Source organism: Alosa sapidissima, chromosome 22, assembly GCF_018492685.1.
Source record: "Alosa sapidissima isolate fAloSap1 chromosome 22, fAloSap1.pri, whole genome shotgun sequence".
In the NCBI taxonomy this organism is placed as follows: Eukaryota; Metazoa; Chordata; class Actinopteri; order Clupeiformes; family Clupeidae; genus Alosa; species Alosa sapidissima.
In genome coordinates this window covers 28,496,853-28,567,604 of record NC_055978.1, presented here as the reverse complement: position 1 = coordinate 28,567,604, position 70,752 = coordinate 28,496,853, and the positions used below count along the sequence as shown (strand labels likewise).

General features: G+C 40.7%; 5 protein-coding genes and 1 long non-coding RNA gene across 9 annotated transcripts in view; 3 read left to right on the top strand and 3 right to left on the bottom strand.

The window, feature by feature from the left end:
* The window catches only part of pim3 (Pim-3 proto-oncogene, serine/threonine kinase), a 4,101-nt gene extending 1,705 nt beyond the window's left edge, over window positions 1-2,396 (top strand). Inside the window, exons 5-6 of the mRNA XM_042078997.1 lie at window positions 601-777; window positions 892-2,396. Of these exons, the coding sequence (XP_041934931.1) occupies window positions 601-777; window positions 892-1,076 (362 nt within the window). The 3' untranslated portion in view covers window positions 1,077-2,396. The remainder of the gene's footprint in view (window positions 1-600; window positions 778-891) is intronic.
* A 2,642-nt stretch (window positions 2,397-5,038) lies between these two features.
* Window positions 5,039-17,467, bottom strand: LOC121697468. The gene is made up of 4 exons (XR_006026459.1): window positions 16,969-17,467; window positions 16,719-16,826; window positions 5,493-5,622; window positions 5,039-5,261 (listed from the first exon to the last, which is right to left on the bottom strand). It is a non-coding gene; the product is annotated as an uncharacterized LOC121697468 (long non-coding RNA).
* Window positions 17,468-37,392: 19,925 nt separating this feature from the next.
* On the bottom strand, window positions 37,393-47,716 carry creld2 (cysteine-rich with EGF-like domains 2). 2 transcript variants are annotated; one of them, XR_006026568.1, is made up of 11 exons: window positions 47,325-47,716; window positions 47,106-47,188; window positions 46,878-46,988; window positions 46,658-46,749; window positions 45,437-45,613; window positions 41,034-41,132; window positions 40,848-40,931; window positions 40,296-40,391; window positions 40,045-40,185; window positions 38,292-38,406; window positions 37,393-37,909 (listed from the first exon to the last, which is right to left on the bottom strand). XR_006026568.1 is itself a non-coding variant. In XM_042079645.1 (10 exons), exons 1-10 carry the CDS (start codon window positions 47,451-47,453, stop codon window positions 37,857-37,859), a joined length of 1,065 nt encoding a protein of 354 aa, XP_041935579.1. In that variant the 5' UTR covers window positions 47,454-47,713; the 3' UTR covers window positions 37,393-37,856. The 2 variants fall into 2 exon arrangements, 1 of the variants encoding a protein (XP_041935579.1); XM_042079645.1 differs by lacking the exon at window positions 38,292-38,406 and having other exon boundaries at window positions 47,325-47,713.
* Window positions 47,717-47,824: 108 nt separating this feature from the next.
* On the top strand, window positions 47,825-51,787 carry alg12 (ALG12 alpha-1,6-mannosyltransferase). Its single transcript, XM_042079644.1, has 9 exons — window positions 47,825-48,317; window positions 48,664-48,796; window positions 48,901-49,074; window positions 49,175-49,369; window positions 49,449-49,552; window positions 49,693-49,916; window positions 50,045-50,214; window positions 50,318-50,393; window positions 50,852-51,787. Exons 1-9 carry the CDS (start codon window positions 48,159-48,161, stop codon window positions 51,084-51,086), a joined length of 1,470 nt encoding a protein of 489 aa, XP_041935578.1. The 5' UTR covers window positions 47,825-48,158; the 3' UTR covers window positions 51,087-51,787.
* Window positions 51,788-51,976: 189 nt separating this feature from the next.
* zbed4 (zinc finger, BED-type containing 4) lies at window positions 51,977-58,385 on the bottom strand. The gene is made up of 2 exons (XM_042079641.1): window positions 58,171-58,385; window positions 51,977-56,683 (listed from the first exon to the last, which is right to left on the bottom strand). The coding sequence occupies exon 2, from the start codon at window positions 56,493-56,495 to the stop codon at window positions 52,767-52,769; it is 3,729 nt and encodes a 1,242-aa protein (XP_041935575.1). The 5' UTR covers window positions 56,496-56,683; window positions 58,171-58,385; the 3' UTR covers window positions 51,977-52,766.
* A 679-nt stretch (window positions 58,386-59,064) lies between these two features.
* Window positions 59,065-70,456, top strand: brd1a (bromodomain containing 1a). 3 transcript variants are annotated; one of them, XR_006026567.1, is made up of 14 exons: window positions 59,065-59,379; window positions 60,650-62,021; window positions 62,132-62,288; window positions 62,393-62,524; window positions 62,675-62,803; window positions 64,044-64,356; window positions 65,286-65,522; window positions 65,878-66,372; window positions 66,988-67,114; window positions 67,256-67,389; window positions 67,864-67,973; window positions 68,503-68,657; window positions 68,813-69,271; window positions 70,267-70,456. XR_006026567.1 is itself a non-coding variant. In XM_042079643.1 (13 exons), exons 2-13 carry the CDS (start codon window positions 60,667-60,669, stop codon window positions 68,994-68,996), a joined length of 3,528 nt encoding a protein of 1,175 aa, XP_041935577.1. In that variant the 5' UTR covers window positions 59,065-59,379; window positions 60,650-60,666; the 3' UTR covers window positions 68,997-70,239. The 3 variants fall into 3 exon arrangements, 1 of the variants encoding a protein (XP_041935577.1); XR_006026566.1 differs by having other exon boundaries at window positions 70,270-70,352; XM_042079643.1 differs by lacking the exon at window positions 70,267-70,456 and having other exon boundaries at window positions 68,813-70,239.
* Window positions 70,457-70,752: the final 296 nt, after the last annotated feature.

Genomic DNA, 70,752 nt, shown 5'->3' with positions numbered 1-70,752 from the left:
TTCTTTTGACGCACACGTTTGTTTACAATTACCTTACTCAAGAATCCCCACACAGAAAAAGTATTCATACCTAACAAAACATGGCTGTCAGTAATTCCTTAAGTCTTAAGCTATTATGTGTGTTCTATTTCTATTTCTATTTCAATTTACCACCCATGCCTATTTATTATCGCCTCAGTACGGTTTTTATTATCATTCTCTAAAAATTAGTCAACACTAAAGCGTTAGACGTTAAAGGCATAGTGTCAAGGAGAAGCAGTCAGCTGCCACGTAACAGCTGTTTGTTGTGAAACCTGAGTCCATGGTTTACGTGATATCTCATTGCATTGGTGCGTGACGTATCTTATGCCTTCAGCCAGTTTTATCCAATCTAATGCCCAACTGCTAGTGGTTAGGCATTTTTGTGTTTTCATGTGACATTAAAAAAGGAGGCAGGTTTTGGATCTATAGCAGCTTACAAATTGATTTGCATTTTTTATATTGTTGTCTAGGTTTGTCTATATGTGTTTTTTTTGTTGTTATTGAAATTGTGGAAAAGTGTATAGCATCAAGTGAAATTACAAGTGTAATTATGTATGCCCCTTTATTTTTTCAACACAGGTACAAGAGTCTACAGTCCCCCAGAGTGGATCCGCTTCCATAGATACCATGGTCGCTCAGCAACAGTATGGTCACTTGGCGTGCTTTTGTATGACATGGTCTGTGGAGACATCCCCTTTGAGCAAGATGAAGAAATCCTTCGGGGTCGGTTGTACTTCAGGAGGAGAGTGTCTGCTGGTGTGTACTGTATTTGTTTTGTGGCTTCTTCTAAGAAAGCCTTGCATAGCAGCTGTAAATACTGTATATAAACATTGGCCCAATGTGATCTTCATAATCTTTTTTTATCTTTAGATTGTCAGCATCTGATCAAGTGGTGCCTCTCCATAAGACCCTCCGACAGACCCACCCTGGAACAGATCTTTGAGCATCCATGGATGCGGCCAGCAGAGGTCTCCAAGCCAGAGGAGAACGATATCAGGCTGCGGACCATCGACACAGACACATCGAGCACCAACTCTAGCAAAGAGAGTCTCTGAGATGGAAGGCCAGAGCTGGAATGTCTTGAACTTTGGAGTCTGCAGTCAGTCACTGACAAGGCTACCATTTCCTTTTGTAGGGAATCATAATTTATTACAGCTTGCTCTTCCTTACCTTTTTTCTCTTTTTATAATTCATGTTTCCTAATTGGGAACAGTTGCTGTTTGGGCGGACTTGCCAGCACTATTTATTTTTTTATTTTTTATGTTCATGTTACAAGGCTGGTTTATGCATTGGTCAAGCCTCCTATTCAGATGTGGATGCTCTCATAGAGCTTGGAGTACTTTTTATTTAAATGTTTTAATTTGATTTGGAGTGCCTTTTTGAAAGCTGCTGTTGTGGGGCTTTCACTATTGCTTTTGTCTTTATTTTATTTCCCTTCCAGGCTTGTATGTAAGTTGTCCAGCGGTGTGGGCAAAATAGGGATTGGAGTGAGGGCCTACCATTATACCGCAGAACAAATTACCTCCCAGCCTTGGGTCTTGTGATAGGGAGGAGTGAACATAGAATACTTGAAACACACTCACTGCATCCCCTTTTTATGCTGCTCACTCACACTTTAGCCTCTACAGGTGTTTGGAAGACAGTTCCTTTCTCTTTTTTGAATGTGTATTACATTTCAATATAATCCCACACCCATTAATGGGTGTAAGGGTCCCCACTCCCTTTATCCCCATCTCACTGCTGATAATACATTGCTCAAGCCTGGGCTGTCTAGGCTAGAGTAAAAATTGCACAATCAATGCAATATTCATGGATTTTCTTTCCCTTTTTGTATTTTTCAAAGCAAATCTTGTACAGTGTGTTTTTGTGTACATTTTCCCTTGCATTTAATTTATTTGTACCATGTAGACATTCCACACTCTGTGGCTATTTATTTTTATTTATTGTCTTTGCTTAGATCTCAGCATTCACATATCTTCACATGGCCTTTTGTTTGCATTCCTGTAGTACTATTTTTTTACATTTTGACAAGAAATAAAGTGGAGGATGCACTGAAGATGCTGTCAATGTTAAAAGGAATAAAGCAAGGTTTACTTAAAATTGGAAGAGCAATGAATGTTATTTAATTCCTTCTCAGTTTAGATTCTGTCACAAGTTGGCTATAACTGAATTAATATATATGTTGGGAATCATTTGTGTAATATATATTAAAATAACTAGATGCAAGCACTCTTAACAGTTTGGGTGGGGTGAGGGCTATTCTTGTTAGTGGCTATGCTGCCTGGTGTTAGATTTTACTCTTAAAACTAGCTGTATGGAGCATAATGGAGATCCTATTTTTATATAAAGCATTTCAATTAAACATGTTTTGTACAGTACAGTTTCTTGTGTTTCATTGGGGTTAATCAAAATTAGTATTTCTCAGTATTAACAATATAAAGAAACAAATCTCTTTACTTCATGATTTCTGTAATCCATCAGTATTTTATTAAACCACATCAGACTGCAATATTAATGATATTTACACCGCCATTATTTGATGGAAAAGGAACTGTAATAGTCGAAGAATTCAAACAAAAATAAAAAGCAGATCAGTGTAGATGTGCCAATACACTACTTCCAATCTGTGAAATCATTATGAAATGTATATAGCCCTTTTAAACCTTTTTTTGTTTGAATGGCTGTCTAGACTATCAGTCTGCCCCTGAGGGTGCAGTTCCACACATGCAGTGGTAAGGTGTGACTGCTGGAAACCTCAAAACAAGTACAGATATTTACACTGTATTTACAGGGATAATTGCTTTAGAAGACATTATGAAAAGGACCATAGGATGACAAAAATAATTCTACTAAAATATTTGTAGCCTTCCCTCTCCTCGTACCTACAAATAGGTAGCTCTAAATGCTTTGTATAATTGATACATGTAAACTACAATATAACAACATGCTAATAACCTTGTGACCTTTAAAATGTGCATACATACCGGTAGGGATGTAACGATTACCGGTATAATGGTAAACCGCGATAAAAATGTTGACGATAACAATTACCGTTTTCATTTTTAAATATCATGATTATCACTGTTGATTACCGCGGTGTGGAAACCGTGTGTTTAATCCTTCCCAGCTTCATCAGAGCCTGATTTTGACATACAGTAGGCCTGGTACAATGAAACAAAACTGGTACCCTACTGATTATTTTGTCTAATTGATGGTTTTAACTACAATTCGGAATAGGCTACACCTGATTTTAAAAGGCGGAACATTTTAACCGCAAAATGTGCACTGTATCATGTAGCCACTCTGCGTCTTTTTATGTTCAAGTCCACATTAAATCCATTCCACTCACGTTATCAGGAGAAAACAGTAGCCTAAAGTTTTATTTTGAACGCTTACTTTGGTCTCACTCATTGGATCCAAATAACAGAAATAGCAAACTCCAAGTTATGGTAGGGTAAGTTAAGCTATAAGCACATAGCCAATTAAATTTGAAACTATTTCAGCTTGTGTAGGCCTATCAGTGCTTTCTGAACATAGACCTCTCCAGAATAAGTCCCGCCTCCGTAACTTCCGTATCCATCCAACTTCCGGGCGTCGATTGTCTATGGGAAATAACATGGCGTTTCGAAATATCATACCAGTAAAACATCTGTAGGTAGCGAAGTAGAAAAAGCTGGTGGGCAGATTGGCCTACACACTTCTGCCATCTAGTTTCCACTGGATTTTTTGATTGTCGGTGCCGTTTAAGTAGTATAGTCTATTTTCTACTTTTAGCTTTTTCTACTTTGTCACCTACAGAGTTTGACAGGTACGATCTTTCAAAACGCCATGTTATTTCCCATAGACATTTGACGACCGAAGGTTGGATGGATACGGAAGTTAGGAGGCGGGGCTTATTCTGGAGAGGTCTATATTGAACACACTTTTAGAAATACCGTGATAATACCGAAAACCGTAATAGTTTTGGTCACTATAACCGTGAGGTTAAATTTTCATACCGTTACATCCCTACATACCGGTAATTGTTCATTTTACTATCAAAGCATGTATCTAAACATAATAAAGCTTTTTAGGCTTGACATCTGTATTCTTAATTCTCTCACATACTAAATACTAAAAAACTAAACACTAAAAACTAAACACAACAAAAAGCTTTATTAATGTATTATCATTATTTATTTGGTTATTCTATTTTCTAAAAGTTTAATTTTTTCTTGGTCCTACTTTTGCCGCGTAAGAGCAGATCTAAGAGCAGGGTATCTGTTTGGGGTAGTTGGGGCTGTTTGGGGTAGTTGGGGCTGGTTGTCATATTGAATATTGATTGGATATCTGGGAGGAGGGCTGGGCAGATAGATACCATAACTGATACCATGGTTGATTGCTGTCCAAACTGTTTATGCCTGTTGTTTCACCCTGGTTCTGGTATTTGTACAAAAATCCAATGAGAAGATTAAAAAAAGAAATCAGAGAATGTTCAGAGTGTTCTTTCTCCATTTTCTATTATCACGCTGAGTTAAATCAACCCATTTTCTATGATAGTCAGTTTCAAGATGCTGACATCTGTTTCTGAAATGTAGCATGGGTATTAACCATTGTCTTTCAGGATCCATGCTATTGACATGTAAATTATGAAGTTATGTGAATAAGGGCACCTTCTGGTAAGAGACGAGTATGTTGAATCTCTCTTAAACCTACCATAAAACAATGAGTAAACTAAGTGAGCATATGTCCCTCTCTTTGTCTTAAGAATTGTATGGCTTATCAAGAGGTCTGTGGGGGGTTATAAATCAGAGTAATCCTGCTTGTCATTTCACACATTAGTCTTCTGTAGACATGTGAATGCGCCTCAACCTACCAAATTCATCTCACTGCCTGGAAATAAGTTTACTTAAAATTTCACATATCAATAATTATTGAGAAAACAGTTATTTGGAATAGATTAAATGAAGCCAATACCAAGGATTGCCACTGGATACCACTGAACACTACCAATTGTTTTGAAGATGATAAAGATAAGGATGAGGCAAAATAAGGGTTCAGAGACAAGACTGAGGGTCATGAGTTGGGGAAAGTTGTGTCCTCACTGAAATGAACAAATCACAGTCCAGTGGTACTCACAGTCACAGGATTGTAGAGTTGACAACTTGACAGACAAGGAGGAGTGTGCCAGATGGGCTAGTGGGGATTCTGTGGCCACAGATGGGGTGGTGGGTGGTGCAGGGCAGACTGTTCTCCCAAAGCTGTGGGATGGGAGACAAGTGAAAGAAGAAAGAACATATACCATACTTGAGACAAGATGTGCAAACCAAGATATAATATTAACAATTATAATATGCTTATGTTATACTCTTGTTCAATTAATTCCATATACTTAAATTCAATTGGTATTTTCTCAAGGAAACAAATTACATTATCAGGGCCCATGATTAACATGTCACATTCTTATTTATATATCCTTTATTTGGACTTACTTTAATATTTCTTTTTGCATGTTTATAAACACTACCGGTCAAAAGTTTAGAACACCCCAATTAAGTCTGGAGACTGTGCTGGTCACTCCATGTTTTCAAGCAGAGGAGGCTCCTTCATTGAACACCCTCCCTAAAATTTCAGAGAAAAATAAAAAATATATAAAGTGAATTACTATTCTGATGAATTACTGTTAATATATCACTATTTGAACACTTTAAATGAACAAAATCGTTCCCCTAGGTCAAAATGGCAACAGCACCCCCTATCGCAATTGAAAATTACTGTATGGAGGAACTTCCTCCTCAAGCCCCTCATTGAAGTCCATTATAAACACCTCGGACCCCAGCGGCTCGTGAATCACGTCGTTTTCAATGGCCAAGGGAGGTAGCTACGGAGCCCTGGATATGTCATGGGGAAAAAAAATAATAAGTTGTGGCCACAAAATAGCAATTCGTTCCCACAAAGTACTAATTTGTGGCCACGAAATATTAATTCGTTCCCACGAAATAGTAATTCGTTCCCATGAAATAGGTAATTTGTGGCCACGAAATATTAATTCGTTCCCACGAAATAGTAATTTGTGGCCACGAAATAGGTAGGCCTATAGGCTGTGCACTGGACAGCTGGATGAGCAAATCAAGCGCAATTAAAACATGCATCAGATAGCTAAAGGTGAATCTTCATTCCCCCCCCCCTCCTCACTCTCACTTTTTCCCCATCCTCATCTCATCTCACGCCTTCTACCCACACACCCATCACTGTTCCATTTCTTTGTTATTATTTGCATACGCCGCGCGCTGATGAAATCATATATCGGGCACTTCTATCTTTTGTAAAACGTCGCGTCGCAGAGGTGCGCTGACCCGAGGACCTGTGCCGAGATAGATGGACGGTCAGGAGCAACGCCGAGGCTGATGGAGAACCGGGACAAATGAAACACTTTTTAATGAAACGTAATTTACAAAGACATTGTAAAACACTGAAAGTTAATATTTTGTCACTAGCAAACTATATCTGTCCTCTGTCAAATACAGTTGCATTTACAGCTCTGAACAAAACCGTTCAAGAGTTATTTAAGGAGAAGTCAAACGTGCGTTATGTTTCATTCGTCCCTCCTGGCTGGGACAAATGAAACAGCATGGGGGACGAATGAAACATACAGCTTAAATTATGTAAACTTCCCACAACTTTAATATTTGACAACATACCATGAATGGTACTTCAAGTATGTGTTATTTTAGATAGATTGCTGCTGGGCTATATGTCTTGGTTCATGTCTGTTAACAACTCATTGCCGTCATGGTGATGCGCGTATTTCGCGGTTATGGAAATAGCATGCACTATGCCATTAATATAGCTAGAATAATGCATGTTTCGAATTATATAATGTTTCTATAGTACAAAATGTTATTTCACTCTGTTTTTATGTGGTTAAAGCCACCACACATCCAAATAAGTGCCCTTCATGACCCACAGGCTGTCAGTCTCCATAGGTTAACATGGCAAAACTCGACCCCCTACCCGATGGCCCCAAATATATTTGCATCTTTCTAAAACTGCTTTTCCATGTCTCACCTGAATAAAATATAGTATAAACACAGATACGTGTGCATTGACTTAGAATAAATGGGGTTTACTGCCTGGTCGGGACAAATAGGTTTCAATCGTCTCCCCATAGACATTTAGCATTATAGGCTGTTTTGCATCCATTACAAACAAACATGCAATGTGAACGTCTGGGATTGGGGAGAGCACTAAATGCTCTACTGAATAAGCATGAAGTCAAACCTTTAAATGAAAAACACTCTTTAATAATCAAAAAAAATAAACCGCTAATGAAGTAAACTTGTGACCATCAGAAATCGTTTATCGCCTGTAACTCCGTGATAACAGGACGTAACAGGATGATAGGCAATGATGTCTGTCTATCACCGTTGCACTCGGAGAAAACCGGAATGTTTAATTCTTCCCCTGTTTCAATCGTCCCGGTTGTACCCTACTGCAAACCAGAGAATTGAGAGCTGGTGGGGAGTGATGAGAAAAGACACGACAGGCTTCTACTGGCGCTCGATTTGCTCACCCAGCTGTCCAGTGCACGTTAGACTATACTTCGTGGCCACAAATTACTATTTTGTGGGAACGAATTAATATTTTGTGGCCACAAACTACCTATTTCGTGGGAACGAATTACTATTTCGTGGGAACGAATTAATATTTCGTGGCCACAAATTAGTACTTTGTGGGAACGAATTGCTATTTTGTGGCCACAACTTATTATTTTGTGGGAACGAATTGCTATTTCGTGGCCACAACTTATTTTTTTTTTCCCCATGACATATCCGGGGCTCCGTAGGTAGCTCCTCCGTACAGTAATTTTCAATTGCGATAGGGGGTGCTGTTTTTAGCGGCAACGGTGAACTAATGAGCAGCTAGCTGCTCTGCAAGCAAGAACGTTATCTGCAGTCATACAACTAAGAATCTTATGTTGAACGGAAAGCTTGTTTTTTTTGCTCCTGAAATAAACAGTACAATGGAATCAGAGGACAAAGTCCATCTTTTATACATTCAAATACAGTGCAAAAGTTAGGATCAAAGCAGGAAGACCAGATCCAAAAATGAAGGATGGTAAGGCTAGTGTAGGCTACTGAATGCTACATTGGCTAGTATGACAAATAGCCTACTCGTGACTAACTGGTAACGTTAGCACTGGTCTGTCACAAACGTGGACAGTTCAGGGATTTGGTGATAAAAACATTTTCGGATAGTTATGCGTTGTTATAATCATCCAAGTTATGCCTCAACTAAACAATTGTTAAATGATGTTCTTGTTGTTAATATGCTCTTGTTTTCACCGTTCTAACTATATCTTTGGATGGTTACATTGTTAATGAATGTTTCAGACCATGATGCATTCCTTTAATGGCGTCTTCAATAACATTTGCCTTTCGAGTATAAATTCCCACTTAGCTATTACAACCTGTCTTTAAATAATAGCAATTTGGCTTTAAAAACATTAGCATGTTACAAATAACCACTTTTAAGGTCTATTTTTAATGGTCAATAGTTACATGGTTTTATAAAACAAGTGTCTATTTTTAGTATTATAGACTTTTTTGCAAATGTATTACATTGAGCAAAACCTCCAGACTTTTCATAATTTTGCACATCAGGAAAACAGTGTTTTCCAGTGTTTTTACATTTATTAATTTAGCACTATTATTCAAAGTGACTTGTATATTTAAATTATATTACAAAGTCTATTGTCCCTGGAGGAGTTTGGGGTTAAGTGCCTTGCTCAAATGCACAATGGTGGAAGCCAAGAATTGAGAATTGAACCCACAACTTTTCTGGCTACTGCATGCTAGCCTTAGCCTGGCGAGCCAGACCCACATTAAAATGTAGGGTCTGGGCACTCACCGTTCGCAGTGCTCAGTCCGAGGGGCGGGATAATCAGTTGTCTTTCAAATTCCCTCTGCACGCAATAGGACGCAATAGGATATTTGTTTTCAAGTAGCAGGGAATTCAAGCCAAACAGTTGCAACTCTGCCATCAATCATTATGTTAAGCCCACCAAACGACTCTATACACGATTTCAATGCCCTGATTAAGTTTCGATTTCTGGAGCTCACAAGCCAACGGAGAGTTGCTAGACTAGCCCTGGCAGCAAATGTAATTTTGCTGCCGCTAGGGGCGCGTCTAGATTTCTAGACTGATTTCTGTCTGAACAGCATTTATTGCATACCTGTCAACATTTAGCTTTCCAAAAACGGGAGATTTTTTTTCGGGGGGGGGGGGGGGGGGGGGGGGGGGTAGTGTTTATACCGGATCTGTGTTTGCATATTTAATACGTTTCATACACGTGTTTCAACACTGGATTTCGGTCGTTGCTTTTACCTTACCATTACCTTACACATGCCAGTTATGTATCCACCAGCTGCCTGCCTGCAGCCTACTTCCAAAACTCCAAAGCTGCTTGCTGTCAGATTTGGTTCCGAGGGAACGTTCAGTGTATCAACAACACTCAATAGTTTATGTGATGTGTTAATCAATTAAATTCCCAACAATTTCACAACAGCTAGTTCTGGAGTAGGCCATTCAACTAGCCCGCTTGCTTACGACGAGACTCAGGCTGCGCAGTTGGCACCCGCTTCCTTATTTGGGTTTTGGTTTTAGCCTATGACAAAACGGTTGAAATTGAAACTAAGTGATCGTGTATGTGTAGGATGTATTTCATACACAATCTGGCAACCTGAATGGATCAATGATTTTAAAATGAAGTTTGATGGCCATGCAAATTACGGGAGTTTTCCGGGAGAAATAAAAAAACGGGAGGGTGCTGGGAGATGACCTTGAAATACGGGAGAAACCCGGGAAAAACGGGAGTGTTGACAGGTATGATTTATTGCACAACAATGCCAGTTAAAATGCTACATAGTACATTCTGCTGCTATAAATGTGTCTGGGTAGGTGGCCTATATACTCGTTCACATATGCCACCAACACCAATCAAGCGGACATTTCTTCCTCCGTTATTTTTTTAACCACCGGCCGCCACTGTTTTCAAGCTTACCATCTTGTTCTTTTTTCCTAAGGTAGTTCTGGCATAGCTTGGATTTACCTTGCTGCAACTCCACCCGTCATACCTGCAACTCGAAATCTTTTCTTCACAGTTAAAACTGAGACTTGCTTACTACGACCACTATTAAGTTGTGCTTGAAGCTGTTATCCTGTGAGCCACCCATCATGCAAGCTGTTGACTCTCAGAAACTTGTCTTCTGATTTTGTTGTGGCTTTAGGTCTGCCAGATCTCTTACTGTCAGAGTTTCCCCTGGTTTCTGAGTGCCTTTTGATGGTGAAGGAAACTACTCATACTTCTGAATGTAACCTTACCTTTTTTAACCTCTAGCAGTTCAGCACTTACCTTTGTACCATGTCAAGCTATTCATTGGACTTGAACTATTTTAATTTCACTAAAAAAACAGGGGGGGGGGGGTTTAAAACTTTTGACTGATAGTGTATATTCATGTTTAAATATGTACATTTGCTCAGTGATCAGAATAATTAGATTCATTATTAGAAAAATGTTTGGTCCATGCATTTTGATATTGAACCGCCTTTCAAATTAGGACCCATGGTCTCTAAAATCAACCATCAGTGTCGTATGTAGTAGTAAAGTAAATATTTAAAAGAGTCAGATTGGTTCAGATCAACCCCTCACTTGCCAAACAGGCCATGCACAAAGTTTTATGTATTGGTGACAGCATGTTATCAAGGCCTTGATATACACCAAAACAGAAAAAGTTGGGACGTTGTGTAAAATGTGAATAAAAACAGAATGTAATAATCTGCAAATCTCTTTGCTCACTGCAAAAAGGACACAGACAAGATATCAAATGTTGAAATGACATTGTGGCTTCTATATTATCTACATTAACAATACAAGGCAAAACAGACTCGACTCGACGATATATTATTAGCCGATAAGTGAAAAAATGAAAATATTATTATCGGTCCGATAACAGAATTCTGGCTGATAATTTGCGCCGATATTTTTTAAAGTCCTAATTTAGGCCTACGTCTGGCTACACTGAGCTAGCCTACTTGAGCTTGGTTGGCTATACTTTTTCCTCAATATAATGTCAGCGGTGTGAATGTATTTCACCACTCTAACAAAATCTGTGTATATGCGTTCATTTGGGAATCTGTGCATCTCAAAATCCTCTCGTGAATGATCAGCCATTTAACCTTAACAGAGCTCAGCCCTATATAGAGCCGTCTTGTGCTGGTGTGTTTGCACTTTACCGCGCTGGTCGGGGAAACAAATAAACAAACTCGTTAGTGGGACGAGTACATAAGTAGGCCTAGTTCTAAGTTGTGTTTTAGTATTATATTTGCATTACTTTAGCGTGGGTTTTCTATTATTACCTAGAAATATGCTAACCATTCGTGCTTCATTTCTAGACAGGTCATCATAATAAGTTATGAAAACCTTCGGGGCTAACGCCTTTCATTTCTGCTGCAGCAGGTTGTGCGCAACAGAGTAGACGGACATAAGATACAGTCTGAGGAGTTGCAGCTTTATTCAGTTACCCGCAGTTGAAACTAAACCTAAGTTTCCCTCACAAACTCTGATTTGGTCGCTATACTGTAGCTCAGTGGTCCCCAAACTTTTTCTTCCGAGGGCCAGCTTACTATGCCTGGCTCTAAGAGAGGGCCAGAGACTCGGAGTATATCAGTAACCATAAATAGCTTAGTGCTATGAACAACAGCAGTCTACCTTAGTTGAATATTCCATTACATTTAATCTATAGGCTATTGCAATTTAATACCATTGTTAGCTGTGTTTATATTGCCATCATGCCATATCAGTGTAAAACGTAACTCAAATTAAATAATACTAATAAAAAGGCTTTTGCATTCCCAAAACAAGTATATTTTATTAAAAATGTGTGAACTCTGAACTCTGAAAATGTAAAGTTCTCAAACTATGAGAATTTTATGAAGCGCTGAAGTGGTCTGAAATGACCACCATTCTAACTTTCACTCACCTGAACTTGTGACCTCTTTGTAGGCCTATGAACATTTGAACGAGTGAATACAAAATAGAAATAATTATTCCAGAAAGTCCCAGAAATATAGTTAGTTATTAACAATTAATTGATAAACTTTTACAATACTTTGAGCACTGATGCAGTCAGCATAGGCCTCTTACATTGTTTGCAGGAAGGCCTACATTTCATTCCGTTTTTGTTTGGCAAACGCGAAACAGCGCCAAAATAACCAACAAAAGAGTATTACATGTGTACTGTTAAGACTCGCCATAGAGAATGAATGGGGGAAATTGCGGAGGTTATAGTTTGACGATGTCGTACTCCCGTGCGGGCCGGTTGCTATATACCACGGACATGTTTTGGGGGGCCACCCAAAATGAGGTGGCGGGCCGTAGTTTGGGGACCACTGCTGTAGCTTATTCCAAGCTGAGCCATTTATGAGTGTTTAAACGATTCAAACTCTCTAGCCACTCACTCGCAATTCACTGACATCAGGTTCACTTAAAGGAGCCACACATACTGTAGGGCTAGGCTACTGTTATGTTGTTGACTGCCGTACTATTGAGGACTATTATGAGTTCTGTCCTTTTTTCAAGAGTAATATTATCAGTTATCGTATCGGTATCGGCCACAACAAACCAATAAATATCGGTTATCGTTATCAGCCCTAAAATTCCATATCGGTGCATCTCTAGCATAGCCTAAATCTACTATTCGGCCACCCCTAAACAATGCTCACAAGCAGAAACGGTTGCAGTGGGCTCAGGAATACATGAAGACTAATTTTCAAACAGTTTTGTTTACGGATGAGTGCCGTGCAACCCTAGATGGTCCAGTGATGGAGTAATGGATTGTTGATGAATGGCCACCATGTCCCAACAAGGCTGAGACGTCAGCAAGGAGGTGGCGGAGTCATGTTTTCAGACTGAATCATGGGGAGAGAGCTGGTAGGCCCCTTTAGGGTCCCTGACGGTGTGGAAATGACAAATGCAAAGTATGTAGAGTTTCTGACTGACCACTTTCTTCCGTTACAAAAAGAAGAACTGTGCCTTCCGTAGCAAAATCATCTTGCATGACAATGCACCATCTCATGCTGCAAAGAATACCTCTGGGTCATTGGTTGCTATGGGCAAGGCATAAAAGGAGAGAAACTCATGTTGTGGCCCCCATCTTTCCCTGACCTCAACCCTATTGAGAACCTTTGGAGCATCACCAAGCAAAAGATCTATAAGGGTGGGATGCAGTTCACATCCAAGCAGCAGCTCTGGGAGGCTATTCTGACATCCTGCAAAGAGAAACTCTCCAAGAACTCACAAGTTCAATGAATTGAAGAATTGTGAAGATGTTATCAATGAAGGGGCCCTATGTTAACATGTAACTTGACCTGTTAAGATGTTTTTGATTGAAATAACTTTTGATTTAATTTATATGACCTCCTAATACTGCAAATTAAACAAATGACCATTTTTAGTTCTTTACAACCTATAAAATGTCTTGAAACTGTTGTGCATAATAATTTGGAACATTGCATTTTGAATTTTTGATTTAAAAAAAAAATAGGCCTACTTGTCAATGGAAGGTAAAATTTGATTATACTCTAACAGTTGATGACTTGAAAATTATTCTGACTGTCATTTGCATCAACTATTTAGGAAAATCTGAGTCATCAACTCTCTGCTAACCCCATAGAACGCCCATTCATTTGGGATTTTTTTAAAATCCTATAACTTTATATAACATATATCCTGTGCCGACATTGTAGCTTCTGTATTATCTACATGAACAATAGAAGGCAAAACAGGCTCAACTACCTCGTACGTAACGTTGGGTTCCCGTAAGAAGAATAGTTAGCATGTCTGGTTGTAGGGAAGCTAACTTTTGGTAATTTGACGCAATATGCCTGCGTCTTTCTGTCGCACAGTAGGGAAACAACCGTATTGTTTGGATAAGAAGCTAAGTCCAGCCAGCACGTAAACTCATGAACAAAGCTATGCAGCCTACAATACCATTGTATGTTAAAGTAAAGCATTACATAGAGGCAAGTAAACCTAATAAAAAAAACGGCACTAACGTTAATCATTTCAGAGGTTTTCGATGGATTGACTGTAGGTCGGAAAAGTGGAAAGACAATTAGGCTATAACTTTTTTGTTTTGTTTTACCATGATTGTGTTTGAAGATGATCATGTCTGGTAGTTTCAACATTAACACGACTTGATATCATTTGCGAGGATGATATTAATAATAATACATGAATAAATGTTTAACTTTCATGACTTTGAAGGTGAAGGAAGTGTGAGAAGAATTTCTGTGTGAACCATCTATCATAGGCTACGAGTTACAAGATTCAGAGAGGGAGTTAAGTCATTTAGTAACAGCTGTCTGTACTCGGTGATACTGCAGACTCGTAAAAATTAGTTAGAAAATAAGGCAGAAAAATGACAAGTTTCCTCATGCTGCTTCCTTATGTTGGAATGTGCAAAAATGTACAAACAATAAAGAGGATGCCTTCTTGTATGTGATTTCTGCAACAGTGATACTGCAAACGTGTTGATAGCCTATTGTGTATTTTTATGCTGTAGTCAGTGTAAAGCATGTCACACACAGTAGCCTAGCCTACAGAAAACACTTAATTGATGTGATATAATGATAACTTGTTAAATGAATGCCTACAATGGTTTATTAAACATCATAGTAATTTATTCCGTCAGTCATCATGTTCATCATGCGCAATATCTGCCGTGAGTCCCTATGCGTGAGTCACAAGCTCCTCCCAGCTGACTCTGGCAGATTACGTGGACAGTCAGTCGCAATCGATTATTTAATAAATAAATGTGAATTACGAATAATAATGAAAAAGCTTCTACCTAATGTGACTATTTTTTCCATGAACTGTAAAAGAAAACACGTTTTTCCCCGCTGTTCTCTCCATAAAGAGTAAAGTAAATAATGTACTTATTTCCGGAATTGATGTCACTTCCTGGACTCGTCTGAGGCTGGTCTGAGGTCTCAAAATTACATTCATGGCACTTGGGAATGACAAGGACCGCCCCCGTGGCTACTTTGTTTTTCCCACAGCAAGTGTTCATGTGCTTTGCCGTTGGAATGTGTGACAAACACAGATGCCACAACAAAGGTTTAAACATACGCTCACTAGTCCTAAATAAACAACTTTATTTGCTTAAAATATAGTGTAAGACGCTTGTGTAAGGAAGATGTGCAGCTTTCAAGTGACAAAAACGGAAAATTCCCAAGTTCACATTAAAACTGTTGGACATGAAAGGCCACATGGACTTAGCCTGGCTAGCGCCACCACTTCTCAATGAGACGTGGTCTGGGAACCAAACGTTAATTTTCTCGTATTTGAAAAAAATGCCCAGATCCGTTTATTGGGTGCCACGGATGTCTATCAAATGCGTCTGCGCATAGCTCATCATCGTCTTGCTTTCCCCCCTGTTCTGTGATTGGTTCCCTATCTCAGGCGAAAATTTGCTCCATGGTCTCCAGGCTGCCTTAGCAGCGTGAATCAAATCGCGCGCAAGGCAGCATGGGAACACCCAGGCTAACATGGACTACAAACGAACTACAAAGTGACGACAAAAGTGATGACGAGTCCCTAACTGGGCAACTCAGTTAGCAAAATCTAGCTCCAGTTTCCGACCTCTGACTCTAGCCTGGGTGCCATTCCGAACTTAGTCCCGCCCACAACATTTGAGGCTGGGAAGTTTGGTCTGTTTGCTTTTGTCTTTTAGGTTCCAGACCAGACCAGTGGTGATGACCATGTATGACATTATGTGTGTGCCTGTCTGTGCAACCATACATCTCTGACAATGTTGCTAGCAACATACCTACTAACATACATTCTTACAAACACGTGACCATATCTCAACATATCTGTTCACATACCATTTAACCATACTGAGACTTTTCCGAGATCTACACTGAGACATTCTGAGAACTATATTGTTGTGTGAGGAATATACTAACTATATAATATAATAAACTAAATAATATAATATGGAACTTGTATACTTGTGAATTATATTTGTCAACCATTTATAAGTATAAGTATATACTCTTTTGATCCCGTGGGGGAAATTTGCTCTCTGCATTTATCCCAATCCTTGAATTAGTGAAACACAGACAGCACACAGTGTACACACAGTGAGGTGAAGCACACACCAAACAGAATGCAAATATAGTATATATCTTTCTATATATAATATCTTTCTCCCTTATCATTATTGGTTAACTTTAAAATTGTTTTTTTAACAACTTTGATTTTTTGACTTCAAGCTTGCATTGGTTGTTAAGTGTTCATTAGTGTGTTCTGAGTATCATTCTGCTGTTTCTGCACTATTAAAACAAATGTTGATCAATATTGAATTGACAATTTATTTGTACTGACTGACTCATATACTCTCAGCTAACATCTAACCAAGTAAGTGGTTTTCAAGAATACTGTAAGTCTATGTAATCTGAATAATCATACTGTACGTAATGTTATACACAGTAGTTTTTACATTTACATGCAATGGTAATTCCCTGGAATTACATTTTCTAGTTTCTTGAAATATTGCACCTTTTCTTGTGGTCCAAGTCCTGCCCTATATGCCTTTGCATCATGGACGTGTTTTGATGAGCTTTTTCTGTTGTGTAGACATGGTTATACTCACTTAAGGTATCCAAAGTGCATAATACTCCATTGTACTTCATTCAGTTCTTTACTCCGAGTGCCTCCAACATGGCCATGCAGCTGAGTTACCATCACAACGCAACGTCCCCTAATTGAAAACGACGGAGTCTGTTAGTCCATTTCTTTTACTGTGAGTACACCACTCATGTGTTCTTACAACTAAATACAATTGAAATACATCTGTACATGTGCTGTTTAACTCAAATATACTAAAATAACAAGTAGCCTACCTTACTGGACTAATTCTCAGGTCTCCAACCTGCTTTATCTCCCTTATCATCCTCTTGGAGAGAGCGGTCAGAGCCCGTTCAGGGTTGTGCTGGTAATGCTAGCATTAGCTTCTACAAAAAAAAAATTGGCTGTTCCTGTACAACTCCTGTTAATGTATTGGACCGTGGTTCTAAGTTTGTCTTGGAGTTTGTATTTATCAATCATGGACTACCTTTCAGTAACTTCTGTCAACAGACAAAAAAAACAAAAACAAAAACAGGTAACGTTACTTCTGTTACTATCACTTTGGTTAGCATTAACTCTATGCTGTTTGGAACAGGGAATTTTAGGTTATCTGCCATTTTAGCGCTCCTAAAGTCGCCTTTGTTTTTATCCTTGGCTCTTTTTAGTTTTCATTGCTTCATTGGTTTTCTCCTTTTTACTTGTCATAGTCATAATGTAAGGAGACACTTCCTCCGCCATTGCCTGTACTTGTACTTGCTTGGAGAGCTTGTAGAACTTGGAGTTGACTTGGCTGATAGAGTTTGCGGGCTGCTGCGGCAACCTTGAGCACGAGCAATGATTGCCAATCAGATACATCTCCTGGCACTGATTGGTTGTTTTGATCCGGAAGCAAAGAGCACTTTTTTTTTTTTCTGTTTGTCCCATAGACTGTATATATAGAACTGGACAGTGCACTGTCCAGTTCTATATATACAGTCTATGGTTTGTCCCAATTCAACACAATAAAATAGGATTAGGCAAAATAAACCAGTCACTCGTTATCACGTGAAGATTGGTGTTTCGGTGGAGGCGTGAAATGATGTGTTATTCCAGTCAATGATCCAACTGGTCTCCTATCCACTAACCGACCGCAGTCACTTTTGTTGAAGGTTTTAGCTTCTGAAGCAGGACGACCCACATGCACTGAATTCAAGCCACAGTACACTGAAGACAGTAAAGCACAATTCATGTTATGGGGATGTTTCTCATACTGTGTGGTGTTGGACCTATTTATCGCACACCAGAGATCATGGATCAGTTTAAATATATCAAAATATTTGAAGAAGTCATGTTGTCTTATGCTGAAGAGGAAATGCTTTGAAATGGGTGTTTCAACAAGACAATGATCCAAAACACACCAGTAAGCGAGCAAAGTGTTGGTTCCAGACTAACAAGATTGACGTTATGGAGTGGCCAGCCCGATCCCCAGACCTCAAACTTGTGGGGTGACATCAAAAATGCTGTTTCTGAGGCAAAACCCAGAAATGCAGAGGAATTGTGGAATGTAGTTCAATCGTCTTGGGCTGGAATACCTGTTCACAGGTGCCGGTAGTTGGTTGACTCCATGCAACACAGATGTCAAGCAATTCTCAGAAATAATGGTAAAGCAACTAGGTTATTAGTACATTCAAAGTAAAGAAATATCTTGAGACATTTTTCAGTTTACAGTAAATGTTTGAGTTTGTGAAGAAAAATGCAAACACTGCTATTTTTTGAACAGCCTAACATTCCTTTTTCTTCACTTTCTGTAAAGGTATAACACAAACTTGATCAATTTTGGTCATGTTTTGATTTGAAATTGAATGTGCAGTGTTCCCGATGCATTGATATTATGAAATTAACAGCTATTCTGGATTTTGAGCTTTATTTCATTTTTTTAAAACTGTATATCTTGATCACTGATCCTGTCAGTGTCCTAGGCCAAAATGAGATATTTAAATTAATTCTGGCCACTACAGGGAGCCAGTGGAGAGTAACTAGGAGAGGAGTTACATGTGTCCTCTTTGGCTGATTGAAGACCAGGCGTGCTGCAGCATTCTGAATCAGTGGTAACAATCTTACTAAACAAGCAGGTAGGCCAGCTAACAGTGAATTACAATAGTCCAGCTTGGAGATAGCCATGGCCTGTACAAGAAGTTGTGTGAAAATATTGTATCAGATAGATAGATAGATAGATAGATAGATAGATACTTTATTGATCCCCAAAGGGAAATTCAAGAGAGAGAGCAGTGACCCCACACGGTCTTGAACCTGGGCTCCAGGGTACTAACCCTGCGGCTTGACCACAACACCAAAGAGTCAGGCCCAAAGAAGTTAAGTCGGTCATCAATTACGATGCCCAGGTTACGTACCGATCTAGTTGGGGTCAGTGGAGATGAGTCAAGCTGCATGTAAGTCGAGCGACGAGTACGAATGAAAAAATCAGATTCCAAAAATAATTCCGTGGAAATGCATGGATTCCAGTTGCTTCCAGTAGCAGCAACTGGAATCCATGCATTTCCACGGAATTATTTTTGGAATCTGATCCCTTATCATACCTGTTCATTCGTACTTGTCGCTCGACTTATCGTGACTAAATTCAAGATGGCGGCGAACGGTAAACTTCCTCAAGGTACTGTCTGTATAAAACTTCTTGTAAATAAACTACCAGTGCTTTTTCAAAGTTCTCAATGTCTCGTTATAAAATTCATGTCAAGGCCCTCGGAAGTCTACCAATGAAGTGTGGAGCTACTTTGAGCCTCATAAATGGTGTAAAACAGTGATTTATTTGCATGGCTAGGCCGATGCCCGAGACACCCCCATCGAAAAACTATTGGTAGCATCGGCTAACTAGCGCCAGATTTCTGAGTGCAGGGGACAAGCCGAGATGAGCCTTTACTGCTTTAGAGTGGCTAAACAGGCATGCACAAACATGTCCTAAAACAACCCTTAACGTTCGTTTTCAAAACTGCAACTCACCGAGTGGTTAGTGGTGTTCGTTGATTATTACAATCAAATATATCTGCGCAATGTATGATTTCCAGCCGTCTTATTTGCTATTGTGGAACTATTTTTTCAGACACCTCACAACCGCGTATAAACCTCCGCTCAATATTTGAGCCTGAAACATAGACGGTGGCGTAGTAATATCAACGTGCAATGAGTCTTCCAACAGAAATCAATGGGATTTTACAAAATACCAAATAAAACGCGACAGAAACTGTATTTCGCTATGCTACTTGTTTTGGAACATCAACAAACAGTTGATGTTCCAAAACAAGTAGTCAAAGGCGATTCAAAACGAGTCAGAAAAGTCGAGGCAGGACCAATCGTCAAAATTTCGGTGTCCACCACTCTTTTTTTTCCTTTAAGGTGTATAAATAAAAGGATCAGGATCAGTTTACAGCACAGAGGCAGGCTAACGAAACGCTAGCGTTTGTTGCAAACGTGTGTATAATGGCAGAGCCGACGAAGAAGCAGCGAAAACCCTTGACGGAAGATGCAAAGAAAAGGAAAAGAGCTTCAGACCGAGCGAGGGGGAGTTTTGTAGAGAAAAAGCATCAGGCTTGCCTGGTGTCTCTTTAATATGGACTGCCACTGGATTCTTTTCATCATTGAAATGAAATATGTCATCAATGTACCTGCGCCAAAGGGCAATCTTGTAAAAGAAAGGGTTGACAACAGGATTCAAAACAACATTGTGCTTGAAATGGCCCACAGATTTGCATAGTTAGGTGCCATAGTACTTCCCATAGCAGTCCCTTTGATTTGCAAGATAAAATCATTCTTAAACATGAAGAAATTCTTAGTTAGCACAATCTCAGTCAATATTTTTATGCAATCAACACTGGGGGTCCTGTTTGAATGATGTTCTCTTAAAAAGAAATCAATAGCATTAATGCCCCCATCGTTGGTGTATAAAGACTCAACATCAAAAGTGGCCAATAATGTGTTCGCTGGAAGTCTTACTTCTTTAAGAAGTTTAATCATGTCCAAAAGATGGAAGATTGACAACATGTTGTTTTAAAAAGAAGTCAATAAATGTGGATATTTTCTCCGTAAGAGATCCAATGCCCGCAATAATGGGCCTCCCAGGAGGCTTCTTGCCATTTTTATGGATTTTGGGCAATGTGTAGATAACTGGTGATACTAGATGGTCAACTTTCATGAATTCACACTCCTTCTTGTTTATCTCATTACCCTCAAGGAGACACATCAAGACATTATGTATTTCTTTTTGAAACATTTCAGTAGGGTTTGACCTTAGTTTTTCATAGAAAACAATTACCTACTGTAGTTGGCGACTGATTTCTGTGTCATAGTCATGAGAGTCCATTACTACCACTGCTCCACCCTTATCAGCTGGTTTTATCACCACAGTGTTATCTATTCAGTTCTTTCAGAGCCTCCCTTTGTTCCTTAGTTAGAATATCATGCACTTGGCCCCAGCAGTGGCGCAACTGGCTGGGGCACCTGCACTGTACGCCGGCGACCCGGGTTCGATTCCCGCCCCGTGGTCCTTTCCGGATCCCACCCCGACTCTCTCTCCCACTCACTTCCTGTCAATCTCCACTATCCTATCTAATTAAAGGCATAAAAAAGCCCAAAAAATATCCTTAAAAAAAAACCAAAAAGAATATCATGCACTTTATATTCATGTTTCTTTTGGAATACATGGGAAATATCGCTCTCGACCATACGGCAAAAAGTCTCTAAGGAGGCATTCCTGTTCTTAGGTGGTAGAAAGGTGGATTTACCTCGAAAGCTGGTCGTGAGACTTTGGTCAGCTGATGGGGTGTTGGGTGCAGGGGGGTGGAGGGCTCACAACAGTCTGGGATTGTATAAGGGTTACTAGTGAAGAATTCCTTTATACGCAAGGTTTGGAAGAATTTCTGGAAATCCACATAGGCATTGAACTCATTACAGTAGGTTGTTGGTATGAAGGACAGGCCCTTATTAAGAGCTGAAAGGCACGTTGGTGAGAGGGCTTCTTCCACTGTCTGACACTATTGTCTGGCACCTGCGGAAAACCTTTCTTTTGGATGTGCGAACCCACTCTCCAAAAGGTCTAGTTCTTCACATCAGTTGGATTAAGTGTAGTGTGTGTGTTTGCAGACGAAGGAACTATTCCAGAACTGAGTGAAGTGTTAAACATGTGTGACTGCAGGTAGAACAGCAACTGCGATAGACTGTAGAAGAGTAGACGGGACAGGATCTAAAGGGCATGTTGTTGAACGCAGTGGCGTAACGAGCCAACACAGGGCCCTTATGCAGGATTTCCAGGGTGGGACCTCCTAGGGCCTACTACAACACGTGAAAATGGAATGTCCACGAGTAAGCCTACCATAAATAGGACTGGATAGGACACTGCATGCATTTGAGATGAGATGATTGACAAAATTGGGAGTACACGCACCACAGCACAAAAAAAAAAAATTGTGGCACACCTAACGCATGAAAAAACACTGCTGGTGACGGCGCACCATAACACATGAAAATCGCTGAAGACGAGGCACCATGACACACTGTAACTCACTGCTATGACTGCACACATATAGGCCTAGGCCTAAATACATGAAAATGCTCACTTAGGCCTACGTCAAAGGCTAGCATTTTCCGACATTTCCCGACCAATCGATAGCTATGGCTAGTCCAGAGATGACTCTGTCCCATTGTGCTCCCCAGGTACCCGTAAAACTTCAAATAATAGCCCGGGCTTTTATTTTCCTAAATCGCCAAGCTGTACCGGCTAGTATTTGAGACAGGCCTTTAATTCCCTTCACACAAAACGTTTCCTTTGCAAAGATGGAAAATATTATCGAATTAATTATTTCAAACACACTATATTTTGTCACTAGCAACCTACATCTGTCCTCTGTCAAATACAGTTGCATTTTTAGCCGTGACCAAAACTGTTCAGGAATTATTTATGCAGAAGTGGGACGTCCGTAATGTTTTATTCTCCCTCCTGATCGAGACAAATGAAACAGCATGAGAGAGAATGAAACATTGTTTCTCCCATATTTTGTAACAGTATGATAACAGTCAGCTTACATTTCAAATCATAGCCTACTTCTTTCTCTTTGTCACAATGGTGGTAGCATTTCGAAAAAAGAATAGCCTAAAGTTCATGAACCCTTTTGTTTTGTTGCCAGCATAAAAACAAGTATAGGCTTACCATCGGCCTATCCTTGTCATAAAATATTTTAATGCGCAAATTTGCAACAAATGGGATAAATTGAACAGTGTTTGAGCCGGAGCATAGGCATAGTTCATGAAAAAATTTGGAACTATAGCTTTCACCACCGCAGTCTTTATTAATGCCATCTAATCATATCGTTAGCGTGCACAATCTGCACCAGAGAATTGGCTTAAACAGGCGATATAGCGGGTTTTAGGAGATTAAATGCAAACCGAAACTAAATAACAGACCAGGCCTCTATTTGAGATCGGTCTTTATTTATCCCAACCTGTAGCAACACCAGGCGTGTAAAAGAGACAGGCGTCTATTTGGGACTCAGCTTTTATTTGAAGTTTTACGGTATATCAGTTTCAATTTAGAAAAAAAAAGCTCTGCAGAGAGCTCCCTGAAACTCGCAGTGATGCAGCCGATCTCGAATATCAGCATTTTCGTCAGCTCCTGCACTGTTTTCATTAGTGAAATATGGTCTTTCAAGCATGCACAGGATGACAACAGTTGGGGTGGCCCCCCTAGTGGCAGTTATCCATAAAATCCAAAATGGCCCCCGCCGAAAAGAGAAAATCAAAGATGGACATTTATGCAGTGATCGGGCTCTCTTTTTAACATTGAGGTCTATGGCAGAATCCAAGAATTTCCCAGAATTTGTCAAAGCCTTATTTTTCTGAGCAATGGATGCACATTTCGGACATGGTATCATGATCTCCAAACCCTCCTCCCTATTTCACTAGAATGTCGTGATAGTATGACCCTCCAGTCGGTAGAAAATCAACATTAATGAAGGTGTACACCAAGTTCTCCGGCTTGTCTGGCGTGGAACCGAGGCGTTCAAACGTAAGTCATACGTCAGTGACACGCCCCTGTGCAGGCGGGAACTGAACCAGAGCCCATCTCTGGCAGAACTCCACTTTGCCCTCATAGAAAATGAACTAGGACGACCCATCTTGCTACGCATTCATTATCTTTGGTTATATCTCAGCTTCTTTTAGTCTTAAATTGTTGTATAATGTATTTTCTCTACTTTGTTTGATACAAGGAATCCAATTTTATATGTTATATAAGTCCATTTAAATCTAGTATCATAGTCATATTTAGCTCATAAACTGTCAATATCTCTGAAAAAGTCACATTGAAATATTACTCAGGTCCCTAGACCAATATTTTACCTCCAAGGTATGCTTTTCTTTGTTGATTGGACAGGTCATTATCACTATAGTGTCAAAAATCACATGTTGTGACCAAAAGGACCATTGTTGAGGCCTTAAATAAACACAAATTCTGAACTAAACTACTCAACTATTTAACTGTTTAGACATTTCAACTGTCAGTTGTTATCAACTATGACTCCTGCCAACTGTTTCCAAATAAAAGTTTGTTTTGCATTTTATGTTAATATACAGTATATTTATATTTTCATGCACTGGTAATTTCCTCGAAATGACATTTTCTAGTTCGTCCTCCTTTTCAATCGTCCCGGTGCCTAGGCCTACCCTACTTTGGAGCGGTCGTTCTCTCTCCACTTTATTCTCAAAATGTTGAGTTTAATGTCGACACGTCAAGATTAAAGTCGACTCGTGTGTGGCCCTATAATACTCCGTTGTACTCCTGACTGATGCGCGAAATAGATAGATAGATTTTCATTTTCATTGTGTGGGAGAACAAGCCACGAAAAGTAGGCTATTTACAACGGCAGAGTAAAATATAAATATATCGCCAAAAATACCTGAAACCTCATAGTCTGGCATGTAGGTTGTTAACCACGAGTGTAATAGCCATTAGCTAGTGGCTAGTTAACTGATGGCATTTTAGGTTTTGCTTTAATAGCCTCAGACCCATTTGCTCTGGCAGATCAGTCTCACACAAATTAGCTTTCTTGCATACAATTTATCAGAAGGCTAGTCACAGTTTTATATAGAGAGCATTTTAAACACTAGGTTACACCTGGAACACTAGGTTACACCTCCATGAGTTTTCTTTATGGTTTTCTTTCAAGGTTTTCTGACTGTTAGATGTCCTGCCAATATTTGGATGAGAAATATGTGGAAAGCCCCTTGAAATGTCTTATAACAAAAGGAGATGGTCTCCCTGCACTGTTATCCAACATTTTGTTTGCTACCTCTGAACATACCTCTGAACATTTCTAGTTTAATCTTGTTCAATGCTGCCCCTAAGGCTATAGAACTCAGGTGAGTTTGTCTGAGGCTACATTATCAAGGGTTGTATTAATTCTGAAGCATTGTCTAAAATAAGTTAAATTAAAGCTTTTCCAGATGTAACAACAAGATCACCTACAAACTAATAATCATGCAGAGATCGGATCTGTTTATTGTGCTCTGGTAAATGGAAGGAATGTATTCATGCCCCTCGGCTGGAGCTGTAATATGATAGGTTGTTATTTCTCAAGCTGAGGTCTGATTTGTGGCCCGGTCCAAGAACGAAAACAGTACGTATCTTTATTCATGTCACACATTGACATTGCAATTGTCTCATGTAATGTAATTTTTTCTTCAGAAGTATTCTTTCAAAAGTAATCAAACATATGATCACAACATTACATTTTCTGAGACATACCTCTAAGTGTAGTTCCAGGAATTCAAAGATTCCTTCTTCCATTTTTAACTGAAAATGCTCCCGGGCTCTCTTACAATGTCATGTTTTTTGAAACATAAAGTCTAATTAAAAGCTGAAATAACAGCAAAGCATTCATCAACTGATCGGTGGCATCTTAAACCGCACCATTCTGGGTGCAGACTCTGCGATTCTGATTAGAGAGCAAGCTGTACCACAACTCAACCAAATCTCCATCCCTTCAAACCAAACCGGCCATCCCCTCAGGAATGCACTGTGGCTGTTTGGGAGAGGACTAACTGTCTGTTTGTGGAGGGCCAGACTATTCATTGAGGCCCCCTGTGAGTGCTGGTTTCCTTTATGATCCCTGTTATATTTCAGCTCAACCACTCTACACATGTATCGGGAACTCTAGTCTTAAGAGAGTTATCACAAGTACAGGCTGGATAACAATGCCTTTAAGTTTATTGCAGTTAAATTTGACAAAGTAGTTTGTAAATTAGTGAGCCTTAAAAAAACAAGATATTTCATTCACTGTGCTAGAGATTGCGATTGCAGATTGCAAAGGACCAATTAGCTTGTGATATTATGGCAATCATATATATATGCACAGCCAATGATAAGAGAAAGCTGCCCATTTAGCCTCATCTTTAGTCTTCAGATGGTTGCTCTGCAGCTGCAGGGAGAGCTTGCTCCATGTGAACATCTGTTTGCTGTACCTTTTTCCCACGTTGCCACATATATTTTTCTCTGTGTGGTCTTTTTCACAGGCTTTCTTTGAAATGCAGTTCAGTTGTGCCTTGATATATCTTACGCCACTTTGTCTCCACACAGTGACATTGTGTTTCTTGCTTTTCATTCTAGGTTTCAAATTCTATATTCTCCGAAAGCTCTTGAAAAATGCAAGACAAAAAAATAAAACATCAACTGTTGTCCCAGGGTTTAAGAAAAGAGCAGAGCATGTGTGTTAATAACAGCTCTCCTAGAAATGGTCACCCATTTAAACTTCCTGTGAAGTATGCACAAACAATGACAGTAAATCACAAAGATTTTATTCACAAAGAGTGCTGGAAATGTAAAAATAACAAAACACAACTGTGAGTTAAAACTTGTTCAAAGTCATCATTATCATTGTCATTAATCAGGTTTTTTGTCCAATCCTCATAGCGTGCCAGATGTCACTGACATGGAGTAATGCAGTGACTATGTCTCCAGGCTTCCTCAACATGTTCCTCATTCATAAACTGCTGCCGTTCATTCAGTGGACGTGTTCTATGACTTTAGCTATAAGCCAAAGATAAATGCTTGTATTCTTGTTTACTTAATGGTAATTTTAATAATCTTAATTATAAGTTTGAGCCATTTAAGCTCTATAATGTTTTGAGGTCACTTTTATGGAATAGGTGAGGAACAGGTACAGGTTGTTGGTGCCAATTCGCTGTCCCCTGAAAGTGTGTTGACTCTGAAGTTTTCCATGAAGGTTGTGATTTTTTTTTTCTCTTGAGTATGCAAAAACGTTAATGTTGGTAATGAGGTTATAGCTCCCTGCGCTGATCGGACAGATTTCAGAACAAGTTGGTCTCTTGATGCATATTTTTAGGAATAAAGTAGAATTCACGAGAATAAATATATGGCCTTCAGACAATTTATACAGACAGTCGATCTTCAGTGTTTTCCTTGGAAGACAAACTTGATGTTTGCTTTCAAGTGCATTTATCCTGTAATTTCACAGGTGCAAAGTGGGAAACATGGCAATCACGGCAGGATGCAGAGATAAGTGTCCAGTTTGTAGCATAGTGAGCTCAGTCCTGTGCATAATCCATCTGCTCTGGTGAGGTGCAGGAAATAAAATACTCAAAGGACCTTTCTAGAAAAGAATGTGAACTGTATTATATGAAGAATGAAGCGCTGACTTTGGAGTTAGATTTTTTTGAGGTGTTGGCTTCACAAAAGTAGGTCACACACATTGTGGTCATTACAAGATATAAATGAACAGAAAATAGGAGGTCTTTTGCTTTGGCAGAATTGCTGTCCTATTTTCTGCCCATTCCCAAAGTGGCCCTATAAAAGTGTTTTCATGTTGTACAAGTCTGTTGAAAGTATGTTGAAGGCAAATAAAAATGCTGCTTGATGATCCACTTGGATTGGAATAGGTGTTTAGTACCTCAGTGGGTTTTATTAATGTATCAACCTTCAACAACAACAGAGAGAGGAATGAGAATGAAACAGTTCTAAAATATGCAGGTGAATTAGGGTGATACAGTTTCTGTCTTGGCTCTAGGCCATGTCAGAGCAACAGTTGAAAGTTCAACTGTCACAACTTACTAGAAAGTTTCAAATATTAACTCAAGAGTACAAAAATAAGGCGTGCAGTACCGCTGCCCTCTTTGTTGACAGTTTGACATTTCCTCAAAACCAACAGTGTCATCATCAGAATAGGGTCACTTACGAGAAGTTGTCCCTTGTGTGCCCTAACTTCCTGTTCTGTAGAGGGCTTTCCTGGCACAGGATTGTGACAGAACAACTTCCTTTTACTCAACGAGTGCTGATACACCACAATGTTCTAGCCCGTAAGGCTGCTAAAAGTTTAGCTGAAATTAGTACCAGAATATTCGATTGTGACACACATGCCTGTTTTGCTGGTGAACCAGATTAGATTAGATTAGAATTTCAGCCAGTGAAATTCAGTTGGCCTTTAACTTTTGACAGTCTGTTTGATAGGTCAAATGGAATTGTCCCAGTGACACATTGTTGTTGTGGATACCAGGACATCTGAAGCATGTCGGCTTCTCTTCAAATGGACATCAAAGAGCCCCAACAAGCTGACATACCGCAGTGATCAACATCCTGTAAACAGACCTTTATTGTGCCTCATCACCATGGCAGCCAGGTTTACAGTCCAGGTGTTTGTTCTGCCCAGTTAATGTGGTATGACTTCATCAGACTGACTGAGGTGAATGCACATGAATGATTTCCATGCAGGCTGGCAGCTTTGAAAATCACCGTTAGCGTTTGATGATGTCATAAGCCTCATTTTGTCCACTGAGAGGTGTGCTGATTGGCATGAATACTGTGCATGATCTGGTCATGATCACACTCATCAGATGGGCAACGGACGATTTGAGAGAGATCAAAAGTTGTAACATTAAACGTAGGGTAAGCTTATGTTTGTGTTTCTTAGGAAACTCTTTTGTCCAAAGTAACTTAAATTATATTTGAACCAAAGACTTAACAAAACATGCCAAAGAAGTAGCTCACCCCTCCCTTCAGTGCTCTCTGAGAAAGTCCACACAGTGTTTTGTTATTGTTTGAGGGGCAGGCTGCCCCCATTTTGTTTGTTTCCAGTTTACGGAGCCAGGGCTGTGTAAGAAGACCGATTTTTTTACTCACGATGGAGAGCTAGCGAATCTGCTGAATGTTACAAACATGTTTTGTGCTAGAAATCGCTTTGAATCATATACCATACCATACCTTTAAATTAAATTTCATGTCTGATGATGAATCTGTTGTTGAACTTTTTATTTCAGTTAAAATGACTTCTTCATTGTTTGCCTTTGGACAAATAGGAACAGGAACTTTCAGTATAGCAAGCTCATACTAATTATGGTCAAGGCCATGTCACTATTGAATAAATGCAGCAAACAAAGGTCTGGACAGAGGGTCCTATGTGAAAGAAAGAGCTGGAGAGAGACTCAGGACAAAAAGTTTAGAGGATTATCTAACAAGCTTTGGAGTTCATTGAGAGGCCAGCCTTGTAGGTCTAGTTGGCAAGTTTTAAGTTAAAGATATTATAAAAAAAGATGAATGATTCTTGTTTTCACTGAGGACAAATATAGAAATATAGAAATATCAGCATCATTTGTTGTCAGTGTGATGCTATGGGGTGGCAGTGTTTGGTGACGAGCAGCTCATATGATGTCTTCCTGTTTGTGCTGTCATTTCATTATTGTTTCATTCACACCAAAAGCTGTTATGGTTCTATTTCTTATTCTGTTCTGTTGTAATGACTCAAAGGCTTTACGTTTCTTTTCATGCACTCTAAAAATAACCACATATTTATCTGCCCACTGAACTGCTCACAGTGGCTTAATTATTCAAGATGTGGAAAGGGCTGAGCACCCATTTTTTTCTCAGGGCATTAGATAGCAGAGTGAACAACCGAGAGTGGGTGAGTGGGGGGTTGCAGAGAAAAATAAACCCACATCATCTTTAAGTGCATGTCACCAGGTCACATACAAAGGAGATGTTGTTTGAGTGGCCTGGTGGTGTCTGGGGTCACACAGTATGTGAGACATAAACCTCCACTTGGGCAACACCTAGTGTGACTGTGATTGGACCAGTGGTCAGTGCACCATGTGACAGCACTTATGGAGAACGTGATGACAGAGTGATGCTCTGACTGGCGTAAAATCAGTGTAGTGGTGGTAGTGACGTGTGACGCTGAGCTCATGTGGTGCGCTTGTGGGTACGGGGAGACGTCAGGAGGGTCCACACACTGGTGATGAGATATGTGTCACCCCAGTATATCAGCCAGCAGTTCAGGTTGATGAACCACTCAAACGATGAAACCATTCAAAACTGATATTGTATGCCAATTTTTTTATTAGATCTAGTCCTTTACCTGCAATTCTCCCCTTAAAGCATTCACTAGGAACATAATAGCATGGGAGATGCTCTGTTAAATAGGCCTGCATTTAGGGTTTATTGTTTGTTTGTGACTGTAAACGAATTTCTAACAATGTGCATGGTGTCCCTGGTGAGGTACTGCGAAGTCTCCACTCAATCAGCACATGTTGTGATATGAGAGCAGTCTGATTAATAAGTATAGAAAAGTATTCTTTCATTTCATCTATCTCTTTCTCACTCTCTATCTCACTCGCATAGCACTTGCACGCACACACACACACACAAACACACATTTTTCAATTGTGTTTCGAGCTAGCAAAAGAGATTGAGTTCCATAGACAGTGCATTTTAGCCAGGGTTCATGGGGGACAGTGTACTGAACTGTTAGACAAATAGCACAGATGGTTTGCAACAGCCAAGGTCAGGAGGATTGGTGTCTCTGAAGTGTTTTCCAGGATTACCAACATGCAATCAGATATGGCCGACACTTTGTAGTCAGAATCTACCTTCACCCATGACTTTATAGTTAAGAAATAGCAATGCAAATACAAGTTCTCAGTTGAACAGGAACATTGTGAAAAAGACATGACCTAGTTTAGACACGTATGTACAGAGCAACAGTGCAGTCCTGTTCAGCATATCATGAATGCAGTGAATGGAGATGATTTCGATAATGGATGCTGTGAGTGAGGAAACCTTTGTCATATACTGCCATAAACACACACACACACACACACACACACACATGCCCAGGCTAAGAGAGATGAGTGGGTGAAAAATGCAAAGAACGGCCATTCACATCTACAGACCTAACACTGAATTTTGTGTTTGTCCATTTGTTTTTGTCATCAATTGGTTCATTGGCATTCTTTGTCACTGTGCATGGGCTGCAGAGTGAAAAAACGCATTAGCATTAGCTGTATCAATAGTTAGTCTCTGTAACAAAGGCAGCACTATTATCATCTGGTAGAATGGGAATGTGTGCCGATAAATACAAGTTGCATTCTGTACATTTTGGCAAGTGGTTCTGTCTCAACTAGCTAATGAGATTACCTTCTTCTGTGGTGAGAAGACTCTGCTGTCCCATTTGGTGAGCACTGTATCACATCTGAAAGGTAAGGGGCAACTGCATCTTATGTACTGAAAATACTTGCATTAAGATTTGCATGACAACTGTGTTCGTGTATTTTGCAGAAACAGGTCAGACACAGCCTGTTTCATAGCTTTACCACAGGAGTGAGGATTAGATTAGATGAGATTCAACTTTATTGTCATTGTGCAGAGTACAAAAACAATGAAATGCAGTATTGTAATTGTTATCATGGTCATTTATGGATGATATTGTAAAAAGGAAATATGAGATATTTTATCATAAAACAGAAGCACATACTGCTTAAGCCAAAAATATCATTGAGGGACCCTATGTGCTCCTGTCTGTCTCCTGGCTGATGATTTAAGAATTCTCAGGGAGTGGGTTGTTCCACCCAAACAAAGCACAAATGTTCTTAACACAAGTCATTCATTGTTCCATTTGTGTAGAGAGCAGAGTCTCCATTTATTCTTGCTTTATATTTTATTAATATTCTTGACCTGGTCCCTTTGGCAACAGGTGTATGTGTGTTGTGTGTGTGTGTGTGTGTGTGTGTGTGTGTGTGTGTGTGTGTGTGTTGGTATGACAACTCACACACTGTGTGTGTGTGTGTATGTGTGTGTGTATGTGTGTGTGTGTGTGTGTGTGTGTGTGAGTGTGTGTTGGTATGACAACTCACACACTGTGTGTGTGTGTGTGTGTGTGTGTGTGTGTATGTTGGTCTGACAATTTACACACTGTGTGTGTGTGTATGTTTGTGTGCGTATGTGTGTGCATGTTTGTGTGTGTGTGTGTGTGTGTGTGTGTGAGTGTGTGTTGGTATGACAACTCACACACTGTGTGTGTGTGTGTGTGTGTGTGTATGTATGTTGGTCTGACAACTCTAAACTGGGCTCTCACTCGGCTCTTTGTGTGGAGGCGAACAGGTCTGGGGTGCAGTGTGGAAACTCGGGCCTTGCTCACAGAGTTCCTGTGTCTGCCAGGGAGCAAGGTGACGCCAGACGCCACAGAGAGGCTGTTGTTTGGGTGGGGGAGCACCGGGAACAAGCTGTGTGTGGCAGGAGCCTCTACATCTGTTTCCAGTTAGGCTTTTTTCTGTGAGTCCATATTGGAATTTAAAACAAGTGCCCTCCTTCGACGCACACTCTCTTTCTCTCTGTCTCCTGCACTTTCCTGAATACTCCTCCCCTCCATCCACAGAGAGAGACAGCTTACTGGAGTCTTACTGGAGAACAGGGACAGAGTGAGAAGTGGAGGCATGTCAAGTGGGTGGGAAAGTGAGTGACATTGAGCTAATTAGTGGTGACCTTATGTTCTGTGTAATATTACTAGTATAATGTCACTGTTACAAAGAATGAAAGGTGAGAAAAAAATCCAGTAGGTTAAAAGTACCGGAATAAAATGTTTAAAAACTACACTGTTTCCTTTTTCAGATCACAATATGCTACTCCCTGTAAACGTTGTGCTAGTCAATCTCATCTGAAGTGTGGATCATTGATGTCAGTGTCTCACAACCAACTTTTAATTTTCGGCTACGCTTAGTCAAAATCGAGGGCCTGCATATTACATAATGTCAGTTGTGTTCGCTCCCATCTGGGCTCCAGTATTTTGGCCAGTGTTCTCTTGTGTGAGTGTGTGTGGGCAGCAGCAGGAAGGAGAGTGGGCAGAGAGAGCCCTACTGTTCTGCAGGCAGGCGGGAGCTGGAGCCTGTGAGAACGCACACACACGGCACATAAATCGCACATTACTGAATCAATGGGGAGCCAAAAATGACACTTGGCACAAAGAAAAAATAGATTCATTCTTATTTATTCATTTTTTCTTTTCCTCAATCACTTTCTTTTTTTCTTGTATGGCATTCATCTAATTACCTCTATTAGCAAAATCAGGGACAAAATAATCTCTGTGCGGGCCTTGGCAAAGAGGTCAAACGGTTGACAGAACTGGAAGAGTGTGTGTGGGTCTTGAAATAACACTTGTGTTCTTAGGCTAGATATGCCTAATATCCCAATTATTTCATTCAGTCAATGAGCCGATTTAAAAGTGGTCAAAAGCTTTCTGAGAGGGATTAAAATGTCACACATACCACTGGGTGTGGAGATAGACATGAGAAGTAGGCATGTGGAAAGTAAAGCAGCCTGTTTAGAGTTGAGTGGCCCAGATTGCACTCGTGGTTTGGTATTTCCCCCCTAATTGGGCCTGTGTACACAGAGCGCATGTCCTGTCACTGCCTGTCTGTGCATTCCTCACCGGATTGCAGCTCTTTCATTGCAGGTGTCTCACAAGGACCTTTACTCTCCCCCCAACTTCACTGTCCCACACTCACTTTGCAGCTAAGGATGGGAAGACCTATCCACCTGGAGGTTAAGCATGTGATCAAGACAAATTGTAGTGGTGTGTGTGTGTGTGGGTGGGTGGGTAGACTGGGGGTCGATCCTGTAAGAAAAAATTATGAATCACATGATATTTCTGAGGAATTCCAGGGACTTGTCAAAAGTGTTCACATTTTCCAGTGCATCAGGTACCATCATTCCATTAATCTGAGACACTTGTCAAATCTGCCACCTAGTGGGGGTTAGACACCACATTTAAATAAATAACTGCTGTGGTTACCAAAATGTGCGGCGGGATCCTGGTTAAGGGTGAAATCACATAACCAAAACTCTAAACAACCAACGACTGGACAAATGAAGTAATGGGACTCACAGCATAGATGCCTGTAACAAACCAAATTGGTGATGAGTTTATAGGCTACTTTGTACTTAGATCATATCATCATGGCCCACCATTTAGTGTTAGAAGACATAGCTAATTAATGTGAGATCATGTGATACTTTAATGCTGGAGTTCAACTAGTTGGACATCCCTCAAGGAAAGCCTCGTTTCACAAAATGATACGAATGTGCAATCTAACGTCCCCATATGTTACACACAAAGCGTTTTGCCATCTCTAGTCTCCTCAGAGTGGCTTTAGTCAATGCCAGTGTTGGCAGAATGAAAATTGGCATTGTGGTATATTACTGGGCAGAACGCTGACCTAGATCTAAACCCTAAATAAGTGATGTGATCCATGTGCTCTGTTATTAACTGCCCTATTATTATCCTCCTTTTCTGGTGTATAATTTAAGCAATTGTCTGATATTTTTGTATTATTTTTTAACAACCATCTTGAAATAAACTCCTCACTTACGGACACCGTCATCACTGATTTCTGTCATGCATCCTAATCACATTCTACATGCATGAGGTCTTGAACTGTATCTTCCTGACAGTGGATTCTGAGCATTTCCTGTCAGAAGGCCAGTGAGGCAATACTAACATACGCACACATGACTGCCACTGTAGCATTTGCATGGGAGGAGAGCGCAGAGGAGAGGGGATGCTGTGCAGGTCAGCCAGCTCCACAGAGCGCTGATATATGCCCCAAAATGCTGACCTGTCACAAGCCGCCGGGGAGCCTCGCTGAGCCAGCAGCGTTTTACCTCACAGGAATCTGAATGCAGAATCATCAGTCTCTCTCTCGCTCTCTCGCACACACACACACACACACACACACACACCTAGTCACTCACACACATATAGACCTACACACACTGCCATCTCTTGTGTATCTCTGAATTTGTTATAGCCTGTTCTATTATCATAATTTTCTAACATAGACATCAGTATCACATGTGTGAATCTGTGTGGTCCTTTAATCAGAAGACTAGTGAGCGTGCCTGTAAAATGATCTGTCCAGAAACATGTGCAAAGTGTTATAGCAATACATAACAAACAGCAGCGGGATCAGTGTGTGGGAAACTTTCATAACCAGTGATGGCTCACACGGCGCTGTTGCATCACCTGCATCATCTGTGAGAACAGTGAGAGGTCAACCCATTTAACCTGTTGCCAGGGGTTCCTTGGATGTCTTTAAATACAAAACAGTGGTGCTTTGAAATCACCCTTGATGTTTTAGATTTCATGTCTTTCAGCTGCACACAACTTGGATCTGTTTGTCTATTATACAACTCCCACTAGGTGGTCAGTCACAAGAGTGTGTGAACTCCCCTGCTGAACTGTGATACGATTTCAAACAGGAACAGTTTTATTCTCAATCTTGTGCGGGGATGCCTTCCAGATAAAACAAAACCATATGAATTAATATTGGTCAGGAAATGAATTGCCTTGATAACACAAACTCGGACGTCTGCTACACATTAACTTCTTAATAAGCAGAATAGAAGCCTGTATCCCAGAAGTACATGTTGTAGCTACTGTGCTCTTTCATACCGCTGCTTTGAACCCTTTTTCAGACTAATTTGTCCAATTCTTCAATTAGACCACACCAAAATAAAAACATACACAATGCATTACTATAATCCTGAATCTATCAAAATGGTAAACAAAAATGCTGAACTATTTAATCAGGTTCAAAACAGGAAATGCATGACTCTATTCCTTTATTTATTTGTGTGTTTTTTCTGGGTTATGAAAACCACTCTGTTCAATCGCAAATCTGTGAGATCCTCATCAGCCTTGACCGCAAAGATTGCGCGCAAACAGGTACAAACAAAGTAATAAAGGAGATCAAAGCTTTCCTCATTGAATTCACTAAGTGTATATGTAAGATCAGCCTAGACACACACAGACACAAACACACCAGCTAGTTCAAAGAATGATGCATCAATCTATCTCACTTGTCTACGAAATCGCTTCAAAGTGCACAAGGATGGCTGAGTGAATGCCACTCCCTCTGATGTCTAGGCAGTACAGTCCTGGTAAGAACTCATTACACTGAACTGTTTAGCTTTACAGAAACGCTTTCAAGAGTTCAGAGACAAACCAAAAAAAACAACTGTAAGAATATATGGACCCTTTCAGCAATAAAAACAAAAACAATGCTTGAACATTCTATTTGGGTCCCAATCTACTTCCTCTGCATTAAGATAACATATGGAATGTTAAAAAGGAAGTCTTGTGGGGCCAACTATGATGCTGATAATGGAACTCTCTTGAAAGGGTCCATAGGCTGACTAGAGCAGTTTGCAATAGAATCGAAGTCGTTCCACCCCAAATGAAACGGTTTGAGTAAGCAACATGTATATGGGTCATGTTGTGATTGAGAGGTCAATTTGAAACTTATTGAGTGAATATCGTCACAGGTTTGTACAAAAGTGCTGATCCTGGCCTGGTTGGTCCTCCCAAGATCAAGTGTAGGCATAGCGGATTCCAAACAGCACCAAAATTTGTCCAACTTTATTGATGGTGTTTCGCTGTGGAGCTCCGAGTAGGCAAAGCGTGTAGCCACAACAGAGAGGACGAGAGGGAAGGAGGTGACCACATCACACACAAAGTCCTGAACGAAAGCACATGGCACAGCTGCACCTCAGTCAGAGTCCAAGTCCCAGAGTGGGAGGAGATGGGGTGAACCTGTGCCAGAGAGACAGGGGGGGGGTTGTTCTCTCTCTCTCTCGCTCCCTCTCCACCACCAGGGAGCTTTACCTGAGGGGCTCCATCTGAACAAGGTCTTGGGTCTCACTTTGGGTCAGTTCCACTTCCTCTTCCGCTCGCCCAAAGACATATATGCACCGAGCACCGACATCCCAGCATGCTCTGGGTGAGTTGGCAGTGTCCTTGTGGTCACCATGGCCTGAGTGAGACCACATGCACCACAGCTGAGCATTACTGGCAGAGCACAACCACAACAAAGCAGAGGGAAGAGCTATGCTGCACTCAGTTTAAGATTTACCAGTCAGCTTCAGTGGGCTTTCAGGGCATATATAACTGTTCCCCAGGGATTTACTCCATACATGGCATACAGAGTCTAATTTAAAGTTCAGGTTATATATATATATATATATATATATATATATATATATATATATATGTTCAAAAACCTCCGACCTTACTCATGAGTTGTTTCAAATGAGTTGTTTTAAGAGTATGTTTCACTGAAAAAGAATTATTACGCAGACAGTGGAGGGTAAATAAGGGGGAATTGAGAGATTACATCTGCAGTTGAAAGCTCCGGTTCAAGGATGTGTTACAACAAGCTCTTAACCAAACTCTTGCAGCAGTCTGTCAAGCAACTACAAACAAAGCAGCTCATTGCCATGAGACATGCACCATCTGAGATAACATCTTCACATAGGGGCTAGGTAATTCAACACAATGCGAGTAGAACATCATAAGAACTTTTCCCCCTATAAAGACATCTTCATCTTTCATGTTTTCTTTATTTAATCTCAGTAAATTTCCATTTCTTCCAACTTTCCTTTTTTCTGGGCTATGCTGCCATCTGGTGTTCATTCTAAAACCAACAGAGCTGCTGTTTTCACTGCCCTTTGATGAGGGACAAAGGAGGAAAATATTACTAGCTGCTTGGTTACAAACACAATAAGACCTCTTATTAAAACAAATAAAGGCTGGCTTGGCTTGAAAAACAATGTTTCCTCCTAGAGACAGGGCAGCAAAAACAACTTACAACTTACTCAGAAAATGAGACAGATTTGACCACTGTTCCATGGGCCAGTTCCTGGTATAAAATTGGCATGAATTGAGGCAGTTTAGTTCAGTGAGGGCCATATTGTCCAAAGCGTCATTCAGCACATGACATGCTGCTCATGAGGGGCCAACACAGTGCTTTAGCGCCCCCTTGTGTTCAATCCAGAAATTAAAAATCAGAGGTCCTCATGCTCCGCAGGCTGATCCTCAGACGATTGCTGATTCTCCTCTAAGAATAAGAAGAAAGAGAGGTCATGAGTCCAATGCAACTTCCTGTGAGAATCATACAACAAATCAACAAAAACAAAATGAATCTGACAACACTTTTACTTTGCTCTCTGAGTATTTAAGAAAATGGCATTATAGCTAAATTAATTGTTGGCTCAGAATGTTTTAAGAATGTTCAATGCACAACATCATGTCTAATTGCTGGTGCTTAAGATATGAAATGTCCTTGACAACAAGGAGACCAAATTGCAAAACATTTACACCAGAGGCAGAATTTAGCCTGGACTCAATTTTACAAAAGTAATGGGACATTACAAGTTAGCATGGAGATTTATTCTGTGCAGTTATCTGTGCCCAGACCATAACAGCCGGGCTTGTGTTACCTCAGGCGTGTTATCCTGATGACACTCAAATTGGACAATGTGTTTTAAGTTATTCCATGTTCTTGTGTGTATCTTCCTTAATCTGTACAACCCTTTTTCCAAAAAAGTTGTGATGCTGTGTAAAATGTAAATAAAAGCAGAATGTGATCTGCAATTCTTACAAACCCATAGTTAGTTGTAAAAAGCACATAGACAACATATCAAATGTTGAAACTGACACATTTGATTATTTCATGAAAATTATTATTAAGGCTGGAAAAGTTTAAAGAAAACATGGAGTAAGATTTCAGAACTAGAAAACGCAATTCCAGGGAATTACCAGTGCATGAAAATGCAAAACATATGGTGTGAAATATATTGTTATAGGAGAATTCCGGTGTGATATTGACCTAAAGTGTATTGAAACATGATACCGAGTGTGAACGTATGTCTCATAGCCCATCTCGGCTTGTCCCCTGCACTCCAAAATCTGGCGCTAGTTAGCCGATGCTACCAACCACTTTTTCAATAGTGGTGCTTCGGCATCGGGCTAGCCATGCAAATAAATCACTGTTTTACACCCATTTACGAGGCTCAATGTATCTCACCACTTCATTGGTAGACTTCCGAGGGCCCTGACATTTAAAACGAGACATTGAGAACTTTGAAAAAGCACTGGTAGTTTACTTACAAGACTATTTATACAGACAGTATCTTCGCGAAGTTTAGCGTTTTCAGCCATCTTGAATTTAGTCACGATAAGTCGAGCAACGAGTAAGAATGAACAGGTATGATAAGGGATCAGATTCCAAAAATAATTCAGTGGAAATGCATGGATTCCAGTTTCTTCCAGTAGCAGCAACTGGCTACTGGTATCCAGAGTCCAGGCGCTAAAATGGCCTGCCTGCAGTCCAGACCAGTCACACTGGGTGCATCAAGGAACCAAAAAAAAGTATGATTTCAGAGTACAAAGACCGCAGACTGTTGAGCAGCTGAAATTCTATGTCAGACAAGAATGGGACATTTCATTCTCAAAACTGGTGTCCTCCGTTTCCAAATACTTACAGACTGTTGTGAAAAGAACAGGGGAAGCAACACAGTGCCCTGTCCCAACTTTTTCTGAGACGTGTTGCTGGCATCAACTTAAAAACATATTCTTTCCAAAAAACAATAAAACAATCTCTGTCTTTGCACCATTTTCAATTACATAGGGTTTACATGATTTGCATATCATAGCATTTTTTTTCTACACAGCGTCCCAACTTTTTTGGAAATGGGGTTGCTTTAGCTCAGTGGTTCTCAAAGTGTGGGGCGGGCCCCACTAGTGGGGAACAGAGACATGACAGGTGGGGCGCGATGAACAAGAGGGATTTTTTTTTTGTGCCCATCTTTAATAATGCCTTTCTTTTTTTACAAGGAAGATCACACGCCACACACCAACATAGGAGTCATAAGCAGACCGACATACGAATTAAAACATCAGATCCTGCGGACCGAGACGGGAAATGTACCGTGGAACCAAAATGCTATTATAACCAAAATAATATTTTAACATTACCATTTTGCCGGGATGATGGAGTCAGGTGGGGCTTGAAAATTCCCCACCTCCAAAGTGGGAAATGACAGAAAAAGTTTGATAACCACTGCATTAGCTCATGTTTAAGTGTCACAATTACATATTGCCAGAATGGTATTGTTTGGCATGGCAGTGGGTAATGTTTTAATTCCTGACAATGAAGACATTAAAAACCTACTTTACAATATCGATACTTACCTAATGTGGCAGCTGGATTGCAGGCTCCATCCTCTTCATGGAAACCTTCAGCACACTGGCACTTGTAGCTTCCAATGGTATTGAGGCACTCTTGGTGCTCCTCAGCGCATACAGATTCAGGCTGATCACACTCATTCATATCTGCCAACATTAAATTAAAATAAGATGTTAACATCTAAACCTCTACTATGTTCCATGCTATGTAACTCCTGTAACTGTAGAGTCACAAATGTAAATGATTAGGTGCTTACCGGTGCATTTGCCTTCCTCCTCCATGAAGCCTTCCGAGCAGGCTAGACACTGGTCAGGACCAGGCCCTTTACAGCCAGAACACACCTTGTCACAAGCTGCAAAAATATAGAACAAAACATTTGATCATATCAGTATGTAGATGCAAGTATACTACACAAGACAGTTGGAGAATTGGGGTGGTGGCAGCGCAGTGGTTAACCCTTAAAGAAGTACAGTCACGGGAATGTTGGGAAATTAACGTTCTAAAGAATATCTGGGTTCATTGAATTCAACATAGAATTTTAGAACCTTCAATTGTTGCGGAACTTAGAATGTTCAAAAACCTACACCTTTAAGGGTTAAGGAGCATGTAGTAGCCTGAAAAGTTGTGGGTTCAATTTCTGCATTCCACCGTTGTGCCCTTGAGCAAGACACTTAACCCCAAGTTGCTCCGGGGACAATGGCCCTTGTATGACATATGTAAGTCACTTTGGATGAAAAGTGTCTGCTAAATGAATAAATGTAAAAGTAGAAAATAATACTAAAATACTTAAAAGTGCAACACATCTTACCTTTGCAGGAGTAAGAGCCTGGAGTGTTTAAGCAATACTGATCCTCTTTACACGAGGAGGAATCCTCAGTACACTCATCAACATCTTTAAAGAAAGACCTTGATTATTATTATGAACTACTGGAAGAAAAACTATTTTTTGTGTTCTCAATGTCCATCATTTTGCAAGAACCAATGATTTTCCTACCAATGCACGCCTCATCATCATCCTCCTCCCATCCATCTTTGCAGTCATCACAGTCCTTATTGGTGGGGCCTGTGCAGGTCTTACAAGAGGTATGACACTCTGTGGAAGAGCAGTTCTTAGACTTGAAACTAAACAAAGTTGAGACATTTCCTTTACATATACATTTTAACATGATCTGTGACAGAAGGCCAACACTTGGATGTTGAAACTGATTGGATCTATGCATTTCTGTTCATATTATAGTGTTCATATTGATTGATATAGTAATTATTAGATGTGAGCGCACTGGCCAGTGGTTCTGACAGCTTAGGAGGAGAGAAGTAGCATTTAAAATTGTTCTAGAACAGGGATCTTCAACCTTTTTCAGTCCAAGGACCCTTTCGCTGAGAGAGACACAGGGAGCACTTGAGATTGGGCAACATAAGTATCCAAATCTTACGATAGAGGTTATGGGCAATGTTTTGAGATCATCCAATCAGAGTGCTAGCAATGAATCACATGACCATCTGTGAGCTGAATTGTCAACAAAGATGGCAGCGTCATGATAGTGAAGCGAGCTTTCCTTTACTGTATATGGAAGCGAGGGAAAAGAGAGGCTTCTTATATCTACTCCGCTAAGTGTTTATGTTGAAACCCAAAATGGACATTTTACTTCACCAAATGCTTAAAAAGCCAACTAACATCTATTTATATGTGCTGAGGTTGTTAAGAAGACATTGTTTTTCCCCCAGTAAACTGTTAGCTACCATTGCTCCACTGAGATTGAATGGGATTTAGCTAACTAGCGGTGGTTGCTAGTTGTCTGTTGCCCTCAATAGTTGCCCTGTGTATCATCATCTTAACAGTTAGCCATCACAATTTATTAAGGAAGGACAAAGAATTAAGCTTGAGTATGGATGCAATATCTCATAGCCTACCTAGTGAGAGGCCTGACCCTGGTGAGTGGCACAGATTCTGGGGCAGATGGAGGTCACATGTTTTGACGCAAGGCAGCTAAATGCTGCACATGACATGTTCCTATAGTGATCACATGATTGCATGAAGACTCATAGGTAGCCTATATGTTATTTTATCAACTAATATGCTCAATATGCTCATTGAGCTGAATGCAAATTAAACCAGCTGATAGGCTAACTGAAATAAAACCATGCCAATTTCTAGGTATGGTGAAGGGTGTGAGATGATGTGGGGCTATTTTAATTCCAAAGACCCACGGAACTTTATCAGGACACATACACTGTAGTATCCTGAATCCATGAAATAACTTGCCTTTAAAAATAAAAATATGCCTGCCTCTATTGGAATTTAACATAGGGGTGCCAATACTCATGACCCCTGTATTTTAAGGAAGAACATTTATTTATTTATGATACATTATTCATTCACAAAGACAATTGGTGTCAGTAAAGGTTGGATATTTCCTCATTCTTTTTTACTTAAGGCATTAAGATCAATTTCCAAAAGATGATTTTATGTTCCTCTTTTTAGTCTACTTTATGAAGGAGGTGTGGGACTGTATGAAATCTATCACTGGCCTTAAGAAGAGCAGCAGCTCTGTGGAGAGAGACCTGGACAGGGCGAACCAGCTGAACCACTTTTACAACAGGTTTGATTGCCCATCCCCCAGCCCCCACCCCACCTCATTACCAGTGCAACACTCACCCCCACCATCACTTGATATTGCACCCCTCCCCCACATCGTGACCACGAACAACGAGGGGACAACGACCTGTCGTCAACAGCCATCAGACACAGACCCCAGATGCTGCCCCCCTCCCCTCCCCCTCTCCATCATCACTGCTGTTCAGGCTATCGCACCTCTCCCCCACATGGTGACCACGAGTAGTGCGGCAACAATGGCTTCAGCCAACGGCCATCAGTCTCTAGCCACACGACAACCCTCTCAGAAGCACCCCTCCTCCTCCTCACCCTCCACTCCTCACCCTCCACTCCTCCCCCCCTCATCCCCCCCATCATTTCAGCTGATCAAGTAAGTTATCTTTTATAAAAAACTTCATCCTCGTAAGGCAGCCGGGCCTGACAGACTGTGTCCAAGGCTGCTCAAGGCCTGTGCTGCTGAATTGGGGGAACCACTGAAGCACATCTTCAACTGGAGTCTACGTCTCGGACAAGTTCCAACACTGTGGAAGACATCATGTCTCACCCCCGTCCCCAAGAAACCACACCCCAGTGAGCTTAATGACTTCATAATAATAATAAGTTTATTTTATATAGCGCCTTTCTCAAACCCAAGGTCGCTTTACATAGTAACACTTCAGGCCTGTCGCTCTAACATCACATGTGATGAAAACAATGGAGCGATTGGTCTTAGGCATGCTCAGACCCCAGCTACGCCATGCACTAGACCCGTTACAGTTTGCATACCAGGAGAAAGTGGGCGTGGACGATGCCATCACTTATCTTTTACACAGGACACATTCTCACCCAGACAAGGGAAAAAGTGCTGTGAGAATCATGTTCTTTGATTTCTCAAGTGCTTTTAACACCATCCAACCCCTCAGACTGGGGTGCCGTTTACACAACGCCGGTTTATGGGAAACCGGTGAGGTTTTGTTTACGGTTACGCCTTGCGTGTACACGACGCCGGCAGTTTAGGAGACTGAAACCGATAGCTTTTGAAACCGGCATCCGAAATGGGAACTTTTGAAACCGCCGGCTAACTTTCGCCGTGTAGACGCCTGTAGGGAGGGAAAGTGAAAACCAGCGCCCCAATTGGTTGCGTTCCTATCGAAGACCAGCTCCAATGTTAAGTCCCATAGACCCATTTTAAAAAAAATATTATGAAGCCAAAGCAGCGATATTATCCACCAAACATATTTTTCAGTGTCTATACAGTAATAATATTCTAACTGTGAAAATGTCAGACCCTATTTTGCCTTATTTAAGAAAATCGAAATTGCTCCTTTTGTTTTAATAAACGAACTACAAAAGAAGTCACGTGACTTTAACCTTCCACGTTACCAGAGAGTGTTTAATAAGGGAGAAGCTTAGGAGTGCATCACTTCAATATCTGACAAGAGGACCCTAAACAAACTGATCAACATCTTGGACAATGAATGTCATCCGCTCTACAGCACTTTCAAAAACCAAAAGAGCTTGATCAGCTGGAGACTTCGCTCAGTGCCATGCACAACTGAAAGGCTGAGGAAGTCATTTGTTCCTAGGGCCATTGAACTGTTCAATGCCTCACTAAAGGGAAGAGGAGAGATAGACTCTGCTTAGTCTGTCTGCCTCTCCACATTTGAGTACTGACTGCCCACTACTGCTTTACTACTGTTTTACTAATGTACACAGCCTAATGTTTTCACTACTGTTTTACTGCTACAGGCTTCTGCTACAATACTGAATGAATGAATGGCTATAACCCTATTACCTCAACCTGTTCTTGCACCGAAATAGTTTTTTATTTTAGCTTGTCTCCATTATACTTTACTCTCCTATTTGACCATATTTTCTATGCTGGTCTCTAGACCTTACTCTTGCACTATTGGACTAATGTTGGACTACTTTTTGCACCTTCACCATGACACTCACTCTCTTGAGCATCTTGCCATGCACACATAACTAAGGACTATGGTTGGACTACTGTTTGCACCTTCACCATTCACTCCCTTTAGCACCTTACCAGTCCCGGCCCGGTCACTTAAAGCGTCTTATGCTTGATCACCCTCAAGCACATTGGACTTTCTTAATTTAATTTATATAGTGTATTTAGTATTTCGTTTTGTTAGTTTTCTTATCTTCTACTGTCTTTATTGTACAGTGGAGTTTAGTTATATGTTTATACTTATATTTACCATTTCTGCTGTAAGTGCATCTTGTGTGTGATGTCTGTATGCTACTGAGACCCTTGAATTTCCACCTTGGGGATCAATAAAGTATCTATCTATCTATCTATCTATCTATCTATCTAGCAGAAGTGGCAATAATTCTGAGGGGTACTGTAAAGCATCTTTTCTACGTTCTGTTTATGCTTATGTAGGACATTTTACATTTTTGGAAGAGGGAAAAAAAATGCTTCAGATGAAATAATTTGGCGGACCCCCTGCAGTGCCTCCACGGACCCCAGGTTGTGGGGTGTGCAAGTAAACACATTTGTAAACACAGCCTTATTCTTTAAAGCTGCTGCAAAGTGACACTTGCAGTTATTTTACCTTAAACATTTAAATTCAGTTAGTATCAAAGACTTTCAGCAAAGGTGGTTTGAAACCAATAAAGAAACAGGTGTCCCAGCATGCCATGTTTTCCCCTGAACATGTCACATGGACAAGGTGGTGGTTGTGGGGAATTTCCTACAGTGACTAACCATGTCTTCTGGACATTAGAAAGATGTTCTATTTCTGATAGAAAACGGCCCCTTAAACTAAGAAAGATGAATTTACCTGTACAAAGAGAGAATGTGTCATTTTTTTCCTCATTGAAGTATCCATCAGTGCAGTCTAGACAGAGTTCCCCTTTGTATCCACGGTTACAAATGCACTTGCCATTGCCTCCTCTTGTCCCTTCACCATCACACTGGCCATTACCATGACAAGGTTTCTCTGATCCTCCAACACAGCCTGATCAGGAAACAGACCATTATCAGAGAAACACGATCACGGTCATTTTGAGATGTATTACTGTTTTGTTAAAACATTATCCGTACAAACTGATATTAACATTGATGTGCATATGACAATAAAGACAAGCATTTGGACACTAACATTACATGCAATAACCACACAAGGTGACTTTAGGTGGGCCTATCACAACAAAGCACATTTTTATACATTTAAAATACTGAGATACATTTATAGTTTACACCTGCAATCTTTAATCAGCACAAACTGTGCTGCTGTTGATCCTTGCCAGGAAAGTTGATGGATAAAACTCATAAACTGTTTTGAGTGTGTTTTCTTCAGACTATGCAACAGGGAAATCACTAGCTAATTTGCTGCTAGTCATGCCCAGCACCCGGGTTATCCCTGGGCAATGGTGATGAAATACAAATGATATAACAGTCTTCAAGCATCACCATAGATGATAGATTATGCACAACAAATGTTTTCCACCTAGGAGCTGTAAGTCTTTTGTTTCATGTTCATTAAAGGGTTTCTACATGATTTAACAAGTGTAAAGCCTTTCAAGACCTTTTAAGACCGGTATGAATGAAATGTAAAGCCTATTCTACAACCATACTAAATATTGTGTGTCCCAATGTAAATAATCTAAAGTGAGTCCCAGTATTACCAGCAGAGTAAATAAACGTGTACTTCTTTCCAGGCTACAACGCATCAGTTATCAGTTTGACATTGGTACAGCAAAAGGTCAAACTGACATTCAGAGACACAACTACAATACTGAACCACTACAATGTATGTCGCTAAAACAAAAACCTTTTAAAATGTGAAGAAAGTGTCTGGAACTATACATATGGTCAAAGGTTTAAAAAAAAAAAAAAAACATATACATAATATATATATATATATATATATATATATATATATATATATATACATATACACACACACACACACACACACACACACACATTTTCAGATGTAAATGAATGTCTAGTTCCTGTTGTGATATACTCTACACTACTTGTGTGTTTTAAGGCCTACCATTGCAGTCTGGGCCAAATGTTCCGCTAGGACAGCATACTTTGATGGTCTCAATGCAAAACCATTTGAAAAGGTCAGGGTGCTTGGTTTTCCTGAAGTGAAGGAGATATCATTTTAATATGAATGATTAGGCATATGGCATTAACTACAATAATCCAATGAAACATAAGGAAGAATGGTCTAGTCAATAGTAGTATGAGAAATCTGAACACATTCCAACCTCTTGAACCACCAAGCTTCAAACTGGTCTTCGTGCTCTTCGACCATCTGATTGCATTCAAAGCTGCTGCTGTCACACAGACCTTCAAGAATCTCCACCAGACGGATCTCACTGGATAGGGGAAAGAGTGCACAATGTAGTATAACAGCAAAATTATGTAATATCCAGCTATATCAGAGAACTTATGAGAACTACAAATGCTTGACCTATGAAAGAGCATTACTTTACCTGGTCTCATATTTTGACAATTTCCTCTCCTCCCATGCTGTATTTCCACCACCAAAATTCTGCTTAACCGTTCTATCAAAACCCTTCAAAGTATGGGGTCACAATTCAAAAGTGTTAGAAAAACACTTCACATCCAGAATAGGTATCTTTTCAGTGTGACTTCATACTGATGGTCAATGTTAGGTCAATATGACAAAGTCATTGCATAGTCAGCCTTACCTTGTTGAAATTGTCTGTAATCTGTCTGCATGTTGAGCAAGAACTTTTTAGATCTTTAGTGTACATGTAATGCACTTGTAAAACTAAAATTACTACATAAAATGAAATAATCGAGGTCCTGGTTGGCATTTTCCCATTCAATTTCGCTAACTATTAGCTGATTAGCAAACTGTCTCAAACGTAACCACCACTCTAGAAACCCTGATATAACATAGTTTTGTCAGCGACTAAAACATATTGACGTCTTGGCGAAGAAACATCCGTTAAAGCAGCTACAATGAATATCCCAAGGCAATAGGCAAGGCTTTATAGTAAAGTAAATTTACATGCCGGTTGAAGAAAAAGCCACACACAATTTCGATTTCCGCGTCAGCTTGTGATTACGATTGTGGCTCCTTTTGATTGGTCAAGTTCATACATCAGTCATTTTGTAAGCCAATGTAACATCGCCACGCGCGGGACAACTGTGTTAAATCAAGTGAAAACTTAAGGTCGCAGTATCACTTAAATGCACGATAAGGAATTCTTTGTTTACTCTCGGTTGATCGTTTATAAGTGTATCCATGAATGAAATGACTTTGCTCAATGAAAGGAGATTTTGGGCGACCTATCCTGACAAAACAACGCAATGTGAAGAAATGCTTAGGCCTATGTTATTTTTTACAGAACTAGTCCATGTATTGTCATCTCCAAATTGGGTATCTGGTCATTATCACTTTGTTCGTGTTCAGTAGGAGAGCTAAACGTAAACGATTTTTTCAAAGGGAAGGTCTTTTTAAAAGCGTTTTCAGGAGGCAGAACTGCGCATGTGCATACTTCCTGTATTGAAAAGTCATGGCAGAGAAGAGGAGCGTGTCTGAGCGACCACTGTTGTTTTTGATTGTTTTTATTGTGTTGCTACATTTATTAATATGTCCCTTTACAAAGGTCGAAGAAAGTTTCAACTTACAAGCAATACATGATGTTTTGTATCACAGATTTGACTTAGAAAAGGTAAGTTACTAGAGAAACTGCCAACTAGGCTATTTGACTTTACATCGGTGTAATTTTGGTAGTAGTAGTTAGCCAACTAGCTGGGATATAACGTTTTCAATGGCACATCACCAAAGCTGATGTAGGGGAATTCATTCTAAAACCCTAAAATCATTTCGCCAGCCTACTTCATACTTTCCAAATTCAATGCCAGCGCTAACCAGTGGAGATGTGTCTCTACACAGTATGCTTTACAAAGTGCATTGAACAAAGCCGGGTTAAATTGAGAAGAGTGTCAATACAGATCACAAAGGTAAAGTTCCATGAACTGAAGTTAAGTCAGTTGTTTTTCTTTATTCACTTATAGTATGACCATCTCGAATTTCCTGGTGTTGTTCCACGGACATTCCTGGGACCACTGTTTATTTCAGCACTTTCATCTCCACTGGTGTATACACTTCATTTTCTGGATGCACCAAAATTCTACACTCAAGTTATTGGTTAGTGTCTTTGTGAATATCAGTTATCAGCCCTTCATGGCACTGTGAGAGAAGACAGTGTTAAACTATATTTGGCTAAACCTCACTTCATGTCTACTTTTTAGTGAGAGCCATACTGGGGATGTGTGTGGTTTCTGCTCTCTGGCGCATGCAAATTGAAGTTCGGAAGCAGTTTGGGACCACTGTTGCTGGATTGTTTTGTCTCATCTGTACATCGCAATTCCACCTGATGTTTTATGCCACCAGGCCTCTACCAAATGTTTTTGCTCTGCCTATAGGTAAATATTTTCAATATACTGTAACTTGCCACCATCATCTGATTTACCCACTGACAGGCTTAAGCATATTTTAATTCCCATTGTCCTTTTAACCTTGTAGTTGTTCTGGCATTCACGTCATGGATGGCACAGAAGCATGGTCCCTTCATATATCTCTCAGCGTTTGCCATCATCGTGTTCCGCTCTGAGCTTAGCCTCCTCCTAGGATTAATGCTACTTATGTCACTGCTGAGTAGAAGACTGACTGTACCACAGCTGTTTTACTTCGCCATACCTGCTGGCATTCTGTCATTAAGTGAGTACTATGTGAAAAGTTGACTGCTGCAAATTATCAAACTGTATTTGAACCAAATGGCATTTTTTTTCCCTTACAGGTCTCACCATATGTGTTGACTCTGTATTTTGGAAGCAAATACTCTGGCCTGAGGGTCAAGTTCTGTGGTACAACACAATCTTAAACAAAAGTTCCAACTGGGGAATATCCTTTTGTTCTTTTTACTGTTTTTAGTGATGGATTGCTACACGACCATTTTGTTCATGTTATTGCAATTTCACCCAAATGTTTATTGGTTTTAGCTGTTGACTTCTGTTTCACCTTAACTTTGATCCCCTCAGTAAACCTCACCATTTCTGTGGTACTTTTACTCGGCTGTTCCTCGGGCCCTGGGCAGCACGCTGCTCTTTGTTCCTCTGGGTCTCTTTGACAGACGGATGCAAACGCTGTTGATTCCAACTGTTGGGTTCATTCTGCTGTACTCTTTCCTGCCTCACAAGGAGCTTCGCTTCATCATCTATACCTTCCCTGTGTTTAACATCGTGGCTGCCCGGGGCTGCTCCTACATGTGAGAGGAAAACCTTTAATTTCTGAATTTATAGGGACATTTCAAACAGAATCAGTGTTTAAATGTTTTGTTAGACAGTCAATCGTAGTTTAGTTGTTTATGTATAATTGGAGTTCTTTATGTTACAGTTTGAACAACTACCACAAATCCTGGTTGTATAAAATTGCCTCCCTTATTGTGGTTGGTCAGTTAATGACAAATGCTGCCTACACAAGCCTATCCCTGTGTGTTTCCCATCACAATTATCCTGGAGGTAGAGCCTTGATGGAGTTGCACACATTAGTCCCTGCCACATCAGGTCAGTGCTGAATTTCCCACAAATTGTGTCTGTCTGGGAGGAGGTTGTTCAGCATCTGTGGAGAGAGCTCTGCTCAAATTAGTTTTCTGTGCATCCTTTTTAGAGGTCTCTGTACATATTAATGTACTTGCTGCGCAGACAGGAGTCTCCCGCTTCTTAGAACTGAATGAGAACTGGAAGTGAGTAATCTGTTTTGTTATTACATAGTTCTACATCAGCTCTGTTATAGTGATATGTCTGATAACTTATTTGTGTACATTTTGTCCGTAATATGGATGTGATACATATGTGACAATTTTTTATTCAAACCTACTAATTTGACCGGTATTGTGCTGTAGCAAGCAAAACGGTTTGTTTTACCACCATAGTATTTTGAGAGTCTTGCTTAGTGTGGTGAAGTGAGTGGGATTTAGCGAGTGCTTCTATCTGAAGTGACAGGGTCCCATAACGTTCAGGTAGCGATCCTGGGTCCATTGTTTCTCAGGTGGCAACACTACTGTTGCTAATAATTATTAGTCAGCCATTCCATATGTAATCAAATGAAATGGGTATTGGCTAAAACATCACATTTTGGACTGCCTGATAATGCACGCTTGTTAAATTATTGTTTAATGTTTTTGAAACTAATTCTATTCAGATACAGCAAAAGGGAGGACATTGTACCAGGAGATTCACAAATGAAGACCTTTTCTCATATCTTGATGGAGGCCAACTCAACCCAGATAGCATTGCTCAGAGACTCCCATCAGCCATTGACTTTTGTTCAAGGGTACAATAATGTAAAGTTTAATTTCTTTAGCTTCCCCCCTTTCAGTATTAAGATGGACAACAAACTGGTGCTATTACAACGCGTAAAAGATAAACTTAGCTGAATGTTTGTAGAATAAATTACTCATTTTGTTGAATGGTGTAGAATTTTGTTGGCTTGATAGTTTTAAACTAAAGGGAGCATTCCACCTTCTTGTCACAAGATGCAACTGAATGTGACATCTTACCAATTATTTATCACGTAATTAACCAAAGCAGGCTGCTGTATACATTGAGCCAAGGAAGGTAGGGATCCACTGTAGCCGTAACTGATATTTTCATGCTTTAATAGCAAGTCTTAGTGTGTGCTGTTCTTGTCAAAAGTTGTACAATGCTGAAGGAACAGAGAACAGAAGGTTCTCAAAATGTTTATGTATCCTGTTTTTCTTGTTACAATGTCATCTTCAGTTTTTATTTTCACTCAGGGTCGGTACCACAGAAACAAGATGCATTATAATATTGGGAAACGAACCTGTAATCTGTGCAGAATCATCATTCTATCATTTCCACTTTCATGACAAAAACAGCACATTTTATAGACCTAATCTTGTATGTGGATCTTACCTACCTTTTATCATTAGAAGAGGGGGGAAATGTTGGTTTAATAGAACAATGTTTATTTTGCTATTAGTTAACTTAAGATCAGTCTGAAAGTCTTTGCAAACCAATAATTTATTACTCAGAGCCCATGGCTCTGAAATATGGACTTTATGGAAAGAAAATACAAGGTGATGCTGTTTACAGATTAAATTTTGTTACTTTTGCAGGAAGCTGTGGTTGTGCCATTTATGCCTTAGGCTGATACCTCTAGCAACATCTCTGGTCACTGAAACCTTATTCTACATGTGGAACTATCACCTAAACACTTTAACACAATAGTCCATGGCTTTCTTACTTCCAAACCTGTACATGCAGGCCTATATAGTAATTAGTAAGTAACAGTTAAAACACTAAATCAGGGGAAATGTTTTATTTACAAATAATCACAAAATTAGCATTGTTCCAGTCTGAATGTTTATCAAATTCTCTTCAGAAACCATTATTTATAAAATATACAGTACATTTTACTTGACAATAACCCATAATTTAATCCCTCAGAGAAGACCATTGTGCTTGTGAGGCAAATGTTATAAACAAATTGCTTGTCCTGAAAAACATTAATTTACACAGTTCATTAAGAAACATTTCAGTGAGTTTTAAAAGAATCTACCTCTATGACAGTACCATGAGACATAAATTCACAATAAAAGAATTAAATAACAAACAAAACAAAAACATGTTTCAGTCACAGCATTTATATTTTGGGCCAAGAGATATAAAAACACAAATTCAGCATCTAGGCCTATTTTACATTATTTAAACTGAAGACTTGGTTTGCAAATCATTAAAGTATTTACAGCATTTTGACCTGAAGTAGTTCTAAGGCACAAGGAGAAGAAGACCAAATAAATACAAAATCATAATACAGCAACAAACCATCACCCCTACAGCTAGATACACCAAAACCCCCTCCCTGATACAAATTACTGAGTTTGACATCAACTCCAGTTTGCAGTGTTGCAACAGTAGTACACAAAGAGAAAAAAAAGAACATGATGGAAAAAATGGCAAAAACATTTTAATTATTGAATATGAATCTCCTCATTGTAAAATATTCTTAAGGACCATGTGGTAACTATGATATGATCCTTGACTGGGCACAAACAGGTGTATGAAAAGGTTTAAATCAGAGGAGGTCAAGCAGATTAGTACTGAAAATATATCAAAGGAAGGTTGACCTTTAAAAACAGATGTCCCTCTACATTTTCCAACATTGGTCTGGACTGATTCAGGGCACAATTCATACTCCCTGTGCTGAACAGTGTTTCTGCTGGTGCAACACTAGGGGGGCAGCCCACGTAGCGAACAGCTACTTTAGCCAGCTCTGGCCATAGGTACTTTTTCAAATTCCAATAATCCAGTGGATTGCAGGTTTGATCCAGAATGTTTTCCTCCAAGTACTCAAGAACTGAAATTTCCGAAGCAGGCTTGTCCTCCTGTTTGATTTTGTTCCTGATGTCATCCATGAGAGACCAGAGGTCATCCTTACTTGCAACAGAGCTGTTGGATGGAGCTGAAGCTTCACCACATCCATTGAGAAGAGGCTTTGCTTCATCTGAGGTAGACAGCGAGACCTCAAGTTCTCGGATGAGGTCTTGTTTGCACCGTTCGGCCTCTTCCTCTGAGAACAGTGAGGTTTTGTACCGTGGGTCCAGCATTGTTGCCCAAGTGTATCTTGGGTCATGCAGTGTGGAGGACAGTCTGGTGACCATGGCGTCTTTTAAAGACTTGAGCATGTTGTCTATGCCCATTGTCTCATCAAAAAGCATATCAATTTTTCGATTGAGGATGTGTATGAGAGGTATGACTTGGCCGAGTGTGGCAGTGCGATTGCTCATCTCCCTGCAGGCTACCTCAAAAGGCTTTAAAGCATTGCACACTGACTGCATCACCTCCCATTGATCACAGCTAATCAGTTCCCTGAAATTGCACTCAATGGACATTTCATCAATGGCTTTCTTTTGTTCCACTAAACGTTCAAGCATGAAAAAGGACGTTTTCCATTTGGACGGAACATCCTGGACAAGTTGATTTTCAGGTAACTCGTACGTCTTCTGTAGTTCTGTCAACTTCTCCTTTGCTTTTGCTGAGCGGTGCACACGTTCACAGACTTTGCGAGCAATGCTGAGAATATTCTGAACCATTCTCTGACTCTTTATGGCTTCACTCACGATGAGGTCTATTGTGTGACCAAAACATTGAAGGGTGGCATGACCACAGTCTTCCAAAACATTTCCAATTATCTGGTTATCTGTTACAGTGAATCCGATCCTGAGGCCGGCAGAAGCAATCCATGTATCCCAGAGATACTCAAGCTGCTTCTGAATGTTCACCATGTTGTAGTCACAGTCTATCTGAGAGACACTGAGGAGAGCTGAACAATGAAAGTCTTGGCCTTGTGGACGTACACATGATTCATAGGCAACCCAATGAGCTGTCAGTGTCAGATATTCCCTGGTTTGGCTGCTCACCCAGATACTTGCTGTAAAGTGGACAATGCCACCCTCAGCCTCTTTCAGATGTGTATGGACAACTTCTTTCACCCTTTCATACATTTCTGGTATGGCAGTGCTGGTGAAGTAAGATGATGAGGGTAGAGTGTACTGTGGTTGGAGGTATTCCAGCAGTCGATTCAGACCAACATTCTCCACCACTGCAGATGGCTGAAGATCAAGTGCAAGCATTTCTGCTACGAGTTTGGTGATTTTTTTGGCAACCGGGTGGTATTGATCTAATTTCTCAACATTTTCTTCATATGAGGAAGTGTCCATGAGCTCTTGGTTAACTTGAAGTTCAGCAGTTGACACATCACCTGAGTTATTGCTGTTATTTTCAAGATAATGTCCATGAAACCTCTGCATGTGCCTAAACAAGCAACTTGTGCCAAGGTTTGTGGTCTTCTTACCTCTGCTAATTGTGCGGCTACAGTGCAAACAAATCACCTTTGTGGGATCTGCAGAGGAAATAGAAAAATGATTCCACAGCTTTGAAGTCTTTTTGCTGAAAAGTGACAGGGTATTTGATTTTCTCTCATGAACAGGGCTGTCAGTCTCCTTGGCAGGTACTCCCTGTGTGTAGGGTGACTGTGGTGAGGGCTCCTTGTCATATGCATTTTTTTGGTTCCCTAGGACATCCGGGTGTCGTCTCATAAGATGTCTCATCAAACAGCTTGTGCCAAAGTCGCCACGTTTCCCTCGACTAATGACACAGGGACAATATCGACAGAGTGCTTTCAGCTGGTCAACAGGTGAAACAATAAAATGATGCCACACTTCAGATTTCACCCTTTTCATTATTTTCTTGTTTTGCTGGAACACTGAACTCAGATCCTCATTTAAGTTTGGAGCATCAGATGGTTCCTCTGTTAAAGAGGCTGAGGGTAGATTTTCACGTTTCAATCCAAATGACAAATCAAGCAATGACTCCTGCCCTGTATGATATGTGGCATCATCCGATTCCTCCTCCTTAACATATGTATTGATATTCTGTGGCACTTCATCTGATGCTTCAGGAGAACAAGAGGCAAAAGTAGGTTCCTTTTTCACCTCAGCCGAGTCCTGTGCCTGTGTGCGTGACAGAAGTGTAGGTGGTGTTGTGTATGGTGGTGGAATGCTGAAGCCCTGTCCATTTTCCTCTATGACGATGTCACGGTGGGCACGCCACATGTGGCGAATTAGGCAACTTGTTCCCAAGTCCTTTCCATTTTTCCCTCGACTGAACTCATTCATGCAGTGTATGCACACAGCCTTGGAACTGTCAGTAGGCGATAAATAAAAATGCTTCCACACTACTGATCGCCTCCGAGAACTGGAGTTTTTTGGTGTTGATGCCAAACCTCCATCTATCAGATCATCAATGTGGTTGTTGGTGGAATGTGGGGATAAACCAGTGCCAGTGGCGGTCTTGGCGCACTTCTCCAATTTTGGTTTGATTTTTAAGGGTACTTCTTTGGATGATGTGTTGGTGGCTTCTGTTGTGGAGGTTGATGGTGAGGTGTTGTTTTCGGAAGTAACTGTTGTATTAGCTGCCAAGTCTCCATTATTTGGTGATTTTATGGGAGGTATTAAGGATGAGGCAACAGCACTAGAATTACAGGAGGTCTCCCCATCTTGTAAAAGCACAGTGGGGTGAGCCCTGCGTACATGTCTCATTAAACAACTAGTGCTTAAGTCTTTTTCATTTTTACCCCTACTAAACTCTTTCATACAGTACATACAAATAGCTTTGGTACTATCTCGTGGAGATATGAAAAAATGGTTCCAGGCAGGAGACTTTTTGCGTGGGTTCACAGGATTCCTTATGGATGTCAGAAGGCTTTGAGTGACAGCATCCATGGCGACATCATAAAGGGTACTTGTGTAGCCACTAAAACCACCATAGTCATCATTATCTCTGCTAACAAAAGGGCCTACAGAAGTATCAAATGGTAACTTTTCCTCCTCTGGCATGCCCTCATCCATTGAATTTGGTTCCTCTTTGATATGCAGTATTGTTTCATTTTCTGGTGGACTTTCTTCATCCACATCACTGTTCTGGTTGTTAGGCCCATTTGGAGAGGTTGGAGAATCCTTATTTTCACTAGACTCCCCAGTGACAGCACCGTCTGATGACTGTCCGTTATCCTGAGAAGATACATCGTTTGATGTGCTCTCAACAGCAGAGATGTCATTAGCTAAAGCTTCTGACACACAGGCAGAGGATTTTGCATCTGTTCCATCGTGAGGTGTGATGCTGTATGATTTAAAAACATAACCTTCTTGACCCTCAATTTTCAGACATGTTCCTTTGACCTCTCGTCTCTTGTCCTCCCCTGTGCAGCCATTACTTTCCAGGCCTACATCACTTTTATGAGAAAGGCCCTCTTCTCCATCCATGTTAGCCGAGCAAGAATCTGCAGGGGGGCTGAATGTTCTCTACTGAAGGTTAATTGTCAAATGTTCAAGAGTCATTAGTGTGGTGGATTTGTATGTTCCTACAGTATGATCAAATCAGTGTTATTCTCCAAATCCACACAGGGCTGGCAACCTCTGCAGTGGTTTGAAGTTGCTCATTTCCTGTAATCCTGAAGAAAAGAAAAAGAAAATATGTTCAGATTAGATCCAATCTTGTCTTGCTTCTTCTCTCACACACAGCTGCCCGTGTGTTATGATGAAAATCAAGTAACACTCAATATGTAGTTCAGGTCATACAAAGGCAAACTTATATTTTCCATTGTTTTCAAAATACCCTTTCATTCTAACACATTCTAGTCAGACATTTAAATGAGAATGTATGCTTTGACTTATGAAATGGGAATGTGATTCCAATGTTAAGCCAGATTTGATTTCCTCAAGTTGGTAAGAAAGAGACACCAGCAGCAGGAAATACAACGCTGTGTCCAAAGACCATCTAAACCGGAACTGTAGCCCATCATCAGAGTTTAGGTTTTTGGACTGGCAACGCCACCCCTCCCCACAACTACTACTACTGCAGTTCACTAACTACCTAGTTATAATATAACTGTAAACATTTACATTACATTTTATTGTAATGTTACAGACAGGAATGCGTGATTTTAGCTTTTGGGGGTGTTGTAAAAGCGACATTTGCGTTGCCCCTTCACCGAGGCATAGCAAACGGTTATCCTAGGGTTAGCTCCCGTGTATGGTATGAGATGGTTTGCGGTCATGTTTACATTACTATATACTAATAGTTATAGGTTAGCAAGCACTAGCTTACCAAATACCATAGTCAAATATGCCCGTTGCTTTTTGACAATGATTACTCAACTTTTCCGGGTTTGCTTGCTACGTTCCGGGTTCTCCTTAAAGACACAGTGCTCACCATAAGGCATTCGCAGTCAGGCTACAGTAACGTTAACATTTAAGATGTCAAACAAAGCATTTCAAGTGACAGCGGCTAAAGGCAATTGTCAGCGTACTTCCACTTTGCTAGGTAAATAACTACATAATGTCTCAACTATTTAAACATATTCGGAAAAACGATAGCCAGTAAGGTACATGAGGAAACCAAGTAAGTTACGGTTATTTCGTTCATGTCGCACAAATAAAATTGTAGCACTCTTAGAAGAACACAGATATTATTACGAGAATAGGCGCTGGGGGGTAATTTTGATGTTGTGGCCATTCCTTGGCGAACATTAGCCACCTAGCTACCAAGCTAATGTTACAAGGCTATCATGGCTAGATACTTGGCGCGTGTTAGACAAAAAAACAAATAGGAACACAAACTACAGGCTAACGATAGATAGCCTAACTGTCACATGGATTTGTAAACGGAGTTTCTCAGACAGAGTAATCCCAACAGATTTACAGCTACGACACGATTAAATGTGACCACAATTAACTGACCACTCAAAAAGCTAACATTAGCTTGTATGGTCCTTTCGACGGCAACGTTAGGCCACACAGGACATAACCTGGTGAGACAGAACCAGATCTTGGCAGCAGAACAGTCTAGTAGAACCAGCTAGGGAACCGGATCAGCAATATACTACAACCGATTTCCATCAAGGAAATAACCTAAAATAAAAGCTTAAAACATGCTTACCTCAATAACCCGTCTCATAATTGTGTTAGGTTTCGGTTCCTAAACAGTTAAAATATCGCATGTGATTGATCCAGGGGGGCAATTAGTTCGTTGCTTTGTCTCCTGTGCACTTAGCGTTAACATCAGTCGGTAGTAGTAGCTCCCCTCAGCGACCGACGGAAGGAACACGCTTTCATGATGTCATAGGGTTTAAGGGTGTCCAATATGGCGACTGGGCAATAAAAAGAAAACAACACATTATATGTCCAATACAGTATTGATAAAATTATATTGTTGTATTATGTGGTATATTACGCTCTAATGAAGAAAACATATTAGTCATTAAATATAAGTATCTAATGGACGGCGTGTGTGTGTGTCCATATTTCACAGTGGATTCATTTGTTTCCTTGCTTGCCTGTTTGGATTGCACTTCAAATTAACCCAAACATACGGGGTTTCTTGACCTAAGGGTCTCTCAGGGGCACCTAGGCGCCATTATGGGTGGGGTTAACAAAGCATCAATGTAATATTTAAATAACAAAAGAAAAGATTGCTTGCGTGTTTACCAAAACACCACAATAGCATACTCCACCTTTACCCCTGATTCAGTCTTATCTGTGTCACCTAATTTAAAACGCTCCCCAACTTGGAGGTATGCATGCTCAGGGCACTAGTGGTCAGTTTATAAATGGGTCTATATCAGTATCAGTATTCACCTTGATTTATAAGTCGTTCCCCTATATTTTGTGAATGAATGGTAAATGCATTGTGTTTCATAGGAATAAAGTATGTTTCCCAGTGCCCACTGATATAAATAATACGCAGAACACACATGGGTGGCAACTTTATGTAGCCTACATCGTTTGCGTAATACGTAACGGCGTAGAGCGTAGCGGGTGGGACAGTCAGTGTAGTGAGCTGACTGCATTGTTGTTGGTAGGAGAGAGAAGCCCACTGCAGCCGATCGTTAACGTTACAGGAAAGAGGATACGTAAAAGCATGAATGATATTCAGATCAAAAGAAAATACTGATGATGCATTCGATTTAATGAATCAAAAGATCGTAGTGGATACATGTCTGTATCCTTTTATTTTTTCGGTGGGTAGCTGTACTAGCAGTCGTTGGATGAGAACATTGTGTACGGACCTTCAGCCGCTTAGCAGGCCATATCGCCATTGCTTGTTAAAGCTGCTGCCATCTACATCTAAAAGAATTGAGTTCCTGAGGTAACGTGTTTCATTTGTGGTGTTCTGCCATTTTAGGACAATGTTGGCAACGGCCATACTCAGTTATGAGGAAGTGAGAAGTTGAGCAAGTCAAGAAGACAGAGGGGGGATGTTTCGCGTGTTTGGACGCCATTTGCGGTTTTATTATTGTGTGAGCTGCCCCTCTCTCTACTCAGGCCGCTTGTTGTGATGCGTGCTCTTTCCTTTATTGATGTGTTTAAAATAAACGTGAACAGCTTTGAGCTGAGTAGTTGTCAAGCATGCATACTTGGTTGTGCACTAGCAAGCTAGCTTGCTATCTCAGTCATGTGTGCCAAATTGAATTTAAAGGTATCCAGAAGGACTTCTTGCTAGGATGCGTCTTTGCTAACTTGGCTAGGTAGCTGGTTTGGGTTAGCCAGTTATCGAAGAGCTTCATGGCCAGATAAAACTATCAAATAAAGGCGTGGAGAATAGTAAAGATATCGCCATACTGATTGCAGAGCGGTAACAGTATTATTTTTTAATTATGTGTATGCAATATATTAAACAAAATTACATTAGCTAATACCCGGAACGGGCAGTGATGAGCTAGCTTAGCTAGCTTAGATAGCTGAACATAGTAGTCCTGTCTTGATGGCGTGAAGCTACGGCTCTTAACATTTAAATTAGTGACGCTTTACTGAAGTAGAGATCAACAGCATTCTGCTTGTCAGCTGTGCGGATGTTGTCCCTAGTTTGCTATCCTGATAAGAATAACAGGATGCAGGCAATCTCATTGAGTTGTGCTCAATTGTTATCGTTTCGTTTCGATAGATATGCATTGCGTTCTTTGGGACAAATAGTAGCCAGTTCTCTTAAATGTCACGAATGTTTCTTGTTTTTTTTATCAGACCGCTTCTACCAGACTGTATAGACCCTTTCAAGAGAGTTCCATTATCAGCATCATAGTTGGCCCCACAAGGCTTCCGTTTTAACATTCCATATGTTATCTTAATGCAGAGGAAGTAGATTGGGAACCAAATAGAATGTTCAAGCATTGTTTTTGTTTTTATTGTTGAAAGGGTCTTCATGATGGTATTGCTTGTGACGCAATATTTAATGTAAATTCTGCAACCCAGCTGTACTTTATTTTCACAATCAAGGAAATGGTGCGCTCTTAATGATATGTGTGTCAATGCTCCATTTGTCAATATAACTTTTTTGCCTTTATTTGATTAGAAAAGGGGAGGTCACAATAGATGTGTCTATTAAATGTCATAATAGATGTGTGTATTTTTGTTATTTGCAGTTTCTTAAGCTGTCATAATGAAGAAGAAAGCTCGGCACCACAAGGCCCCAGTACCTCAGCGGCCTTCCTCTCCAATCAAACCATCACCCAACAGAGAAACCCTGACTTATGCACAGGCACAGCGCATGGTTGAACTGGAAATTGATGGCCGGGTGCATCGTATCAGTATATATGACAAGTTGGACGTAATCACTGATGACGATCCAACTGCTCAAGAGATCTTAGAGTGCACCAGCAACAAGGAAAACAATGAGAAGCCACAGCAAGTTCTCTTGCGCTCTGTTAGGCTAAAAAATAGCCAGCAGAAGAAAAATGCTGCTCTGACCAATGCACATGGTGGACACGTGCCTGGCAGCACGCTTCCTGAACCCAGAATTCGCAATGTTGAGTACAACCTGCCAGCAGTGCCACGCAGACCCCCGGCATACTACAAGTATGTCGAGAAGACCGCAGAGGAGCTTGATGAGGAAGTGGAATATGATATGGACGAGGAGGACTACGCATGGCTTGAGCTAGTTAACGAGAAGAGAAGAAGCGAGGGACACAGCCAAGTCTCTCAGAATGTGTTTGAGTTCTTGGTGGACCGCTTTGAGAAAGAGTCATTCTTTGAGAACCAGAGTCAAGGGGATCCTCAGTCCCTCATTGATGAAGATGCTGTATGCTGCATCTGCATGGATGGGGAGTGTCAGAACAGCAACGCCATCCTTTTTTGTGACATGTGCAATCTGGCAGTGCACCAGGAGTGTTATGGTGTGCCCTATATTCCTGAGGGCCAGTGGCTGTGTCGCCACTGTCTTCAGTCTCCCCATCAGCCTGCAGACTGCATTCTCTGTCCCAACAAGGGTGGGGCTGTTAAGAAGACCAACGATGACCGCTGGGGACACGTTGTTTGTGCCCTTTGGGTGCCTGAGGTGGGCTTCTCCAACACAGTCTTTATCGAGCCCATAGACGGCGTTGCAAACATTCCACCTGCCCGCTGGAAACTCACTTGTTATCTCTGCAAGGAGAAGGGTGTTGGTGCTTGCATCCAGTGTCACAAAGCCAACTGTTACACTGCGTTCCATGTAAGCTGTGCACAGAAGGCTGGCCTGTTCATGAAGATGGAACCTGTCAAAGAAATGACAGACGCTGGATCCCCCACCTTCTCTGTGAAGAAGACAGCCTACTGTGACGCGCACACCCCCAACGGTTGTGTCCGGAGACCTCTTACTATCTATGATGATGCCAAAACCAAAAATGGACTTTGTCAGACAACAGAAAAAAAATGCAAGAGGACCAGATTAAAAGGGAAGTCCAAAAAAAAGAAGTGCAAGAAGACTGAGCCAGTGACTGCTGTTCCGAGTGTTTCTGTGCCTAGCTTTCCTCCCCAAAGGTATGTTTGCTTTAATTTAGAATAGGTAGGATATTGAAAAACATCAGTATTTTTTTTGTTCTTCTGACATGCATAGAAGTAATTCATTTTATTTTCCCATTTATCTACAGGTTAAACACAATCCTCAATCAGGTTTCTCTTCAGAAGAAGAGGGTATTTGTCGAGCTGGTCTTGAATTACTGGACTCTGAAAAGGCAATCTAGGAATGGAGTACCTCTAATAAGACGACTTCAGTCTTGCTTACAGGCACCAAAAACTGTACCACCGGTAAGTGGAGTTCAACTGCAGTTGAACTTATTCTGATTTAATGAATCAAGAAATGTGGTGTCTTTTCTTGGAATGACTGTTTCATATCAATCATTGATATGTAGAAACACAATGAGGAGGAGAGCCGGGCCTTAAAAGATCAGCTCAAGGAGTGGCATCGGTTGCGGCATGACCTGGAACGTGCCAGACTACTTTTGGAGCTGATCCGCAAAAGAGAGAAGCTGAAAAGAGAAGAGGTAGTCTATTTTTCAGTGTTGTGCCTCATTTTTTGTTATCAAATATGTTGGTGGGCACTTGTGAATGGCATTATGCGTCATGGAACTCCAAATGTGAATTTTTCTATTAAATGAGATGGATTTTTTTTGTGCTTTCCTGTCTTGTGGCAGATGAAGATGCAGCAGAAGGTGTTGGAGGTGCAGCTTAGTCCATTCAACATCCTGCTGCGCGCAGTGCTGGATCAACTCCAGGAGAAAGACCAAGCCAAGGTCTTTGCACAGCCTGTTAGCCTTACTGAAGTAAGTCTGGTAACAGTCATGAAGTGCACTTCTATAAGGCACTCACACCTCAGTGATGAGCCTGGTTTGCGCTGTAGATCAATGCTTTCTATGATCTTGGGCATATTGTGTTTAGACATCATGCATTTTGTTACAGTTGGCTCATTGACTGCAACAGAAATGAGGACTGACCATAATTAATATTTATTGAAACAAATACTGAATGTGAAAAACGGGATTTAAGCAATATTTGGTGAAAAAAGCAGCACAAATTAAAGCAACCTACAAAAAATGAGAGAAGGAGATGGTTAAGGAGTATACACCGCTGTCACTACCCACTCTCCTAACACTGACACTTCAAGGGCAACTGGAGGTGCAGTGGAGCATTTCATATCTGTGTTTCAGTTCATTCTCAATAGTCCCTTTATGTTTAACTGCTGAAGAGCCTTGAATCAAAGTATTTTACTTGGTATGCTGACAATTATTCCAACATCTTTATGCCTACATCGTCTTTGTTAGCAGTTAAAGATGAAGTTAAAGTTAAAATGGACTGGTATTTAGCAGATGCTGTTATCCAAAGTGACAAACTCACAATGGCGGGCTCATATGGTTGTCAAGATGTAGTAAATTGCTACTTACTCACTATATGCTTGTATAGTGACCAATGCAATATGGACAATTTAGAGGTTGGTGTATTAGTGTACAAAATGCAAATAACACTGTATTGCCCATTGAAAAAACAAAATGGTTGATTGATATATTGATGCCAAACGATTACTAACACCTAACACTTTTTGTAACATTCAGCGAATATCTCCTCACAATCCACCAGCTCTGCATTTTATGAGAACAGTGTAAAAAAAGGTATTCTTTCAAAGCCCTGGCCTTCGGTTCAAATATAATGGAAGTTGCTTTGGACAAAAGCATCTGCTAAAACATGGGCACGGTCATCCAGCATCGATTACTCTACCTTTAACTCAAATTCCTCCAAATGACACGTGTGTCATTGTACATGTTCACTGTTAGAACTGCATAACTAGTATGCAGTATAAACAATGGTAAAAGTGAGACGGATAGGAGTTGTCAAGTTACTTTTCAGCATTTTTAGCCCATGAAAGATTTAATAATGGCTGATGAAAAACTTGAAGTTTGTATGTTGGATAGAAGTTGTGTCGATAGTGAGAACATTGTACTCTGGGTTTACTAGGGATTGTAATTGAAATAAAACCCTTGACAAATATTTGTGTTTTGATTTCTCAAGGTTCCTGACTACCTTGATCATATTGAACGCCCCATGGACTTTTCCACTATGAGAAAAAACATTGACGCCCACGTTTACCGCAACTTGGACGAGTTTGAAGCAGACTTCAACCTGATAATTGCAAACTGCATGAAGTATAACGCCAAGGACACGTTCTTCTACCGAGCTGCAGTGCGCCTCCGCGACCACGGTGGGGCGCTGCTCAGAAAGACCAGAAGAGATGTGGTGCGCATCGGCTTTGAGATCGACAGTGGCCTTCACCTGCCTGAGCAGCCCAAAGTGGAGCCGTCATCACCTTTCACATGGGACGAGGGTAAATGGAACACACACATGCAAGCAGATAACATTTTAAACACAAACCATGTTCTGCAGATTTTTGACAGAGATCAAAAACAAGAGCAACAGCAAAGAATGACTTTGATACACACTGGTGGTCACAGACCGTCAAGCTAGAGCTTGATTGTAGTAGTATTTTTAGTGCTGTTAAAAATCATCTCATTTACTGCACTGTATGATTCTCACCAGGAATTGCCTGGTGGGATTCCCACTAACAGATATTATTTCCATATTACCCTGTGAAAAAAGGTTTTAACTAGGGCTGCGCGATTTGGGGAAAATATCTAATTGCGGATATTGACAGATATTGCGATTTGCGATATGATTTTTGAATGTCAATGAATTGATTCAGTTCAATATTCCAAATGTCTCTTTAATTTGTGCCACCCCTGATTGGTGAGCACACCTGGTGCACAAGAAGCACAGCACCGCCGACCGACTGAAGCTCACCAATCAGAATTTCTATGCCACTCACACACTACGCACACAAGTGGCATAGTCAAGGAGGATGAAATGAATATAAAAGTCAGAAATGTGACACAATGAACTGTGCACGATTATTTGTAGCTTTTGCGATAAGGTAATTGCGCTGGCTCATATTGCTATTACGATTGTGATAATTGTGTAGCCCTAGTTTTAACCTTTTTATTTTAAAAGGTCAGAATTGCTGCATTGCCCTAGTTTTAACCTTCATATTAAAAGAGATCGGGATTGCTGTTTATAACATATGTTTGACATTATATATATATAGTGGTACCCTACTATTTTCCTCCCATATCGAGGTTCACTTCATCTAGCTTGTGCAGTTCACACTAGAGCTCTTAAGCATGTGTGTGTCTGTGTGTGTGTGTGTGTGTGTGTGTGTGTGTGCGCTCTATTCATGAATAGTCATTGTTTGTTTTCCAGTTGACCGGCTGTTGGTCCCAGCCAACCGCGAGCACATGTCCCTAGAGGTGCAGCTGCGGGAGCTGCTGGAGAAGCTGGACCTGACCGCCGCCATGAAGACCAGCCCCTCGCGCAGCAAGCGCCTCAAGCTGCTGAAAAAGACCATCAACGACATCAGGAACGAGATGAGTCTGAGGAAGACGCTGCCAGCCCCCGCCGAAAAGAAACCTGCCGTGGAGACGCCGTCATCAGAAGAAGGTATTTTGAACTGAGTAGTTACAGAGCAGAACTATAGGGATAGACACAAGAGATGGAGGGATGGATCAGGGGGGTATTCCAAGTACGTGGTTTAGAAACCAGGGTAAGTTAACTCCGAGTAAGTGCTAAACCTCCTACAACAAAGCCCTATGACATTGTTTTGTTAGGAGGATGAAGCCATACAGCTGTCTATTAGGAGGTTTACCACTTACTCTGAGTTAACTTACCCAGGTTTGTCACTAAACCACATACTTGGAATATCCCCCAGCTTTGTTTGCCAGTCATTAGACAGAATGTTTATTTTCTCAGTTAGATCTTCCTCCCAGCTCTGACAAAGTGTTGTGTTGTTTTGCAGGAGATAAGTCTCTTCCCCCGAAGCTTGAACCCTCAGACGCCTTGCCTTTGCTCACAAACTCGGAAAGCAACTCTGAACCGCCTACCCTCAAACCCATCGACTCCAGCCCTGACAAGTGCCCCAAGCGGGTGAAGTTTGACCGTGACAAGGGCAACACCTCAGTGCCCAAGGAGACGCTCAATGGACACTCGCAAGACCACCCGCTTCTCTCCGACAGCGGCGTCAGCGTGGTGGCCACCTCGACGCTGGCCGAGCCGTCGGCCCCGGTCAACAGGCGCACGGCGGTGCTCTTTCGCAAGTCCAAGAGCGTGAGCCCCCAGAAGCCTGCCCGAGGCATGGAGGCCCCCGCTGCCTGCCCGCAGCTCGGCACCAAGACCTTCCTGTCTGTGGTCATCCCCCGGCTAGAGACGCTCCTACAGCCCAGGAAACGAGCCCGCAGCCCCAGCAGGGACAGTGAGGGTGAGGACGAGTCCCCTGTCAAACGCTTAGACACAGGTGAGGGGCACAGTCTGCATCATATGCAACACCTATAGCATACTGTTACGAGCATTAACTAAGGCAGTGTGCGAAACCGAACAAAAGCCTGCCTGCTAAGATAGCAAGACATTGAAGCATGTCCAAATCAAATATTTGGATGAAAGTCTGCCTTAAAAGATACCTGCCTTCATGCTGCCTTCAACCAGAGATTCTTTAAAACGTCTCCACTTCAACTTCCACTGATTCAGTCAGCTGTCGGTAACCTGGCAACGCCGTTCTGTGTTGCCGTCTTCCTCGGCCGTCCGAAACAAAGTTCATAGCTGGTACCTTGACGCCTGCTACTGCAAGTGACTCGTTAAACAGTTGAAGGCAGCTGGCAGCTGTTTCATTTCCATTTCGGACTGACCATACACGGATGCCCACAGTCATGTAACTGTCCATTGTGAGGTAAATAACCCAATGGCCGATATATACTCATGACAAAGGACAATTGTTAAGCATAAGCATGGCAAGCTTTCCACACCATCTTCTCATTCTGGATTTACATCACTGCCAGCTAGTGCTATCCACACAGCATTTATTTGCCTGCAGTTTGTGACTGACTATAAGCTCTTGTTGGTCTTGCGGCTGCAGGTCTGTCGAACGGCTTTTCCGTGGAGCAGGAGAAGGAGCTCAGTCCCAGCAGGCAATTGGAGCCGCGCCGCCGCTGTGCATCCGAGTCCAGCATGTCGTCCAGCAGCAGTGTGCAGGGAAGCTCCAGGTAGGTGCTGTGCTGTGCATAAATAAGCCCACTTCTGGTGCCCAAAGATGAACCACACTTCCCTTAGAGTCTTGAGTCTCACTAATTCCATGGGTGCTTATAGTACTTTCTGCCTTCTTTTTTTTTTTTTTTTTTTTAAAGCTCCATCCTTAGTCTTCCAAAATGTGGGAAGGGGAAGCCAGCGCTGGTGCGGAGGAACACTGTGGATGACAAAAATGAACTAATCGCTTGCATTGAGACTGGGAACTTTGCCAAAGCTGCAAGGATTGCTGCTGGTAAGTTGCCTGTGTAGGGGAGGCGTCAGGTTCCATAGGGTGTAATGCATGTGGTTGTGGATGAGTTTGTGAAATTAGTGTTCACTCAGACTAAGTGACAGGCACTTACGGAAATCATTTATATTTGTCAAAAGTCCTCATGTGTGGTTTCACCGACTTGCCTGTCGCTTAGTTTGAATTCTGAAATGTTTCTTATACTCAATTCATGATTTAATGGACAACAATTTCCATTTTTTAATTTATATATTTTCATAGAGTATTTGCATTAGCTTTAATTTTTGGCAGTAAATGAATATGTTGTCAGCATCATGTGTTGATGTATGCCCTGTGTTTGAAGTATTTCTTGTGGTGTTGTGTTGTGTTGTGTTGTGTTGGGTTGGGTGCCCTGTCACTATAAGCATGGCTTTGGAGGTGTTTTGCTCTGTTTGCAGTGAACCCCACATAACTTGATTGTCGTTATTCCTGCTTCCATAGAAGTTGGCAACAGCAATATTTGGATGCCCGCTAGCGCTACAACAGTTGTTCTGGAACCTCTAAAACTAGTTTGGGCAAAATGTAGCGGATATCCTTCCTACCCTGCCTTGGTGAGTGTGAACGCGTGCATGTGTCAAACTGACCATCTCATTTTTCCGCCCCCTAGTTTGCTGCCTCTTGTGGACCTTTGCACGAGTGGACTCCTTTCTCTCTCTCTCTTTCTCTATCTCTCTCTCTCTTTCTTTCTCTCTCTCTCTCTCTCTCTCTCTCTCTCTCTCTCTGAGACACACACACACACTTGCTGCCCTCACTCACATTCCGATCGAACTTGTATGTGTTGAATGTGAACTTGTGCTTGTGAGAAACGTGACCCAAGACCCCACCACTGATTTCTCCAGTGTGGGATTCTGTCAGCTGTATTCTAAAAATGAATAGAAAGCACTAAACCACTTTGCCACTAGAGGGCAGTCTGTGTACCCTTGAAGGTGTAAAAGGGTTAGCAGCAGTACAACGTCAGTGTTGACAGGCCCTGCAGGTGACCACATCACGTTTTGTGACAAGTACAAGTTTGTGTGTGCTGGGCCAGCCTTGTATTCAGCCTACCAAATGTCTGTAACATACATATTGTTCCTCTTCCAGATAATAGACCCTCACATGCCACGAGTGGGCTGCCAGCACAACGGGGTGTCCATTCCAATGCCCCCGCTGGACGTACTAAGGGTCGGAGAACAGATGCAGTACAAGTCCGAAGAGAAACTCTTCCTCGTCCTGTTCTTCGACAACAAACGCAGCTGGTGAGTTTCATCTCACATAAACTTAATTTGGTTATCCCCTCCAGTGGTGTTGGGACTTTGATGTTGTGGTGTGTTTGAGCTCCCTCTTCAGGTGAATCTGGGAATTTCAAACCTTGCTTTGCTTCTGTTGGTAATTGTTCAAATTAATTTCTCAGGCAATGGCTTCCTAGATCCAAGATGGTTCCGCTGGGTATGGACAAGACCATCGACAAGATCAAAATGATGGAAGGTCGTACGTCTGCGGTTCGGAAAGCCGTACAGGTTGCATTTAGCCGGGCCATGAACCACCTGAGCAGGGTGCAGGACGAGCCAGTCAGTGACCTCAGTGACGTTGATTAGCAAACATTCACAGCGGTACTGACTGCAGAAGGACCTTGTCCTGCGTATCGGTCATGCTGGTGTTTACACGACGGTTCTCAGATGGCCTTCTCTCCCTTGGTCCCTCTAACCTCACTGTGGTCGCGCGCCCCTGGTCCCCACCGTTCTTCCAGTTGCTGCTTACTGAATGTGTCCGTTCCTCCATCTCCATTACTGTGCTGTGAGGCTGCTACAATCTTCACTGCCAAGGCCATCATCATTTTGTCCACTCATCATTCACTTCATCTCCACTTGTGGTGAGAAAAGAAACAAAAAAAAATCCTATTTAACAGACTCTGTAAATAACTGTACAACAGTTGGACACTAACTTATTGTGTAGAAAAAGAATTGGTACTGTACATGACTATTTGTAGTATTTATACTTTTGGTGAATTATGACTTCTGTTCCACGGTGCACTCCTTGCCGTTGCTGTGAATGTCAAGCTGAGAAACAGTGCTGAGATTATGGCTTGAACATATTTGGAAAGTATTTTTTTCCCTTTGGCTTTCTTTTAATATCTTATATTGGTTTTAAGTTATTGAAGTTTATACACATAAGCTTCCCTTTGGCATTAATGTTTTTGTAATGCAGAATGTTTTTACAAGTTTTAGTATATTTTGTTCGTACATATTTATATAACTAAATATATATCTGTATTCTTTGGACGCTCATTTGGGAAAAGTCTTTGGTTGTTAGAGAATTGAAAAGCGTATTGAAACCAAAAGAAAAAATGGTCAAAAAAGAAGAAATCTTGCTGCCCAGATTCCTTTTTTCCATGCTTTTTTTTTTTTTTTATAAAGAATTTGTGTGGTGTGAGTGACATTGCTTATTTGTATACGGTCTTTTTAAATAATGCGTTAATTTAGTTGTATTATGGGACCTTCAAAATAGATGTTGGATGACGTGCCTGTGTTATTTATTGTCAAGTAAAGTATTTGCATTACTTTATATGAAAAAGAAAGTGTCAGAATTTGATAGGGAATAAGGCACATTTTGGGTGGATATTTTCGGTTGCCTTTTTTTTTTTTATTAACCGTATCTGGTAAATTTGACGGTTTGACTGTAGACTTTTCATTTCATTCAATTAGTTGTGTTCTGGGTAGCAGTGGGTAGTCTTTTTTTTTTACATGTCTTGACTTTTTTATATTTGAATGAGTGCTGGGATTTTTTTTGTGTCTTTTTTTATAGATTCACTGATAATAAAAGACAGGGATATAAACCTGACTGATTTGTTATGTTTTGTCTGTAAAGCAGTCTTTGGGAACTTTGTACATGCAAACCTGGATGGGAGCTACGCATACATTTAACCAGTAGAGGGCACTAGAGCTCCATGGCAGACTTCTTGCATCACCCACTTTATCTACTGCATCTTTCTCAGTAAGGTTATCTTACTTAAAAAATGTGTTTTAGTTATACAATGTATATTTGAAGGCAAGGATAAATATTGTGTGTAATATTTATATTATACTCATGTACTTGTTAGCATATCTCCACGTAGTTTGTGGATGTTGCTGACAGCCAAATTTCAGAAATATTTTTTTGTACAGGCTATAACTTATTTCAAGGATGAAAAAAAATAGGTTAGGTTGTGGTAGGTTACATCACAACAATATTCTTGGAAATTCACATGATTATGAACAGATGATGTGTACAACAACTATGTTGAAAGCAAAAAACTCAGTGATGCTTCACTATTTTTATATTTAATTTAGATATGTTTTTCTAGGTAAATAATAT

What these genes read in the sequence shown, in the direction of transcription:
- creld2 (XM_042079645.1), bottom strand. Translation starts at nt 47,453, where the DNA reads ATGCCAACCAGGACCTCGATTATTTCATTTTATGTAGTAATTTTAGTT. An exon ending in CACATTCTCTCTTTGTACAG is followed by an intron (nt 41,133 to 45,436) that starts GTAAATTCATCT and finishes GCTCTTCCACAG; the next exon opens with AGTGTCATACCTCTTGTAAG. An exon ending in CAATCCAGCTGCCACATTAG is followed by an intron (nt 37,910 to 40,044) that starts GTAAGTATCGAT and finishes TCTTATTCTTAG; the next exon opens with AGGAGAATCAGCAATCGTCT.
- alg12 (XM_042079644.1), top strand. Translation starts at nt 48,159, where the DNA reads ATGGCAGAGAAGAGGAGCGTGTCTGAGCGACCACTGTTGTTTTTGATT. An exon ending in TGTTTTTGCTCTGCCTATAG is followed by an intron (nt 49,075 to 49,174) that starts GTAAATATTTTC and finishes TTAACCTTGTAG; the next exon opens with TTGTTCTGGCATTCACGTCA. An exon ending in GCCCGGGGCTGCTCCTACAT is followed by an intron (nt 49,917 to 50,044) that starts GTGAGAGGAAAA and finishes TTTATGTTACAG; the next exon opens with TTTGAACAACTACCACAAAT.
- zbed4 (XM_042079641.1), bottom strand. Translation starts at nt 56,495, where the DNA reads ATGGATGGAGAAGAGGGCCTTTCTCATAAAAGTGATGTAGGCCTGGAA.
- brd1a (XM_042079643.1), top strand. Translation starts at nt 60,667, where the DNA reads ATGAAGAAGAAAGCTCGGCACCACAAGGCCCCAGTACCTCAGCGGCCT. An exon ending in TGTCAAACGCTTAGACACAG is followed by an intron (nt 66,373 to 66,987) that starts GTGAGGGGCACA and finishes TTGCGGCTGCAG; the next exon opens with GTCTGTCGAACGGCTTTTCC. An exon ending in TTCGACAACAAACGCAGCTG is followed by an intron (nt 68,658 to 68,812) that starts GTGAGTTTCATC and finishes TTAATTTCTCAG; the next exon opens with GCAATGGCTTCCTAGATCCA.